The sequence below is a fragment of the Gobius niger genome, assembly GCF_951799975.1.
Source record: "Gobius niger genome assembly, chromosome: 3".
NCBI classification, from domain to species: Eukaryota; Metazoa; Chordata; class Actinopteri; order Gobiiformes; family Gobiidae; genus Gobius; species Gobius niger.
The window spans coordinates 19946064-20002618 of NC_136854.1; the positions used below are offsets into that span (position 1 = coordinate 19946064).

Consider the following 56555-nt stretch of genomic DNA (forward strand, 5'->3'; position numbering starts at 1 on the left):
CCACACACCTTTACTCGTGTCACTGTGAACAAAGCTCTGGAAACAATGACCTGTCCGGTTCCTATGTTTAGACGAGTGGAGGGAAACATGTCTTCATATGGCGGCTGCATATCATCTGCAGCATTTCAGCCGTGCACTGTTACTAAAAGCATCCTGGAGTGACAGTAATGACTCTGAAGGAACTTTGTGCTTGTGTGGAAAAAATGTCTATCATTGTTGCAAATATCCAGATTGCTGCTGTCACATTAGCATACAGCCATCTTGCAGATTATCTCCGAAGATGAAAAGGCGATTTTACTCCTCTACGTAGACAACTGGTTTACCCTCTTCCCGTACAATAAATTAGCGTGTGTCCAGTAGAGTTCTGAATGATTACTTTGGGGCCTTGACATTTGCAACGGCCGTAATGAGGCATGTCTATGACAGCTGTGTCACTTGCAGCAGCCTATGTCTCGGTTCTTCAGTTCAACGACGGGGAAGCAGCCTGCGCACTGTGGCCAAACACTGGCACTCTCTCTAGATAATGATGGCTCACCCGTAGAGAAGCCGGGAAGAACGTGTCGAAGTCTGAGGGAACGGCGCGTGTTGTAGCCCCAGAAGAAGCTGGTCGGTGTGTGTGTGTGTGTGTGTGTGTGTGTGTGTGTGTGTGTGTGTATTTGCATGTCTGTCATTGCCAAGACAGAATCAGAGACACGAAGACAAGGCTAGGCTGGGACATAAAGACTTGTAGTATAAAATGAGTGGGCTCACACAGTGTGTACCCTCCCGTCAAGGCAGGCTAATGATTTGCATGTGCACAGCAGCCTCCGTGCCAGCTACAGTGTGCTTTGGAAATTAACCATCAGAAATCAAGCATCACTCTCTCAAGCACTGTGAAATGTATGCAAAATGTAGCTACTTGAGTATTACCGGATTTTACTTTCCGCGCTGCAACAGTTGTTTCACTGCCTGAAGCGTGTTGTAATATGAATTTATGCCTAAAAGCAAAGCATAAAGAGGTCTTCTATTTGATATAAAACTACATATGGGTAGTACTCGGTCTCGGAGAGAGAATTGAACTCACTGTGAAAACTGGTAATAGCTTTGTATTCTCTAAATCAATGTAGTGTACTATGTATTGTTAGCCAATACCATTATCATGCATAAACACTTGGTTAGAGAAAGGCTATTGATGTTTTATGTTCTGGGGGTTTAGTGTGCAAGATATTTTATTTTCTGCTGAACACTGTATAGAGAGAAGAAGTAGCCTATTTTTTTTTTTTTACATCCGAGCTAATTCACAAGGATGACAGTTGTTGTGGATGCAGCTGCAAACCATTTACATAAAAGTAATGGTGAGCTAAAGCTATTTTTTCCAACGCATTTCTTTTCTTTGAGAGACAAACTATCAACACAGCGTTATACAACATTGTGTAATAGGATGCCAAACCAATGTGTCTGTGCCAAACCAACGTCCAGAAGAAGAAGGATTGGAGCATCTTTACAGGATGGTTCAGTGGGGATCACAAATACATCACCTGCAAAACACAAAGGTTGTAATTTTTTAGCTTGTTACCTTAAATATATGCTCCTGTTTCTCCTAACTCTGCATTGAAGGGTTATTCTTCAGACACAACCGAATTCTGCACGAATGAATGTAACCTGCTGTGTCTGGTTTGTTGAGCCATACACTGTACCGTTAACAGTCCAGTATGACTGGGTAACCCAAACTGGCAACAAGTTTTTAACAGTTTCCTTATCACATTTTAGCACAAGACAGCTGCAGAAAGCTTTGTAGGCTTCATCCAAAGTGTTGTGCATAAAAATTGTTTTCTCTGTACAATGGTTCTGCTAGGTGTAATATCCAATGAATATTTTTTTTAATCTTTTATAAAATGGCAGTGGGTTGATGTTAAGGAGCTAAGCACTTCAAATATAATCAAGCTGTATAGGTTGCGGCATTTTCTTAAACACCTTATAGTGCTTACAGAAACGATTCTTAAGGTAATGGTGCCTATTTTGCTGCATTAAGTACATTTCACCGGAGTCGCATCCTTCCGATCTCCTCCCCTTCTTACCGTTACCCTTCTATAGGGCATAATAGCCACCTCTGGCCCCAAGTGGCTTTTAGCGAGTGATGGACTGTCGCCTTGAGCTGGAGGGGGGGGGGCACATGGGGAGTGACGTGTCTCCTTGTCTGAGTGTATAGGAGCCATGCTGAGGTCACCCAGGGGTGCCTGTGCCACAGTATGTTTCCCAAGCCTAAAAGCCGGGCCTATATATCACATACCAGCCGCCTCTGATCTCAAACCTACAGAGGCATGTTCAGCCCCCCCTGTGATTCTTAGCTCTTTAAATGAGCCTTTCATATTTATGACTCAGATCAGCAGTGGATATTTAAAAAGCAAAACACTTTCTCCGCAGCTCCTGAACTCCCTTTTCCTGCGTTGTAAGCAATCAGCATGAGAATTAACAATACTTTTAGTTAACTGCTGGTGTGACTACATTTGCTGCTAAAAATGTGCAGCATGATTACGTACAGACCTCCAAGGCCCTCAAGGTGAAAATAACACCGGCCGGACCAACATTTTGACATCAAATTTAATAAGTGTTTTGGGTTCACCGAGCATACCCCTATCCAGATACAGTATAAGGCTAGAATCGTCTAGCTGTCGTATTGGGTGCCCTTAAAATGTTTGGGCAATTGAGTTTTATTTACTTTTTTACTACTACTTGACTCTTTCGAAAAAGGATATTGTACATTATCATGACTTTAACTATAAATAGGCGACTGCTATTTTAAATTGGGAGAAGATAATGCTTTCTCACTTATGGGGCGGCAGTGGCGCAGATAGAACACGGTCTGGGGTTCGAATCCCACCTCCTGAATGTGCACATTGGCGGTGTGTCCTTGGACAAGACACTTCACCCACCTTGCCTCCAGTGTCTGCATACATTGGTGTATGGATGAAAGAGTGAATGGGTGAGTGGTTACTTGCTGTATAGCGCTTTGAGTGCCAGATGTAGGTGGAAAACAGACTATTTAACATTTACTTGATACTGCAGGAATCTGAAGTGGTCAAAGTGTAGTTCAACATTCCTTTTTTGCTAATGGGATATTACCGCATGAGGCGAAAGAAAATACATCAAAATGCTTATATAACTGTTTTGTTTGTAAAGTTTCAGATAGACATTTTAATTAAAATTGAATGTTTTATAGTCAGTAGTCACCACAGCTGGTTAGCCTCTGTCATACCTTTGAACTCTTTCTTTCTTCATAATCCTAATGTCAAAAATGAACAGGAACAGAAACCTTGCGATGGGCGGGACCCTAGTTCTAAAACAGTTCAGGTAAATTATTCAGGGTCAGTTAAAGCTGTTTTAAACTAACTCAAGGTATGGACAAATACAATGGCTTCAGGAAGTATTCTTACCTATGTCATTGTGTGTGTTATCTAAGTCTGATACAGTAAATGTTCAAACTAATATTTTTATTCTTAAAAAATGACACTATGTATTGCCCAGATAAAATTTACTGTGTATCAGGGGCAATAAATTGAATTCACAACAGGAATGTTTAAAACCAGCACAACCATGAGTGCAAAGGGCTGAGTCTACAGTTGATGTATGGGGTCTGTCTTTTTGAATACTTTTCCCTTCCAAACTTTATACATTTCTTTCTTTAATTTTTGTTGACAATGAACAGATGAATGCAAATGATTTCAGAATCTGAGTGCCACATGATAAAAAAAAGACATTTAAAATAGGTCTAAAAACTTTATGAAGCCGCCACTGTATATGGGAAAGTTACTATAGCTTCAAGCGAGAAAGCGAGTGCTCACTGCTTAATTAACAAAGACTAAGGACAAAATGTCATCTGTGTCCTGTCAATCACTTGAGTGGCATCCCGGGGTGCGCTTCCTGTTAACAAGATATGTTTACAGCATCAGCATTGGGCTCCCACTGTCTGTGTATTGCTGCACTAATACTTGCCGTCGGCCTGAAAGATTGACGCATCCATTAACTATTAACTGAACCAGGAACTTTTGGGGAAGACGCATTGTGACAGAGTCTGGAGGCTGAGGCAGGCCTTTCTATTGTCAGCCCCGCCACATTTCCTCGTGGCAGGATGCTACGGCTAACCATTAACCACACACGCCGGCCGGTGGCAGAGGCGACCGTCATGTGGTCCCGGGGCCTCGGCGCCGGGGAAACATTAACCTCATCACGGTTGGGGCGCTTCCTATCAGCCTGCCGATAAATAAAGAGATGCAGGTCCTTCCATCACCATCAGCTCTCCCTTTCCTCCCACTCGAGCGCTGTGTTTGTGCCTCTGCTGGCACCACTGACAGCGGCGTCTAAGGAAGGAGGACCAGATTGATTGGGGAGACGCTGCTTCGGGATGGGAAACATTTATGGACTTTGTGGCTAAGTTTCTGAATAACAAGCAAATATAAAACAGGTTATAACAAAATAAGAAGAAGGCAGACGTCCCTTTGTGCTTCCCCCCCCCCCCCCCCCAACTTTAAAAGGAAATGTACAATACGGCAAAGTAACGAAGAGCAAGGTCAGTACAGGGAGTCTGCATGTTTTCTCCTATTCTTTGAGCAATTTCTCCAAGATCAACATCAAGATGATTCAAGAAAGAGTCCACTGGCATTCCTCACATCTCCTGACAGATTACTCCTAGACAGAAGGTTCAAACGCTAAGGGTTCAAGTCCACCGATACAAAGAAGAAAATATATATTTGGATCGAAGTCTTTTTGTGTCAGGAATCACATTACTGACCAGACACTGTTTATGTCTGAAAACACATCTGAACATGCTGTACAATGTTCCCAGTGTTTGCAAATTTGTTGCTACGGATATGTGAACATCTTTTTCATTTACTTCTGTGTCGGATTTGATCATACTTTGCCTTTTTGTGAAACGTTTAAAGGTTAGTAGATTTCGCCATTGCCCCCGTCATCATTTTGTGTGTAGATAAAGCGTGCAAGCCTCTGCGGTGTCTCGGCCTCACCTGAGTCCATGTGCACTGCTGCGCTTTCATGTCTCCTGAAAAGTCTACTTCACTCATTACAGAGCAGAGTGGTCCAACATCACACAGACTCATTATTTTCAAAAAGGGAAAAGCATCTGCCACAAGTCCGTGCTACTAAGTGTCAAACAAAACCACGTATGTTCTACACGGAAAACACTGTAGATCAACGTGTAGCGCTGTTTACTCTGAGTATATGACATTGATATGGTGATCCGGAAGACACACAAGCCACAAAATCAATTCAAAAACTCCCAACACAGTAAAGATGTGATTCATGAGAGGTTCAACGTGTAGCGCGGCACAAGGGGCTGTGTCACTCCAATCATAAAAAGCATTCTTCACTCAAAATGAAAATGTGTTAGAATTACAGAGAAGAGCTGAGAGGTTGTCTGTCTATACTGCCTTTAAAGCAAGAGAATATGAGTGCGCTTGAACTAACATCTGCACAGCCTACTGCTACTATTTTGAGTTCACTGCAGCTTCAGCCGTTTTTATCCAAATGTGACCCCAGTTCTTCCAGTTCAAGTGAAGACGGCTGTTCAGTTTGGAACATTTTTCACACAAGTGCAACTTGACCATGTTACCATGCAACATACCTATAATTGTATTGAAAGTGCTGTGATTAAGCCTTTCTTTATCGATGTTGCTTTTTAAAGAACAAAAAAAAACGTTTCTGTGGGTGAAACTTCCCTTTGATTTAGCAATGAACAACTTGATCTGCATCACATTATCTTTATGAAATGTTCTGAGGAAATGAAAGAAATGAAAGACATCTGAATCACAAAGGGAAGCTTTGCTCTCTCTGTATGCTATTTCTATCTATACTTATCATTTCAATGTTTATTTCTGTGCTATTACAATACAGAATAAAACCAATAATATTTTTTGTACTGAAGTTAGCTGCTTCCCTTCTGTAAGGCAGGCGATGATACAAGTTCAGTCCTGTATCATCCTGTGTGTTCATTCAAATGTGGCTGTTTTGATATTACACAGACAGTTAGCTCCTAGCAGGATTACGCCTATTTATAACATCCAGCCTTTTCCAGCTTCTTCATGAAGGAGCCTCTTTTTCCTGTCTAATTTAATATTAGCTGACAACGATTTGACAAGGCGGGATCAGAGGTTAAGATAACACACAATGGGCTGTTAAGTCTATTAGCATGGAAATGAAATGCAACAGCTCAATAGCCTGTTGTCATACCTACAGTGAACAGCCTAAATAAGTTGCAGCGGAAAAAATCACAAGGGCCGTACTTGATAAGACATACTCGCGTTACTATGGCAACATCCGTGGCTCAAGCTAAGAACGCAGAGATCTGGGTAATCGTTGTCATTGTGATACACGCGCTGTGCAATAAGATCTGTGTACCGCTATTACTTTAGCAGTGAACGTGTCCCGTTTAGAAATCACACGTCCTTTGATTAGAGACCTTTAACGCTGTGTGGAACTTGACATACATTTTGAAAGTATCCCTTGCCCCCTATTATTAGTGTTACGTGCAGCACCATATTCAAAGTCCTTACAGCGTGTGGCCTGATTTGCAGCAGAGGATAAAATGCCCAAGGGTCCAAAACGTAAAAAAAAAAAAAAATCACACAAATCCTCTGACATTTTGACATGGCGGGTGCGTGATTGCGTGTTGCAGTTCGATTGCAAATGCATCTATTTCCAGTTTATGACGTTCCACAAATCTCTCACTCTGCACAACAACTAATGGATATACACTCCGACGTCTTACAGGTTAATCGGACTGGCTGTCTTATGCCAATTCGAAAAGTTATCCTCAGTATCGCAATAAGTCTCTCTCGACTAAGCCAAATTATTTGTTATTGTTTGGCCTCCCACCCTGACAGCGCGCACGCTCATTTTCATAGCTGGACTGCTTGTTAATAAACTGCACACTTACAGTCTAGTTGCATATAGTGAATGTGATAATGATTTCCAAGCTGTTAGCCTGCAGTTTGTGCCCATTTTATCCTTTTAATGAGTATAATTGGCACTTGAGGTGATATATTGATATTGGCTGGGCTCCTGCAGGCTTCTATGTTGCTCCATTGTGCTACACCAAGTGTTAACAGACAGCCTAAGCCCATTTGACTTACTGATGTAGCAAGAATTTCTAATCTTGCGAGGAAGCCAGACTGCCTGTCATTGTGCCCCCGGTGTGGTCTCAGAGCTGTTGGTACAAAAAAAAAAAGATTTAGTGAGTATTTACAACAAAATCAAATAAAACCCACTATTATGTAGTAGTATATTAATCACTATTGTACTAACTTTGAACCTCCGGTACAGGACTATAGCCAGGGCTGTAAGATACATCGTAATCTGATATTCATATTTTTCCTTGTTCAATTTCTAGAAGGTAACACACACTGTAGTCCTCTAATAACATCAGCTAATGCTTGCTTATTACTGGTGCCCCCTGCTGTTCAAAGCTCCCACTGCGCCCGTACCCCGTCAGCCCTAGGAGATCCCCCATCCAATGTAATCCATGCACAATCAATCGCGCTTACAAGCCAGTCAGATGGTCCAACATGACCTATTGATTTGAATCAATCACTAGACTTCTGGCACTAACTAACCTCTGGGCAAGACTCGTCATAATAGAGCAATGGAAATGCTGTGAATACCAGAAAATATATAACTAATAATAGGACTGAAACTTGCCTTTCCTGCACCTTTGGAAAAAAAAACATTGAAATGAAATAAAGTCTGACGCAAAAAAACAAACCGAAAACACCAAAACGATTCATTGTGCAGAAGAGAGAAGGAAGAAAAAAAAAAAAATACTGGACATGTGTTGTGGTTGCTAAGCGAAGAGTGACTAATAATATCTACATGGAAGAGGTTTGCATTAGCGCAGTAAGCCCGAGCACAGCACGTCTCAGTCTCTACCAATCTAAAGACAATGAAGGTTCACCACACTGTAATTACAGACAATGAGTTTGTCAGTCACTCCTCATAAATATGAATAAGGAGGGACGGATAAAGGTGTTTGGTCTAAATTTGCCACGGTTCTTGACGCGAGGAGAGAAGGGGAGAGCGGCCCGGCGCCATATTCATCCTATCAAAATCTCCCGAGGGAAAGAGTTTTTAAGCCTTTGTGTGTCAGTCTTTCCCTGTCACTGCTGGATGTAGAGGGCGTACAAGGCCCAGAGATTGATGTAACAGGTTTGGCTTTCTTTTTTTTTTCTCCTTTTTTTTTAAAAACTGCTTTTAATTATAACCAGGGCAATTCTCGACATGCACCTTTAAGTTGTCAGCTGTTACTGGAAAAAAAAAAAAACTGCAGACAATCAGTGGATGTTTTGTCTAATTTTACAAGCACAGGACCTAGCGGAGACTATAACTAATAATCTGATTTAAATGTTAATAGAAATCAGCTCTCAGACTGCTGGTTGCATGCCATGACATCCACTGAGAGTCCTCCAGCATCACATAAGTAGGCTTAATCACGATCACTGTGTTACATTATCAACACGAGAGCTTGTTTGCACATCGCAAAAGTTATCGTTTTTAATAGAAGAAGGAGACTAATGCCATATGTTATTTATAATTGACCACTTAATCGCTGCACAGGCACACCGTGTTTCAATCACTTCTTCGCCTTTTAAAACAGTGGAGAAATTAGTGAGAAGGATGTTGACATTTGGCATGAATAATTTGGCAGTTGTACAAGTGATGAATTATGGCCCTTTTGACAACTTAATGTTCTATGTTCCAGCTCATAAAAAATGCAAAGTAAGTGCTATAAAACTGTTGAATATCGTCTTAAGGTGACAGACTTAAGGTGACTGACAATTATTTCCTTTTCAAATTTGATACTAGTTGTTAAGGACAATAAAACATAATAGAATGTAATGACTAAACCCATCAACATTTTGTTTTCTGAACAGTATTAGGTTTTACTTTACAATGACGTCAACAACGATTGTATTGTAACAACTTAAACACCACAATGACAGTATGTGTCTAAATGTAATACTGTACTATATATGTGCAGGAGAAATGAAGCATGAGCCTACCTTAAGTGCAGTTCCTCTGTTTGAGCAGTAAGTGGTGCTTTAGCTCAGAAATGAGATTTTCTATTCCACTCAGATCTTCTAAATCCGTTTAGCTTCATGTGTTGATTTTACTACAGTCCTTAACATAAAACAGCATTGTGTGATTATACATTTTATTCAGCTAAATATATGTTCTAGTGATAATTGATCCTGTTGATAATTGCAGTATAAGTATCCGGTGTAACTGGGCTAATCATGCACGTGCAAATGTGTGCGGTGCCTAGAAGAAGAGCTCACCTGCGAACAACCATTGTCCTTTCTTCCTTTGACCTCATATTCACTTCTGTTTCTGGCCGTCCACAAGGTAGAACATCTAAAAAGACAAAGATATGGCAACACTGTCGGACATAGCCCTGTGTTTAGCAGTGTTAATTTTGACAACATATTTTATTTTAGTTTTAGTCTTTTGACTAAAATGTAATTTAATTTTAGTCAAGATTTAGTCCAAAAAAACTTTTCAATTTTAGTCTAGTTTTAGTCGACTAAAATTGCATGTCAATTTAGTCGACTAAAATGAAGACTAATTTAGTCGACTTATATTTATAATATTCATTATAATCATATTTAATCGTGGTCCTCGACTTCATGGAGCTTCTCCCACATGAATAAAGCTCGGAGTTGATCCTTTGGCAGTGAATTTACATGATATGAGGCTTTTTCAGACGGTCAATAGAAGTTTGGATGATTTTAGTCTCTCCTTTTCATTTTTATTTAGTCTTATTTTAGTCGACTAAAATATCTGGACATTTTAGTCATAGTTTTAGTCTCATGAGAAAGTTTTAATTTAGTTTTAGTCCTATTTTAGTCGGGAAAAATATCACTTTGACTAAAATTAAGACTAAATATTTTAGTCGACGAAATTAACACTGGTGTTTAGTCCAACCTTTTTAAAATGTTCCCTCTTCTTTATATCTAAGGCCTATGAAAATTGCCATATCATTACATTGGCTATATCAGTTTACAAAATACATTAAAAATCATGTTAAAATACGAATCAGCTCTGTTCTAAAAAAAAGTTTGAAGAACTCGCTCACTACTACTTTCACAACCTGAATTATGAGAATCTGACCCGGTGCAACCCCTGAAAATATTTAGTTGTACAAATTACATTTTTAGGTGTAATTAACTCACCTGTACCTAAGTTGGTGTCACTCTGGAGCCCTGACTAAATCTATGCCGCTTTAGGCCACAGTCCACTAGAGCTACAGGGCTGCCAACTCTCACGGTTTCACCGTGAGACACACGCATTTGAGTGCCTTCACACGCTCTCACGCCACACTCCTCATATCACACGCTCAACTAAAAATCATCCCTGACTTTTTGCAGTGAGCGGCTGCAGACGCTTTATTTTGTCTGTGTGCCTGCCCACGGCTCCTCTGGCGTGTGTTTGTGTGTCTGTCGGCGGCTCTAGTGATGTGATAAGAAACGGGTTCGCGGAGAACGGCTCATTTTGAGCGCGGCTCCGGAGAAACAGCGAGAGAGAGAGCGCGCCGAACGCTCCCAGCGCCAGCTCTCCCGGGCCATGGGAGAGAAAAAGGCGCGTGGGTTCTGTGAGAGGCGGATACAGGAGCCCCGACACTCACATCCTCCACCTGTTCACTCAGCTCACTCCACTCCTGGCCGCCTCCGAAGCGACATCACCGCGCCTATGCCTCCTCCGCCCCGGTCACCTCCGCCGCTGCTGCCCCACGAGGAGCTCAAAGTGAGGAGCATAAGGCAACGAGTTTGAGAAATAAAAGTCCTAATGAAATAATAAACAACGGTTACAGCGGAGATCGCGCTGAAGCTAAACCTCTTTTATTTACGGTTTTTTTTCCCCTCTTGCGCGAGGGAGAGAGAGGCAGAGAAAAAGCAGTTCTTACATTGAATAATCATTCAAAGTTTAATCATCAAACTTGCTCTAACATACTGCAAAATACAGGGATCAAATGTTCATATTTTCTAAAGCTTGTGCTGCTTTTTGTTGGTAATAATTGGAATGAGTGACTCAGAGAAACAGACATTGTGTCATTGTACCTTTTGGCAGGGCTGTAGCGAAGAAGGGGCCTCTGGGCATTTGCTGAGAGGCCCCAATTTGAAAGGGGCCCAGAAATATAATTCTTTAACACCAGTAAATAGACCAGCTACAATTATTATTTATCTAAAATGCACCAGATTGCAGGAAATCATATCTGAATTATAAAAAAATTCTTGGGGGAGGACCCCCAAACCCCCCCTTCAGAGTGCCCTCCCACACTTTCAATAGGTTCTGATGGTCATGTGGGGTGGAACCAAAGCCCCTCTGATCCATCATGCAGCTCCTGATGTGCTCAGTCATGTTAAACGTAGACTTTTGGAGGGTGTGTTAGAACTTAATACGATTACGAGACACTATCGCCATGAAAAAGGCCCCCCAGCTCGGGACCGACCAAAGTCTCACTCCAGAGTTTGGTGAAAAGTTGGCAGCCCTGGAGCTAGCCAACTGCGATGTACAGTAAGTTATAAGCATATTACGAAAGTCCTTCTTTAATTTGACAAATTAATAAGTTCTGTAGGCAAATGAACGTAATAACACCAAACCAATCACGACAAGGGGCTTTTTCATTTTTCAAACTCTCGGCGGCTTTGCTAGCAATTAGCATCATTGCCCTTGAACATGAATGACTTCATGACTTTGTGTGACGTGGGAAAGGCCTCAGCAGCTTTGAAAAAGTAACATGGGAAAAAAAACAATTATTAAATCTATGGGGAAAAATACAAGCAAAAACTAAAAAGTAGTGGTGGGACTCGATTAAACATTTTTAATCGAGTTAATTATGGCCTTTGTAATCAATTAATCGCAATTAGTCGCATCTAAGCATCATTTATTTAGGGGTTGTATATTTTAGAGGTATATTTTAGATGCTTCTTTGTATTTTCCGGCATTTGAACTCATCTGACGTGGAGATGTGAGGCCTGTGTGAACATTTCAAACACTTTTTGGAGAATGATCTTTTTAAAGGGGGGGTATTATGCAAAATGGACTTTTTCAAGCTTTACATCATGTTATGTCATTCCCTCATTAAAAACATGCCTGAAGTGTTGCCTTGGCACAATCACGTATTTTTGAGTAATCTGTAAAAACTCTGATGGCAGCCATTTTAGGGATAGGTTTGCCTGAGTCCTCCTAGGAACGCCCCCACCTCCTGGAGACGCCTCCGAGCTTTCGTCACCAGCCGAGTAACCAACCACTGCTCCTCAGCAGAACCCCCTCCCCACTGATGCCACAGACAGCGAGTGGAGGGGGCGTGTCTGAAAGGGTCAGAGGTTCTTAAAGAGACAGAGGCCTATTTCAAGACATTCACTACAGCCATTTTGAGAGAGCAATTTTATACAAGGCAGTTATTCTAATTTACAGCATTTACAGACCAACAGAAGGTTTCATCATCATTGTAGTGTGCTATAGACTGGTGCTATGTGATTGAAAAAAGCATAATACCCCCTCTTTAAGGTTTATGTTTGTGCTTAATTGTGTGATTAAACAACTTTGACACTCAAATTGTTTTTGGCTTTACGTGTTGTTTGTGCCTAAGCAACGTCTGCAGGGAAAAAAAGAAACTGAAGTGTTGAAACTGAAGTGCGATTAATTTCAATTAATGTTTTTAATCGCACTAAGCCTTATGTAATGAATTAATTGTAATTAATTGAAAAAAGTCCCAGCCCTACTAAAAAGACATGCAATAGGCTGAGTTCATGTTATTCTCTTATTCTATTTCAGTTCGAGGGCAGATTTTGAAAGAAAGTGTCCAAATGTTTTCCCTGATCATTATTAGACAGTGATTGGATTCACAAACCTGCCACATTATTTTTTTTGGCTGAAAGTGCTTTCTACTGGCCAACATCATGCATATGTTTTTGAATATTGTCACCACTTTTGGAAACCATTATGAGAAAATAGCTTTTAGGCATGATTTACTGAGAAAGATTCAAGTTATCGTACACAATATGTCACAGGTAAAATCGCTATCAAATATATTGTTTTTTTTGTTTTTGTTTTTTTATTTATTTATTTGAAAAGGAGGGACAATACATATTAATGAACATTTTTACAAATGTAAATATGCCAGATTATAGCCTTAGGCTAATTTCCATCTGCAGACCCCCTGGCAGGTTGATGTTACACACGAGTTAGTAAAAACATACAGAGACACGATATACAGACTATGTACAGACAGGAGTGAGAACAGTGATCACATCATGTTAAAACAAATAACAATAACAAGAGTGGACAACAGATGAGAATATACAAAATAGTAAATGCATGTTTTCCTCTACACATCCGGAAATCTCGGAAATTCCCCGGATGTCCGGAGAGCCCTAGTCTATGAGCCAGTTGCCTCTAGTAAGCCCATCAGTGATCTTTCTTTTGTCACTTCTGCAGGCAGGTTCCAGGAGCAGCAGTCTAAGCAGAGACTCACGGCCTTCTCCTACACTGCTCCTCCACGGGGACCCAAGGCCAGCCGTGAGACATTCCAGTGTGTCCTAGATCCTAAGATCCCTGATGGGAGTCGGACATGCCTGGAAGCACTCCCCATGCAGGATATTGTTGAATTTTTGTAGGCACATTGTCCACGCTGAATATTGTTGGAGTTCATGTGACAAAGAGATACATATATTGCAGTGGAATAAAAGTTTATTTTCATAGTGCCCAAAGCGCTTTTACTTAGTCTCCTAGATTTGAAATCTACGTACAGTATGTAGCTTCAGTTGCCCCTTGGGTTGACTGACAGAAGCGCTATTGTGACTGAACACATCTGCACTAAAGGTACCTCTGCACATCATTCATCCCTATTGTACATGTTTTTAGTGGCAGAGGAAAACAGAGTACCTGGAAGAAACCCATGCAGACATGGGGAGAACATGCAAACTCCACACAGAAAGGCCCCACCTCTGGATCAAATACGGGACCTTCTAGCTGTGAAGCACGAGCGCTGACCCCTGCGCTACTGCCGCCAGTGAAGTGATAAAACGTCCTATGTTTTATGATTGACATATTGTCTACATTTTTGCAGGCTCTGATTGAGCAGGTGACTTCTACATACATACCCCATATTAAAAAAAGAAGATAGGGTAGGAATAAGCCTAGAATTTGTATTATTAGATAAACTGTGTTGTTTTCAATTCTAATACTACATACTACACCAAAAAAGGTCACACACTTAATCATTGGACTGTATCTGTATTTATTATGTTATTCGTTTTTTTGAACAGGAATAATGCTCAATAATCAACATTTCTCTAAATGTGCCACTTTAATCTATAAAGCTATAGCTTTCAGCCGTAGTTCCTGGGAAATATGTACAGTAGATTGCCAGCAGCAAACAATACACAATAATAACTAAAGCAGCAGGAGAATATAAAAGACATGAATGGTTGCGTACACAAGTTTGATTCTCGAGTGACCATGATTTTGGCATACTGTTAAAGGTCTAAATATATCAACACTGCGTACTGTATATGAGAAGGGATAGTGTTCCAAAACTGGACTGCCCTCATCGAGAAGCCCGACCAGCGCTTTTCCTGAGGGACAGGTTATTTGAGGTAGTGGATCCAGTTTGTCTCAAGCTCAGGTTTAAACTATTAGAAAGTGGTGGTGGGGATTTTAAAAAACAGATTAGCATCTTGAAATTCAAACATTCAACCATTCAAACATTTTCCAGTTGACCAGATTATATTTATGCAATACACTACAGTGGTGATGACAAAAAGGTTTCATGTCTATGACTTTCAGATCCTGCTTAAAGACGGATTAGATTTACCTTGCCAGCAAGTTGAATTTATGGTATTTGTGAGTTTACAAACACACGAGAATCCATCTTGTACCGCTCCCGCTTTCACTGTTTGGACAGAACCAAAATTGGTTCTGGCAACAAAGATGCTGTTTAACAATGCCGGGGTCACTAAAAAACACGAGGTATTCTGCCACACATGACACAAACACACATAACTTTTCTTGAACCAATCAGCAGCTCCAAACGTGCAACCTCTACCCGAACGATTCAAGCCAGCGCTTAATGGCACTGATATTACAGTGCAATTAACGTTTGCACTGGCATCAATCTAGATGGCACTGTAATATCAATCTGGCTCTTGTCAGGTTAAGATTATATTGGTTTCAGGCTCGTTTTACTGAGACCAACTGCTGACACAATATGACAGACTTTCAAACTCTGTCATATACATAAAATTTGCACGATTTAGTTTAACTGTTAGATGAACTTTCTTGACTGATCTTCTCTACTGCAATATACATTAGCAAAATGACAGGACAATTCATTTTTGACCCTGACAGTTTGTGTTCTGTGATCTAGATATGATTTTATCCAAAGTACAGCATCAGGTGAGAAGTTGAACCGCGATAGTTTCGAGATGAGAACGCCATGGCTAATGAGTTTTCAAGTCCAGGAAGACAGCGCCACTACACCCCTTCAAATAAAAATAAAAAACAAGTGGCAGGGTCGGTGGAATGGTTGGCTCTGAAGCCAAACTGCATGGAGTGTAGTCTGTAAGGCGAGTTGTTAAGATAGGCCAGAGGCTGGACTGCGACACCTTTAGCTTTGATTTGAGCCCACATTTGCAGTGGCATTGTTTCAGTAAACGTCAGCAATGTCAAACGATCCAATGTTGCTTTCATTATTCACTAAGATCTTGTATTGATGATAGGAGAGTGTGACCACTTTGCAAAGCCCTTTCCAGCACATCCCAAAGATTCCCAATGGGTGGCCGATCCATGTGTGAGAACGATAATCTTGGAATATGCCTAAACCATCAGGGATGAAGAAATCCATTCTTGGAATAACCTGGTCATCCAAGATGTACAGGTAGTCCGCTGATCTCAATCTTTGGGCTCGTATTGTGGCCGAACCTAGACCTACCTGACCAACTGCAGCAACAGTTAAATCCAGGTGGCAACTTTTTTGGGGAGAGGAAGGGGGGTGTCATGCGTTGTATGTCTACAGCAAGTATCTTTTGATGAATCTAATCCATGTCGCTTTGCTTGTAAATTAGGTTGATTATTTAGCAGCGATTCGATTTAGGAATTTCAAAGCTAGAGCTGTGCAATGGATAGGCCTATAAATAACAGAAGTTTGTATTGTTACAACCCTTGGACTGATTCATAAAGTAACAGTATAGCTTGCAGCGCTTCTAAGTCATGGTCTCTAGACTTGAGAATGAATATTTTTTTAGTGCCTGTCCAGGGCCCAGGGTCTGTCCCGTGACTCCACAGTCCACACCCACTCCCCCGATGCCATGCTTCTCAATCACAAACTGTGAGGGCTAGGGCTGTTTAGGTGTGTGCCGACTCCGAGCCCCCTCCTCTTGGTCGTCCTCTGCAGGCCTGCTCCTCGCTGCAGCAGAGAGGGCTGCGTGACGTCAACGCGTGCTGGTGCGTTTCTCGGCTCGAGCGGAAAAAAAATGGGGAGAAGATTACGAGGTGAGTGAGACATGATATTTCTTCCTTTTCATGAACGGCACTGGTACACACGTTGCAGCAGACGTCTTGAGTTTTGCGCTGATTTTGGTCTGTCTTCGCGTGTCGTTTCGATGATGTCGCTGCTCCTCAGAACAGAATTTACGCAACGTCGTGAAGTCCGGCTCTGTGCCAATGCTGTGAAACTGAGAAAATCGTGCACATGCCAGGATGTGCCGCTTTCCTCTGAGAGGGCACGCTGCTGCCATCAGCACTGTGATTTACCCCAGCCTCTGCTCGTGTGAGCCTGTTATTGTGGACTGTCTGTGGCGCCCATCGCTTTGACATTTGGTGATGCTGCGCTCGTCCACACCCACTTTATACTGTATGAGGCTTCAGATTGATCCATGTGCGGGGCAGATATGAGCAGGGTATCATATGGCCTCAGACCTAAACCTGTCAACCTCTTTACTATCCCCTGATTGCTAAATGTTGTGCCACTAGATATAATTGGCCTGCACATGTCTTGCTAGTGCCATATAGCCTACCAGTCCTTATAGCTCTATTGATTCATTTCATTAAAATTGCAAACAGATGGATTGCAGTGATTTTACTTGGGTACAATGAAGAGGGTACTTGGGTGATCATGATGTATAATGTTCATTGAGATGGTGATGGGACTACACACAACTAAATACTATAGGCCTACAAGAGGGGCACTGCATTTAATTGAATGATAACTAGCTGGTTGGGTTTGGGAATGGTCATGTGAGAAATCATGCTCTCATGGTGCTGGCCTATGTGTGCAACCTCGGTGATTTGGACCAAGAGATGTAACACGGCCTGGACTAGTCCTACAGAAAACAGCAAACAGGAAGCACTAAACAAGCACAGTAGATTAGGTGCTACCATCTCTGAGAGTGAAAGCATGAATTTCATTTGTGTTAATAGTATTGAGGACATGTTCTTCTTATGTCTGCAGAATAGGCCACTGCAGCACATGGATTCAGGTCAAGGCATGGTTGCTTATGATTGTTAGGATTGACTTATAAACTCATAAAGTCCCAGTGTACTATCACAATTTGATTTTATATTGTTCTATTAGTTCTTCATTCAGCTAGTCTTTGTAATCATTCAACTTCAATAAGGACTGAATCCTCTCCCTATTTTAGTCAGGGTGCGAGTGTGTGTGCAGCCTTGTCATTTGTCTTTTAATCACTGGACCAACTCTGCTACGGGCTATTTAGATCTGCTAATTCAAACAGTAATTGATGTCTGGGGATGCATGACCAACTTATTTGAGTGGAGCTCACAGACAAGGTGTGAGGCAGTTATTCAATAAAAGAAACAGCTTTTGCAAACTTTATTCCACCGTCTCTTTGTAATTTTTTGACTCCATAATGCACAGTTTTGTCGTTAACATCAGTTCTACTACTTGACTACAACTACAGCGCCTTACAAGCTAGTTTTACATTAGGGTTGATAAAACCCTAATGGGTGGATAAAATGAGAGGGTTGTATAATTGGGTGGAATGGTGGTACAGCGGTTAGTGCTTGTGCTTCACAGCTAGAAGGTCCCAGATTCGACCCCGGCCAGAAAGGGGCCTTTCTGTGTGGAGTTTGCATGTTCTTCCCGTCTCTGTGTAGGTTTCCTCCGGGTACAATGGTTTGCCCTACCACTAAAAACATGTACAATAGACTGTAGTGTATGTGTGTCAGTGAGTGGTTGATGGTGATTGGAGGAGCCGAAGGCACAGACCGGTTGTGTCACTTCCGTCAGTTTACCCCAGGGCAGCTGTGGCTACAATAGTAGCTTACAACAACTGAGTAGGGCGTGAATGAATAATGACTACAGTGTAGCGCTTTGAGAAACTTGGTAGGCTGTAAAGCGCTCTGCAAGTGTACGCCATTATTATTATCAATAGCATTCAGTTTAAAACCAGTAACATGCTTGCACGTAGGAGAAACAGTCATTTGCCGTGTCAAGCCCCTAAGGTAAAAAGTTTGATCTTGCAAAAAAAGAAAAATGAAAGCTAGCACATAAATGATTGTGTACAGTGGCTTTTTGTCATGATGGGACTTTTTCTACCTTTCTCTCTTCAGTGGAATTGAACACCATTATGTGTAGATTTTCCCCATCTCACTAGAGACCTGCAGTGCTCCAGTGTTTAACTGCGCCCCTGAGGCATGCAGTGTTGATCTGTGTATGCTGGAGGATAATTGCAGCAGTGGGCCATCGTCTGGATCAATAGTAGACAGTGTTGAGCTATGGGACGCGCCTGTCCGTCAGCTCGCTTTGGCCAATGTCACTCATTCACTCACCATGCCCTGTCCTGACTTTAGCTTCGGAAATGACTCGAGGGTGGACACATTCCTTTCCTCATTTTCTCTGTGTGGAATACTAACACAACTTCAAGGGCTGGCCGATACTGTGTCATAAAATATGAAAACACATTTACATATTGTCATTCATATGTCCTTGTAACATTTTTAGGTCTATGTTTAGCTCCTTGGAATTGTTGCAATATCATGTTGTACAGACTGACACTAATCTCTAATTTTTTTAAATCTCAAAGTGCAATGACAAGTGTGCATGAGTGGTTAGGTTTGACCTTTGCTGTCAGGTTTAAACCTGACACTTCTCTTCTTCATTTGAAAGTAAATGATCTAAACAATTGCATTAGATCAAGAGCACTACAGTATTCATGACACAAATCTTACCCGCTTTGATTTAAAATGTCAGCAGAGGCTCGTGTCACACCTCTCCAGTTCCGTGTTGGCACCTCCATGACGATGAACACTGATGACTGGATGTTCGAGTTCAGTGCTGCAATATTTAGGCTGGGTATTTACTCTGGCATGGAGGCTTGTCTCTCTCCTCCTCGTTCCTCCAAGCAACGTTGACAGTACATCAGTAGAAATCATTATATCAATTTTATACCTTATACCTAGATGGAAATACTGTACATATTTTGTGTGCTATATCAGAGAGTGAATTAGATTGTGTTTATCCTAGGTTTTAATTCAGGATGTGTACTGACATTTTATACTTTTATTACATTTGGTTTAGTTCCGGGTGAACTCCCCTGTCACACGCTGAAGTCTTTTTGTGTGGATGCCCCCCCCTATATCCCTAGAGAACTTTGACTTGCATTTGTGCGCAAAATGTGCCCTATTACTAAAGTTGAGTCGAGAGTTCTGTTGAGATTACTGTACATTGCAACTTTGCTCGGTCTCTGCGCTATTGAATTGAATATGGACAGATGTGGTAAATCTGCAGACAGTGCAATGAGAGCTGTCACAACCCTGTATATTGGTGTCCACTTGTCACTTAGTCATGTGTTTCCTTTGATTAAGGGGGCCAGCACTTTCATTTTACAAAGATTTGAAGGAAGATTTTTGTCGGGGTCCTCTGTTGAACAGGAAGTTCTGTTGTTGTTGTTGTTGTTGTGGGTTTTATTCATACCATATCGCAGATAGTAACACCAGAACCTGAACAGACCACTTACAATAGCATTATGTTACCTGCTTTTTTTAACAACTCAAAGAAGATCTTGCATGTGCATGTTAATGAACACACATGGATGTAATGCCCATAGATATGTGGTGTTCCATTCAGCCACAGTCATAGTAATGATCCCGAATGGTTTGTGAAATTAACATGGCTACTCTATCTCCTCCTACGAAGCCTGTGCCCTCGCAGGGCGGGCTAACCCTCCACAGCGCTCCAGAGCCTGTCAATCATAGATTTAAGCTTCCGCTTTATTTCTAATATACAAAAAACAGTGTTTTAAAAAAAGATGATACCTCGCCTAGCGTTGTCACATGGGTCATAGCAATTTAAAAAAAAAGAATAATTCTTTGGAGCCATGCTTTTAAAGGGACTATAGTTTAAATGCTTTGGACCCTACTTTTTGTTTACAAACAATAAAAAGTTGAGTAAACTTTAAACCATTGATTATTTCAACTATTCGTTGTCGTCAGTTGTGGCCATTCTTAAAAATCCAAATTTTTCACAGGGATGAGTTTATAAGTACATTTAAAACTTTTACGGAGCAAACTTTGCTGTGACGGTAATGCCAACAACTAGCCTGCTTGTTCATGATTGATAAAAATGCTTAATAATTAGATGCACAGCAATTGTCCTCTGCAATGTACGAAGGAGGACAAAACAGATTTCAATCCACATGTTCAAGTATAGAGCCTTTTGGCACTTGTACTCTAACCAGCAGAACTCCTGTCCTGAGAGTTACCTCAGCTGAGCTTTAGCTCCAGAAACATACGACTCACATGCACCCTCTCTTGCATTTCCGTCCTGACTCTGACTAGTTAAATGTCTCACTTAATAATTTTGTAGACTGCCCCTGCAACATCCTCCTCTTTAATAGTGGGCATAAGCTGCCAGTTCACTCCCTTCTCCAGCCCAAGCAGACTGCTAATAACAGCCCCACTGGCTTCTGTGGGTTCACAATATTAGCTCCAGTCTTTACAAAAACAAGAGTGTGCTCCAGTTATTTGTTACAAGTGTATCATTTACTACCTGACAATCTACCACTACTCCTGACTAGGAGGATTTAAAAAAATGTAAATCCCATAAACTGTGGCACTTTTTACAACTCTGTCATGATTACACTCCCATTACAGTTAGTGATGTATGTCCTAGAGCTAGAATTACCAGATTCCCTTGTGCAGGATAAAGGGCAGTGTCCACTGTCCAGTCAGAACCTGGAGGCTTCTTAAAGCTGCTGCTCAGAGCACTTTCACTAATGGATTCTAGATCCATTTGACCACTCAAGGCCTCGTCTATTTCACACTCATGAATTTAGCAGACTGTGCTGCTTCACCATCTTATATTTGCATAGTTAAAGTTAGGAGTTAAAGTTTGGATTAGATGTATGACTTTTATGCCATGTATCCTGTTGACACAGTCTTATTGTGTGTTTCAGGACCCGAGTGCTGGAGCCCAAAATGACCCTTGATCTTTGCCACTTGATGTGGTTGTTTGACTGAGCGGGACACATGCGGGAGATGTTTTTTCTGCTGTTTTGCTGAAGTCTTTCAGATTTCACCATGAGAGGATTTATTTGGCCCTTGACTCTTGTGCCCTCATCCTGGCGCTTCCGCTACAGTGCGTGAGCGCCACCTGTCTCCCTTGGCCGTTACTGCACGTAATGGCCTCTCTGGACCTGCCTTACCGCTGTCCTCGCTGCGGGGAGCACAAACGCTTCCGAAGCCTGTCATCCCTCCGCGCTCACCTGGAGTACAACCACACCTACGAGACACTCTACGTCCTGTCCAAGTCCAACAGTGTGTGTGACGCTGCCGCACTGCTGCCCCTTGTGGCTGAAGGTGCTCTCATAGCCCCGAACAACAACGACCCCTTTGAGCCTCTGCGACCTTCCGCCTTAAAGGAGAGGCATTTTCCCTGTCGTGAACTACCCTGCGCGGACGACCTCAGTCTAACCCCTGCCCACTCTCACAGTTCCACTCGCTATATTCCTAATGTGGAGTTTCCCCTGGGAGAGATTTTCATGAAAAAAGCCATGGCATCCACAGACCCTGGTTCCCATGGTAACCCGAGCACGGCTGTAGCAGTAGCAGCTAATGTGGCAGCGAGTGCAGTGGAGGCGGCCTACGAGGAGGGGCTGGCCAGGCTGAAAGCACGCGCCTTTGAGAGACTGGAGCTGGATGAGAGGTTGGAGAAACTGTCTGAAGAGGTAAGCACAAGTTCATACTAAAGATTTTATTAGAACTATTGATCATTTTGCTAATTGACTTGACTTTTTTTCTCAATTTATCTTGATATAGTATGTTTTTTTATAAATATGTTTATCCATCCATCCATCCATCTATCCATTTTCTTCCGCTTTATCCGGGGCCGGGTCGCGGGGGCAGCAGTCTCAGCAGAGATGCCCAAACTTCCCGATCCACGCACACCTCCTCCAGCTGTTCTGGGGGGACCCCGAGGCGACACCAGGCCAGCTCGGAGACATAGGGCCAGATCTTGTGGCGGCGTACGGGGCGGCGCAGGCTCTTGGCAAATTATTTTCCGAGTGGCGGCGCTATATGTGCCATTTGCCTCCGCCACCTGTGAGGGGGCGTCAGAAGAGGAGGTGACTGCACTGATGGAAACACGGCTGACATTCACTTCCTCGTTTACATTGCGCTGTCTTGCGTTCTTTCTTATTAAGCCTTAGGCTCTCACAGGTCAAACTAAAAACTTTATTTACCCCATCGTGAGCTAAACGATGTTCACGTCTCGAGAGAAAAAGAGCTACAGCGTCCGCTGTGGCGCGGATCGGCCCGCGCTTGGCGTGAACACGAAGCAAAACAAAAGCACATGTTCACCCCACACAACCACTCTCCTGGACGCGGAGTCGATCTGGTTGGAGGAAAATGTGTGTGTCTCCACCCACTTAAATGCGCTAAGTCTGCAGTGGCAAGATCACAAAGTGCGCTCCTACTGAGCGCAAAATGTCACGCTATCGTCTCCGTTTTGATGCACAAGATCAGGCCCATAGTCCCACTAGCGTGCCCTGGGCCTTCCCCAAGCCTTGTCCCATTAGGACATGCCTGGAACACCTCCTGCGGGAGGCGACCAGGAGGCGTCCGAAACAGATGCCCTAGCCACCTCAGCTGGCTCCTTTCGATGTGAAGGAGCAGCAACTCTACTCCGAGCTCCTCCCGGGTAACTGAACTCCTCACCCGATCTCGAAGGGTGCGCCCAGCCACCCTGCGAAGGAAACTCATTTTGGCTGCTTGTATTCGCGATCTTGTCCTTTCAGTCATTACCCAAATCTCATGACCATAGGTGAGGGTGGGAACGTAGATCGATGGGTAAATCGGGAGCTTTGCCTCCCGACTCAGCTCCCTCTTCACCACAACAGACCGATCTGTCGTGGTGAAGACACGACCGCATCACTGCTGACAACCGTCTGTCGATCTCACGCCCCAATCTGTCTCTCACTCGTGAACAAGACCCCGAGATACTTGAACTCCTCCACTTGAGGCAAGGACTCCCCACCGAAAAATAGAGGGGAAACCACCTTTTTCCGGTGGAGAACCATGGCCTCAGATTTGGAGGTGCTGATCCTCATCCCGGCCGCTACACACTCGGCTGCAAACCGCCCCAGAGTGTGCTGAAGGTCCTGATTTGTTGAAGCCAACAGAACAACATCGTCCGCAAACAGCAGAGATGAGATCCTGAGGCTCCCAAACCGGACACCCTCCGGCCCCTGGGTTTATTTCTATTATCATAATTCATCTGATTAACAGTTGCAACCCTTTGGTTCTATTGAATCTGATTTTATTTTTCAAACAATTGTCACCACATGCACAGCACCATTTGTGCAACCTAAACATGCCTGTAGTACTCGTGTGTTCCAGTTTTATACCTTTGAAAGGGACTTCTCACAGACCTCGCTGTCCCACAGGTGGAGCAGAAAATAGCAGCTCGCGTGGGTCGCCTGCAGGCTGAGCTGGAGAGGAAGAGCTCAGAGCTGGAGCGGGCCAAGCTGGAAAGTGATCGTCTGAGCCAGGAGAAACAGGACCTGGAGGACAAGGCGTCAGAGCTGTCCCGGCAGGTGGATGTCTCCGTGGAGATGCTGGCCAACCTGAAGCAAGACCTGGTCAGCAAGGAGACAGAGCTCACACACAAACAGCAGTAAGTGCGCACTCACTCGTTTTGCTAATTGGCAGAAAAAGTGACTTTAATTTTATGCGATTTTGATTGCTTTTTATAGGCAATAAACGTGTTGTTCATTGTTGCACTTTGTTGTGTCGCTGTGTCGTCTTTTAAGACCGTACGCTTTTGCTTGGTTTTCCCACATTCATTTCATGGGGAAAAAACATACAAATAAATGTTATGTTTTAATATACACAATTTATTTTAGAGCTGGTCAAAAAAACACACTCAGAACAATCATGGCTAATACTGAACTTTCCACATGTTGAATTATTTACCATGTGTTCTACAGTGCAGTGTGTTTCATGTCCCACCGCACATGAAGCTGTCACACTTTAAATCCTTTAAATAGCATAATGACAGGAACAGATCTGTCAAAATTTTAAAGATCTCGAATTAATTCTCAATTTGTTTAAGGTTTGACTTTAGTGTCTTATGGAACACCAGTATAAATCTGATTAAACAAGGTGTAACCATACAGACTGCTGCTCTAAACAGATTAAAATCTGTTTACTTAGTGGCCCTGCATCCAAATGAGACCAAGCAGAATTGGTCTGTGGCAGCGACTCTTATTCTTGCCAGCAGCCCTTTTCCAGTTTACAGTTTTTTTCTCTTTAAACAGAAAGCTCATTCAGACTCAGAAGTACCAGCCGTCAGAGGTGGAAAAAGAGCATCACAATTGGAGAATGCTGGCGACTGATGACTAAGCAGTAGTTAACTGCTCACTGGCTGAACTCTGACAGCCTGACATTGCACACAGCTGAGCTGACCTGAAGAGAGTGTCTGCTTTTAAACAAGTTTACTGTACTGCATCAGAGGTGTCAAATGTGAAATTGCCAAACTGAGTTGCTATGCAACAAAAACTAGGGTAACAATTTAGCGCTAGTGTTTACATAAAGCTGCAGTCACATGGTTCAGTTTATTTTTTTAAAAACTTCAAATATTTAACAAAAAATGTCAAAAACCTTGCTGCTGACTATGCAGTACAACAAGAGTAACCTACAGTATAACACATAATGTGTGTCTGCTATAGTGTATTTGCTTAGTTTAAACATGACTTCAGTGTTTTCTTTTCTTACACTGTCATTCTCTTTAATGACACATTAGTGCTAAAGTTTTTGAATGGGGGAACAGAGAAACTCCTCCATCCTGCACTGCTGTTAGAGCGTATATTTAGAAAGCCACACTGTAAGCCCACAACAACCTGGCAGTGAACAATAAAGGGTCCCTAAAGCGTGGCTGTGAAGTGTTTCTGCTGGAGTGACCCAGAGAGGCAGTGCTCAGCAGAAACTAGAGCCCGAGGAGTCGAGGACATACAGTATGAAGCAATGGTGCAATGCCCATTTCCATCATTAGACTCACATTTAAACATAAATCTTCATTATGTTAATAGACAGACAAATATTTGTCTTCTCAGCACTTAAGCGTCACACTCTTTAAGATTTGTGATTTATCCAGAATGAATCATACCATGCTTATACTCTCTAACTACTCCTTTATTTTATGTAAGCTCTCAGTTGTCCAGGCATGTTCAATTGCTCCTGTAGTTAACAACACATTTGGTTGTTCATGCTGTAGACGGTAGGATGGCAATATGGGCCTTTTGGTACTTGCTTTCCCTGTTTTGTTTGGAAATGAAAATAGACCATAGAAATGAAGATAAAAACTATATATACTGGTGAATACAGTCCCCTTGATACATTGTACCTGCCAAATTTAGTACAATGTAATGTGCTTTGTAACAATGTGTAATAAGTACCTATGGGCTACATACACAATGGAATAATGTATTTGCAGGTACATAATGTACTAAGACGTAAAACCCTAGCTTTAAACCTAACGTTATGCCCTAACCCTAAAGGCCAGCGCGCCGCAGCACGTCAAACGACACGTGTCCAAGTGAGTGCGCCGCATCACAGCACTTCAGAGGCTTTTCTCAAACCGTGCAGTGCTTTAAACACATGATTTTGCCATTTGTAAAGTAGCTCTTTCTGCAGGTTAATAGCGATTTGGCGACAGACAGGAGTTGCATCACCGCAACCTCAGTGTGTGCACTCTCATAGAAAATATGAGCTTTTGTGCCGCGTGTCAAAGTGTCTCGTTGTGCGTTGGCCTTAAGGGTCTTATATCTTATCACATTATGTACCTCCAAAGTACTAATACACATTATTGTATTGTGTATGTACTTCATAGGTACAAGTTGTAACAGATTGTTACAACGCACAATACATTGTACTAAATTTAGTTAGGCACAATATAAAGTGTAACCTATTGACATCTTTCTGTGTATATCTCAACAATCACTCATGTTATTTCAAATGGACCTTGTTGGCAACACCTCTCAATGCTAATCTGATATTCTGCTCACATAGAGACACAGTGAAGAGCTGCAGTGGGTCTCAACCCTGAGGCTCATTCTTCTCACAGGCACAGGCTGTATGATGAAGCACAGATTCCTCTGCAGCAGGCGCACTAGGAGGCTCTGAAGGCCTGCTTGTCTTTCTAAGTCTGTCGTAGTTTTAGTGAGCAGTGATCTGGAATGCAGGGGGAAGCTGTCAGATCGGAACGAGCGCCCTCCTCATTAAGTGACGAGCCTCGGAAAGAGAAGAGGAGGATGTGTTGGGGGAAAGCCTTCTGAGGGCTCTGTAATGAAACAGAATCAATGTAGGAGTGTGACCATTGATCCGAGTAAAAGAGCACTTTGGATTGTATGTTTAACATTTACATAGGGGGCGTTAACAATATGCAGTTGATTTGCCAGATTTACAGTGTAAGATGTTGCTCAGTCTAGATCTAATATTATACTTGGCTTGACAAATATGTGCGTAACACAAAGGTCTGAGTACTTTGACTAATTCTTTCTTTTCCTTATTTCTGCTGATCTATTATAATGAAACGTAGCTTTTCAAAATGACAACACAAATTTGTACGAATGTTTTTAATCTGCTTTCTTTGGTCTTGATGCTTTTGTAGCTTACACTGCCTGGATAACTTAGTTTTGCATTGCTTTCCTGACTACATGTTACTCAGAGAGATTTGTCTTAGGCACCACACTGTTTTCCCTCTACTACTATTGTCCTACGCCAATGCTTCCAGCAGCCATGTTAATTTGATAGAGGCTCTTGCGTATGATAATGTAAGCCCTCTTGAAGGAAATGAACGAGGCTCTGTATGTTAGCTTTCACTCTGAGCTGGATTTATGGGCTTCAGAGCTGCTGCTGCTGTCTGTCACTGGAGGGAAGGGAGGGCCTTTGTGCACTTGAGCAACAAAGAAATAGTTCTCATAGTTCATTCATTATGATTGAAAAAAGACACATTCACGGTGCACATTTGAACAAACTCGTGGAATATTAGCATTTGCGGAAAGATTGAAAAACGACATGCACTGGTGGTGGTTGGAGGGGCTGATGGCGCAGATTGGCGGCCTCACTTCCACCACCGAGTGTGGAATGATTGAATAATGACTACAGTGCGATACCATGCATGAGTTTATAGACATCCATAATCCTGTATTATGGATGTCTATAAACTCATACAGGTTTTCAAGAACCATGGAAATAGGATATGTTGCCGTCTATAAACAGTTCTTTACCAGTCAAAATATTGCAACTATTGGGCAGAATAATTGGAATCAGATTAGCGATTGATGCTTTAAGTAAAAAATCAGTATAGTGCATATTTTAACCACAAACAGTAGAAAAAACATTTGAGGCTGAAATAGTACTTGATAATCAGCGGAGTTTTAAACTTGAGGGCTATGAGAACAAAATTTCAATAAAATCCCATGAAGACAAAATATTTAGTTTTCTGTATATTTTACGTTGCCAAAGAATTGATTAATGAGTGACTAATTGGAGGGATTTTTCTAATAGGACGATAGTAAGCCTGTCTCACCAGATTGCACAGAGACAACACTTTTTACTGGGAAAACCTGCTACATTTTTTCTTTTTCTTTGAAGAGCTGTCCATTTACAGTGAGCCTTTTATCAGTCCTTTTTTTCCCACATCCTTTCATCCTCGACCATCTCACAGCACATGTTGCCTGGCGCTTCACGCAGCTTTTGGACCTTTTTTATGCGTAGATGCTGTAAATCGTGGCCCGATGATTGCACAATGTGGTCAAACTGGATGTGAAAGCCACATATTCCAGGCAGGTGTCGAAAGAGAACCAAGCAGCGACCCTGTTATTCCTTTAAAAATGTGCTGTCATACGATGAAAAGGCTTCAGTGCGGATTTTAGTCAATCATCGTTGCTAATTAATATTAATAGGGCTTCACTGAGAGAAGGAGCTGGCCAGCGATTTGAATTACCATTTGAACAGAACTATGGTTGTGTCTTATGAACAACACCTCACACGGTGTTGTGGCTACGTGGAGCCGTTGGTGATGACAGGAATTACAAACGTCAGTCCACCGTATTCATTAATTTCACAATAATTGCGAGCATGTGGTTACATTTTGACAGTTTATACCGTGATTTTGATAGTCCCTTTTCAGAAATAACGTATTAAACATATGAAAAACAAAAACATGTACATAATATGGTGCTGCATAGACGGGGAAAGGGAGAGTTTAGCTTCCTGACTAGACTCTGCTTGCTCATTGCTTGAAGAATGAGTAAAATAAAGAAGTGAAGAAATGGTTTGTAATTTTAGTGGAGTCTTTGACGCTGATGCATGTAATAGGGTTAAACAGATTAAGATTAAGAACTGAGTTGGCGTTGTGCCGTACACTTGCCCTTTATTGATGTAATTCCTTCTTGCAACTAACGACATTGCAAGCTTTGCATCATACTGTCTAATGATTTATTAAAGCCCATTAATGTTGTTTGTAGTAGACAATTTAAAGCAGAACTAAGTAACTCATGCCCCTAGAGGCCATAAGCGCCACTGCAGATGTCGTATTATTTTGCGTTTTTTTACTCATTTATTGTCCATGAGAGTAAATACTACGCTGAGAGAAAAGACAAAGGGAGAGAGGGATATTGTACATTGTGCCACAACTCAATTCCACAATGGAGCAATTTTTTCCCTCAAACTAGGCTGTAAATACTGCTAAAGTGGCACTAGCCCACAGTTAGCTTTTCCCGGTAGCCTGTTAGCTTCTTCTTCGTGATTCCATTAGTGTGCATTGCGCCTCCGACCCGGAGGCAGGAAAGCTGCAAGTGTGGTTTTCTGGCCAGAGACACCAGGGCGAGATGAGATGAATGAATTATTCCACCAATACTTGCATTACCCCTAGAGGGACTACGAAAATATTTTTTATGGTAAATTAGTACTGCTTTAAGTATCGCCATGGACATTTCTGCAATGGTTTTATACATTCGAATGAAATGTGATTGGAATGAAGCAAATTTCCAAACCAAGTGTGTTACCCCAACCAGCATTTATCCTTCATGGTTTTGGCGCATGAGATAGCACTTAGGTGGGTCTGTCACCTTGAAGATATTGAAGTGAGAGTGTCTGTATATGTACGTCAAAGATGTTGACAACAGGAAGCAGTCACATCCCATTTCTGTCCCCTGTGCATTGCCGTTTCATGTTTTTGAGATCAGATTTTTCTCGTTTCATTGTTCTTTATTCCTGCCTTTCTTTCTTGTTGTCATAAAATCCATCCATCTGCTCATTTTCCCAGGTGGTGTCCACGGTCCGTGATAACACTGTTTTTTTTTTTCTCCTTCTCTTTTCTATCTTTTTGCTCTGCCATGTGAGGTCTTATTTCCTAGATGAGTGGTTAAGGCTATAGGCTGTTCAATACCTATTTTAATCCGTACATAGAAAACAATGTACGCTGCTGCGGTTTTGGTCCTGTGGCTGAAAGACGCTGTCATAGCAACAGCATGTATTACACTGTACATAATAAATGATCTGCACCCGCTCAGCCACCAAAGTTTTGTCTTATTAACTTGAATAATGAAAGCCGCTGTTCACTTCAGGCTGTGTTCATTATAGATCCTTTGCATCAAATTAATTGCCACCTCAGAAATGACTTCAAGAATTAGATGGAAAGACAATGCATTCTGCTTGCACACATTAATTTGCTATGCTTTGTTTTTTCTTTGCTTCATTCAAACTGTTTTAAAGCAGAACTAAGTAAATAACATAAGCGCCACTGCAGGTGTCGCAACATGTTGCTTTTTTTTACTCATTAATTGTCCGTGAGAGTAAATACTACACTGACAGAAAAGGCAAAAGGAGAGAGGGATATTGTACATTCATTTACACAATGGAGACACAAACTTGGCTGTAAATACTGTTTAAGTGGCACTAGCCCACAGTTAGCTTTGGCCACTAGCCTGTTAGCTTCATCTTCGTGATTCTACTAGTGTGTATTGGTGGCTCCGACCCTGAGGCAGAAAAGTTGCAATTGTGGTTTTCTGGACAGAGACACCAGGGGGAGATTAAAAAAAAAGACCCCCCAATCACCCCATTAACACTTGTATTACCCCCAGAGGGATTACGACAAGTATTTATAATGTTAAACAAAATGCTTGGCTCCCTCCTCTTCTGGCACACAGAAGAGTAAAGCTGTTAAAATAAAGCCAAAACAACAAAAACGGCTATTTGTAGGACACAATTTGCCATGGAGACAATATATAAACAAAGAAGAAAGAGGGGGTGTTAAGCGTTTTGCAGGCAAATGGTAATAATCTTTATCACTACCTTACACTTTTTCAGTTAGAAAATGCAATATTGATGTCAAACAGCTGAAGCAGTAGCAATAGTTTCACTTCCTGATTTTCATGCCATCTCACCATAAGCCCCTCCTCTTGCTCACCTTCGCTGCACAGGTATTTCAGTAAAGGGAAAAAAATAGTCCATGCTGCTCAAGTGGCTGTAGTGAAGCAATGATTAGGCTTCGAAGAGATCGAGTGGCGAGGAAAGCATTTCCTGGATATGCGTAGGACCTCAGGAGTAGCTTTTGGGGAGCTGCCGCCGTGACGCTAAGAATAGCAACTGAAGATCAATGAAAGATACGCGACAACATTGTAACATGGTAAAAAGCTTTTTTTATTTAAAAAAAAAAGGTGATTTAGCATAGCTAAGGACATTATGGGGGTATTTTTTTCAAATCATCCTAACTAGTGTAAGTGACCGAGACTCTCTGTGTCCACAAACCCACAAATATTTTAACTCTTTATAGGGCAACTGACTATTTTTGGTCATTTCTGCACACTTTGCATATGGCCTTCCTGCTGCACATCAGTAAGGTAAAGAAGCATGTAGTTCTCGCTCAGCCAATCAGAAGAGATAACCCTACATAACAGAGCCCACTATTGTGGCATTTGACCAATCAGCAGAGACCGGTCACGCTCTAAACTTCCTGTTTTCTCTGAAGTCCTGAAGTCTGCAAACTTTTTGGTTTTATTTCGGTTTCGGTTTGGTCATTTACAAATTATTCAAAACAAGTCAAGCAATGAACACAATAAATGACCAGGCACAGGCAGAAGCTAAAGCTCATTGTGCCTGCCCTTCACTTTTAAAAATTCATGGTACATTTCTTTACATAACTTGAAAACTAACTAACTAACTTAATTGATGAAACTCATACATTTTATTGGTGAATAGTTGTGCTAAGTGATGATATATGTGTTGGTTTTGGAGGACGTAGTGAAATGAGTGAAATTACAGCTTGAAGGCAGGACCATATTTGATTATACGCTCTGTTCACTTAAACCTTAAGTGAATTAGACGTGCAAGTACTTTTTGTATATTTTATTATTATTATTATTATTATTATTATTCTTATTATTCTTATTATTATTATTATATAAACCTTTGTATTTTTTTTACCCCTTAAAGGGCAAGGAACAAAATATGGTAACTCCACTCATATTGATTTTCTGCATGATAATGAAACATTTTGCAGAACAGAAATAAACTTGTGTTTTGTCCCGCAATAACACTCTGTGAGTGTCCTATAAAGGGTTAAGGCTTTGCAGTGTTCAATCAATCAATCAATCAATCAATCAATCAATCAATCAATCAATCAATCAAACTTTATTTATAAAGCGCTTTTCATACCGAAAGGTATCACAAAGTGCTTTACAGATTACAACATTTAAAACAAATATATTGTATATTAGGATTAAATAAATAGATTAGTCAGTTAAAGGCTAGGCGAAAAGGGTGGGTCTTGAGCCTGCTCTTAAAAACATGAACGTTGTCTGCAGCCCTGAGTTCCTCCGGCAGGTGGTTCCAGAGGCGAGGGCCGTAATATTGGAAAGACGCCTCACCATGAGTCTTTTTGTTGACTTTAGGAATAACTAGGAGACCCCTGCCGGAGGAGCGAAGTGTTAGGACATGGGACTTTCTGTTCTTTTCATGCAGTGGTATTTGGGGAAATTCTTTGCTCATCATCAATCTTTTACTACTTTTATTTATAACAATGAAGCACTAATTCATTGCAACGCATGCCTTCCTTAATTTCTCTCTCGATGGCACCCACATTTGGAAGCACATTTTGAGATTCAGCGCCTGTGATGAAGCAACTGAACTGTGCCACCCTTTTAACTATTTTTATCATTCAGCGGCCTGCTTTTGGAACATTCCCGCTCGCAGTTGTTAAATACCTGCTGCGTCATACGGTGCGAGGGTTGGTTTTAAGAGCAGGAGAATGAGAACAGACTTATTCAAGCACACGGTTTACAGACAGTCCTTTGTCTGCTATGTCGCTGTTTATCAGTTCCTTTGGCTCTGTCAAGGTCAGATGGCTCAGCTGCTTTGTTAAGCTCCTCGCTGTGATGTTTAGACAGCGGGCTCGAGCAGGGGATGTGTGAAAAAGAAAAATAGGAACCCATAGGATGTGTGCCGCCACCTTTATATGCTGCACAACAATGATGTGCTGCAGGGGCACGTGGGTGTCAGATCAGAGATTTCATCAGCATATTTTTGTTTAACCATATTGAAAGTGTGCTATACAGATTTGTCCATTTGTTTACCCAAAAGCGGAACACCACCTGTTGGTCACTGTGTTCGTCTATTTCAGGATGACCTGCTTTAAAGTCTTGGATATTCTTTATTCAGGATTCATTCGTTATAGACACATTATTGCATGTTATATTTTAGAACCTTAAAGTTGAAATAAGGCTCACAATAGCTGCCAGCTATTTAAACTCTGAAATGATCAGACGTTCTTTGTACTTCTAACTTGGTGTCTCGCTTGACAAGAAGTCGGACTGCAAGATTACTCAAACAGGCGTGAATAAGGCAAAACATCATTCCAGATATGTTTTATAGATGAGGATTCAACCTCAGAACATAGCCAAAAGCTTAAAGTCAGTGAGTTTTGGAGAATATGGATCCCCACGACCACAGGCCTAATGTCATAGTTTTATTGTGTTGTCTGGCAGGATACAGTCTGCTTGATACTGAGTCAATTAGTCCTAGTCAGATTTATTCCTTAAAGTGGAGCTAGACACAAACATGCACAGGGATCGCAAATGTTTGAAGCAGCAGAAGCCGAAACAGTTAGCGCGCTAGTAGGTTTAGCATTATTACAAAAGATTATGAACTGATAAACATCTGACCGAGCTGCTCTGATGCAGCTGAAATCCTCATGAAATGTCCATGTTTACTTTTCCAATATCTACAGGGAGCAGTCAAATCATTTTCCTCCTTATGGTTACAGAGCAGGCACCAGGAAGAGTTTGAGGCGTTCAAGGGTTGCGGGAAATAAAATATCTACACTGTAAATGAAATGAAAGAATTAGGTTCTAAATGCCAAAAAACTCAGACTTACATGAAAATGTAAGTCTCAAAATGTTTGCTCTGCTACATATGTTATTTATTCTGCAGATAAATGTGTGTTGCAAATAAGATTAATGAGAAATGAAACTGTCCTAAGTGCAGCATGTGGAGAGAAGTGAGGGGCGAGGGGGAAAACCAGGGGAGGGGAGGAGGGGACAGAGCAGGGTTCACTACTGACACCTACTGACAATCAATATTCCAAAAGACATATCTGAGCGCATCTTCAAGTAGATGTGAGCTCTAATATATCGGATGTTATTAATTCTGCGTTATCAGATTAATCTGCCATGTCTGGAGGTACTGCAAACATTGTCCATAGACTAGCTTTAGCAATAATAAAACTATAGAAGTAGGGAAAAGAGCCCTGGAACAACTTTACAGTTACGTTATTAATGTAATGATGCTCTGTATACAATTTCTTGATTCCTCCCCTAAGGCACTGGGCCACAGCAGGTCAAGGTAGAACGGATGCTTTGGTGAACTCCTACAGCTTTCTGTGCTGATATGTCTGGATAATATACTGTACTGTATTTAAGATGCCAGGAGCTTAGTCTGCCGTGCCCTCAGAAATCTCTAGCTGCTCCATTCACTCTATTGCCTTTCAGCCTCTCTTATAACAGTGTATAAATCTCTGTCACCGCGCATATGTGTCTGCATACTAAAGGGGCGGCCATGCCAGCTGCTCCGCGTCTGCGAGTTGTCTTACTCTAACACTAAACTTATGATCTGTCTGTGTCCAGGGAGGTGGCCCAAATCGACCAGTTCCTTCAGGAGACGGCGGTGCGAGAAGCCAAAGCCAAAGTGCGTCTGCAGCAGTTCATTGAGGAGCTTTTGGACCGGGCTGACCGGGCCGAAAAACAGCTCCAGATCATCAGCAGCTGCGGAACCACACCCAACGGAAGCTTGGGACGCTGCAGCCTGCAAGCCAACAAGGGGAATGGACGGCAGGTATGTGGTTGAAAAGCTACACCGTGGAACATTCCAGTTTTTGCAGTGCAATGCGAACAAACGCACTCCAAATGATCGCCTAGTCTCTAACCCAGTGTTTTTCAACCACTGTGCCGTGGCACACTAGTGTGCCGTGAGATATTGTCTGGTGTTCCTTGGGAAATTATCCAATCTCACCTAGTTGTTGTTTTTTTTTAAACAAATGTATTATTATCCACAAATAATGTACCGTTTTCGAGTGTCTGTGCTGTCTAGTGATCGGCAGAGTAACCATACTCTTCATATCAGGTAGTTAATTTCTTTGAGACAAGAGAATTAGTGATGTATTGAGGCATTGTGGCTTGTGAGACTATACGGTGTTCCTAGTCAAGACACTTTGATGACATTTTCTGCTGGTGGTGTGCCTCGTGATTATTTCAATGAAAAAAATGTGCCTTGGCTCAACAAAGGTTGAAAAACACTGCTCTAACCAACAGGCTTTTTTGTAGTGGGTTATTGAAATGAAGCATTTGGATGAGGACCTAATATGTTTAAACCTTATGTTTGGTGACCTGTTGTTCCAGTAAAGATGCAACATTTCTATGGAGAAGTGCTGGTGATGTCCCTCTCACAGCAAAGTTATGAGTCAGGGCTTAGGAGAAACAAGCCCACTCTCAGCACGGATGCACGATTTTTGAGTTATTGCTTTTTTTTAATCTTTTTTTTTTACCAAAAGAAAATAAATGCTTGCTTCTTATTGCATGTATTAATCTGTGAGAGCTGCACAGTGCAGTCTTTCTTCATGTTGCCTTTTGCTTTGGAATAGTGCATAAGCATTGACTGTATTGAGTGATGTGCCTGCAATGCACCACAGGTCGAACTTATAATGGACTTTGGGATGCCTGACATAACAAATTAACTGTACAGTCTCCACTGCAGTAACTACACCTGTACCTCTGACTCAGTAGAACAGTGCTAAGGACAACTTTTCTCAAAACAATGTTTGTTGTAAACTAGTTATACAGAGAGAATCTTTTCATAATCAATTATTTATACACAAAATGCTGCACAGAATATGAGGGCAATGAACTCAAGATATTACTTTTAAAAATAGCCCAAGAGTGCAAGCTCCCCTTTTAGTGAAGTTATCATGAATTTAATTGGCCTTTTGTTGCTCTATGTGCTGATAATTTGAATCGAGCAATCGAATTCAAAATCCAACATTACCTTTTGTAATATAATTAATTAGCATTTTGAAATGTTATATTCTCATACAGATAATTCAAAGTCGAAGCGCTTTGGGTGTGACTTGTGTCATAAAGCGCTATACAAATACATAAGATTCTCTTCCCTTCCCTAATCCAGCATTTACTTAAAGAGTGACATTTGTAATCTTTCTTACAACAAACAGAGTTCACATCTCCTGTCACAATAGGACCTCCTTGATCACAGGCTGTATTTGCATAAAAACCTACCTCGGGCTCCAGGAAGTGCACTGAGTTCTTCGTTTCTTGCATTTGCTCCCCGTTTGGCATCATTATGTCTCAGCACACATTTCTCTGCGACACAGTCTCCTCTATTCAAATAATTACCCTGGTCATGAGAAGATGCACGTAACCTGTTGCACCGGACAAACGCTGCCATGGAAACCTCGTGACTCATGGCATTATGTTTTATCAGATTGTTATAGCTCAAGAGTGGCCGTTTATGACTACAGGTTGCACTTCAGCATAACGTCAGCCTATTCACTCGAATATGAAGCAATTCTGTAAATATTTAAAAGTATATTTTCATATCACAAGCGCCTGCTGAAAAACAAACCATTGCCGCGGCTTTATTTATATGCTCTCGGTATCTAGACATCAGTCAGTGCCATGCCACATTGGAAGGCAATGAATGATCATCATGACAAGTATAAGTGTGGAGTCACAGGCTGGTTGGCACCTTGTTACACTGTGAAGGGAGACCCAGAGATGTCACCAAGCCACACATCCTGCTCACACCGGCACACTCTGTCCCCCTTGGAGTCATCCAGGTCATTTCCATCTCCTAGGAGACGCCTGGGTGGTGCCATGGAGGTATTTTAGGAGTGACTGGCAGATGAATAGAGCATGGCCTCCTTCCACCTGAGTCCAACCCGTGTCTTAATAGTTTAGTGAAGTTTATTCGTGTATGTCTGTGATGTTCAGAGTGCTAACCTCTTAATAATAGAGGTATCTGTGTGTGCATACAAATACTAGTGCCATCTGGACTGGTTTATAATTAAATTGCGATCACAATATTTGTCTGCTAAGGAAACCATTTCAGCACAGTAGCACAGTGATGGTCCAGTAGTGGATGATGCAGCAGCCATGTGCGCGAAACACTGCTAGATTTGACTTCCTATGTGTCTGTGTTTGTTCTACAGAGAAACTCAAGCCTTTCTGGAAGCACAAGGGGCATGTACCAAGTGTCAGAAAGACGCTCCTCCCCCAGCACCGGGTAAGTGTCCTCTCCGGTCCCACTCAACATTTACTGACAACGTCTGAACAGTTGCCAAGAAGTGGCTGTTTGGGGCAGCGTAACCCCTCGGCATTCTGTGTGCATCTTGGAAGTAACCGCTTACTTAGGTGCTCCATAGAAAGAAACTAAATCTATTGCTTTCACTGGCTGTTTGTGAGAATGTGTGTTTACCTGTGTGGAATACGGCGGCTCTGGGCTGCCAAATGAACGTGAACACACCTCAACTTTCAAAAACCCTTTGAGAGCTGCTGTAGTGAAACACAATCTGTCTGAAATGCGGAGACACAGTAGAGGCCCTGGAGCTCTATCTTACAATGGCTATAGTCTTCTCCACGGGGTCCTATGTGTAATTCTGTTTGAGCCTATGCCTCCTGCCAGAAACTCCTGAGCGAACTTAGCTCAAGATCTGTACATGGGCTCTGGGGTGGAGCACTGAGGCACAGCAACCACAGCATTGGAGATGGGTCAAATGCAGTGGACAAATTTCCTATGGGGACAATAACGTGTACCTTAACCTTAGATGTAGTGTTCATGGGTTCTGTATATACTGTATTGCTATTATGTGTGCGTATATTTTTGAATCATATTTGGAGATATTTGGAGCGTACAGTATGTTTGAAGGTAAGAAGCATATGGAGACGCATTCATAAACCTTCAGGTGCTACCAGTCGCCATGTGCAGACTGTTACATGTTGATGGTTTAACAGTGAGAACAGCAAATGTTACAGGTGGGACAGTGCGCTGTATCAGGTGTGACAGGGGTATTTGTGGACCTCTTTTGGAGCCATCCGACACATGGTGGTACTCTGACTCACGTAAGTGTCATTCCCAGTTGGTATGTGAACGTGTTTCCTAAAGTGACGACAGGGGGATCTGTCAGGCCTTCCCCACTGAATCACTGAATCTTGCGTGCCTATACGGACCATGTCCTGACACACCGGCTCTGCACCGTCTGCCTGGGCTTATATTAGCCAAGTGGAGCATCAAGAAGTTATACAAGAGTTCTTGTTATCTGTTGAGCAATGTTACCCAGGCTGGTTTGGAGAGAGACAGATGGCCCCAGATGGTTTCCTGTAATGTAATTTATTGGTAATGGGTTCTTAATAAATATTTTCTGAGGACATGCTGCTATTAAAGCTGCTTTTTTAATTTAGTTGAGTGTATTATCTGATCCTCGTCTTGTCACAAAAATGAAAAAAGTTCAGATTTAGTTCAATCAATGGAATCCTGCCCCTCTTTCTGTTAAATTCTACAAATAAATGTGATTGCTTTTTTGTACATTTGTTCTATATACGTTTCATTATGTGATTCTTTGTTGTTACATTGATCTATACAGTCAGTGTATGCCCTTGACTTACCACCGTGATTGATTTTTTTAGCTCAAGAACTCACTGTAGATGAAAGAAGTCACTGTATTCATCATTCCCCCGACAAACCACATGCATATGAGGCCATGGTTATCGCTTAAAAACTCCATATCAAATCAAATAAATGTTTTGTTTATGATTACACTCCTTACCACATCTGCAGTGCTATTTCTTCATCTGCAACTTGGACGACCTTTGCTCTTTTTAGATGTAGGTTAAATTTACCTCGCAGAAATTCACGGTGAAAAATAACATTTAAACTATTGTAGCAACACACAGACATCACTTTATACAAACACCAGCAGTGTAGCACCACCACACTCCATCTGGTGGCAAGAGCATGCAATTACGTATTTGAGCCTTTTGCTTCTTAATTATATTTTCCCCAAGAACCTTTTGTTCATTCATGGGTTTCAGCTTTTTCCCATTGATAATATTATTCTTTGAGTTTTTCACCGCCCGTGGATTGCTCTGTACTTTGATGATGTTAATTATACTGTAATTGCGGTGCATTTACCCCTGCTGTGCCTTTGCTTCCTGTACAAACACCTAATAAGCTAGCGACGATGTCTTGATTTTAATGCAGTATCAGACTGCTGTAATGAAGAGAGACTCGTTTTCTATCACCCAATTAGAAAGTAATGAATCTCAGATTTGTCACTGCCCCGGGTCAAGTTGTTGGAACGCTCCCTCTGTTTTGAGCATCTTTTTTTTCTTTCAAGAACAGAAATAGGATGGGAGCCAACCTGCAATATTGGATCATTTTATTACTTGGATAGGCTTTAACGACAGGAGTAAATAGGAAGAGTGCTGCTTACAGTCAGGTAAGGTTATTTTAAACCTATTGTCTGGGCATGTAAGCTTTGCCTTCGCACTTTTTCTCTTCTGAAATGCCATTGCTCCCTGCCAGTACCTATTTGTGGTTTATTTTGGTCTCAGAAGAAGCCTGGTGCATCCCTTAGCAAAGTCAGAATCAACAGTGTTTTCCAGTTCCTAATTGCAAATTTTACACACAGTGGAGCACATAAAAGACTTTCAGGGGGAAAACAACTTAATCAATAAAGAAGTGAAAACAACGAGAGAGTCTAAAACGGGGTGGGCAATTCATCTTCACAAGGGGCAGACACCTGAATTGAGTCAGAGGACCGCACCAACAGTAGCTCAAACCTATTCTTCTCAACTTATCCTATTGTACATTGCACCGAATTATGTATTATGAGTAGCTGCTGGTATTTGGTAGAACTATAATTCCCACAAATGCTATGGGCAAAGGAATTAGTAAGACATCTGCTTTGTAAACACATCAACAACAGCTGTCGTCATATGCAAAAAGTCATATGAAACCAAATAGACTACTAGGGGTCGGGTGCAGAGAGGACAGGGTGGCATTCAAAGGCAGGCACCTCGACGGTCCAGTCCACGTACACAGCATCCTGAGGGTGGATGGAGGCATGGAGTCTGAGTGGACCATGTTCTTCTCCATTGTCAATTCGGCCGTTCGTAGCTGTGGCTGCAAGGTGTGTGTTGCTTGGTGGCAGACGTAAATAAGGGGTGCTGTCAAGCTGAAGACGTACTCCTACCTGGCCTAGTTGGCTTGTAGGACTCTGGATGCAGCTACAGGTACAGGCAGGCCGAGTTTGCAGTCGTAGAGGCAAAAACTCATGTCTGGGAGGAGTTCATGGAGGATGACTAATTCTGGCAAACCATTTGACGGCTCCCTAACCTGTGTACAGCACGGATGGGGAGCTGCTGGGGATGTTGTTGGAATGGTGGAAGGAGTACTTCGAAGATCTCCTCAATCCCACGTCACGTCTTCCGATGAGGGAAGCAGGACTTGGGACTTGGAGGAGGGGGGCTGTTCCCAGTGTATGTTGGTCTCCACCAGGGCTGCTGTCACCAGTTCTGATCTGAATTTACAGCCAGGGGCGGGAGGGTGTCCGGTTTGGGAACCTCAGGATCTCATCTCTGCTGTTTGCAGATGATGTTCTGTGGGCTTCATCAAATCAGGACCTTCAGCACGCTCTGGGACGGTTTGCAGCTGAGTGTGAAGCAGCTGGGATGAAAATCAGCACCTCCAAATCCGAGGCCATGGTTTTCCACCGGAAAAAGGTGGCTTGCCCTCTCTAGGTCGGTGGAGAGTCCTTGCCTCAAGTGGAAAAGTTCAATTATCTCAGGCTCTTGTTCAGGAGTGAGGGACAGATGGAGCGTGAGATCGACAGACGGATCAGTTCAGTGCCAGCAGTGATGCGGTCGCTGTATCGGACTCCTGTGGTGAAGATTGACCATGAAATCTGGGTAATGATCGAAAGGATCGGATTGTGGATACAGGTGGCCAAAATGAGTTTCCTTCGCAGGGTGACTGGGTGCACCCTTTGCGATAAGGTGAGGAGCTCAGTCACCCGGGAGGAGCTTGGAGTAGAACCACTCTTTCAAGTGGAGTGGAGCTGGCTAACGCAGCTCGGGCATTTGTTTCGGATACTTCTTTGTCGCCTGCCTGGGGAGGTGTTCTAGGCATTTCCCATTGGAACGCCTTGGGATCCCTTCAGAAGAGCAGGAGGAAGTGTGTATGGATAGGGAGCCCCCGTAACCCAACCCCAGATAAAGCGGGAAAAAATGGAGGGATGGATGTATACATTATCCATCTGTACATTTTTTATTTGTTCACTTTTACTTGATATGCTCAGTTAAATATTTCTCTGTAAGCTGTACAGTTTCAATGATAACACATGTTCATTCCCTCTATTGTACATTTTCAGAGCGTCTGGTCGGGTCAAGTCGGTGTCCCAGGGCTCCGGGGGCTATGACAGCGACAGTGTGGAGATGCACCCAATGGAGGACTGCCCCGAAGCACAGTACTATCATATGCAGTGTCGACTCGGGGAGGGCGGCGGCTACGAGCGCTCCCCCTCCTGCGGCGGGGCATCCAGAAACTGGGGTTTGCGTAAACAGGCCATTCAGAACTGGCAGAGACGCCCGTACAGGAACAGTGAGGGAGAGGAGGGGGACATTTCAGATGTGGCCTCCCGGACCACGGAGTCAGAGGTAGAGATGTGGGAGCAGGAGAGGAGAGCTGTGGCCGAAGTTCAGCAGTCTGCACCTCCGTATTCCCACCACGCCAGTCGATACTACCCCCACATAGGTAAGACCTCCTGTAGCAGTATCAGCAAGAGCTATAGTGACTGAATTACTGTATATTTGAGATATTACGGCAAATGCACATGTTGTACATTCAGATTCAGGTGAGGAAAATCAACAACATTGTATCTCAGGACACTCAAATAAAGTCAAATAATTAATATTTTCCGCTGCATTTGTGTGCATTAAGGCTAACTGTTCACAATGGCATTTTAATTATTTACAAATCATAAATGCAGATATTTTAAGTTTATGACATAAAAATAATGTTAATGATATAGTATAGCATGAACATGACAAATTAGAGGCAAGTCTGCATTGTCATTATTTTAACACTTAGTCCACAATGATGAGGTTTCTGTTTAGAATGATATTGATGTATGTGATTTACAGTGGCAAATGTGGCAGCCATCTTGTGCCAGAGCCCCTTTCCCTGCTTATAGAAATGCCTTTCGCTACCTGAGCCTGTTCCTTCAAATTCGCTCATTTTGTTTGCCAAAGGCTAGCAAACCTGTTTAAATTGAAATTAGGTACTGGTAGGTAGGTTGTTGTGTAATTTATATAATTTCTGTGGTTTCTTTATCATCAACGTCTTTTAAAGATGATGTTAAATGGCGATTGGATGTGTATCCACTTTTATACAGCAACTTGAATGTAAATAAAATCTCAAAAGGTTTGTACATTCATTAATTTCTAACTGGACTATGACCTCATCTAAATGTGGTCCATGGGTTAACAATCCTTTTTATTTCTACACATTTAGCGTTCTGCCTCTGTCTAAGCTTCGCCACAATGAAAGTGTCTATTGACCAAATAATTTAAAGTAATGTAGAACCAGGGGTGGCGCATGAAAAGTTGGATTAACGCGTGCTGTTGGCCTTGTGCAGGATGATAACTGTGAGAGGGAAAAAAGTCCCAGAGTATTTCAGAAGTCGGATATGCCAATCCATTTATTGTAGCAAAAAGTGTCATGTAGGTTGAACTTACAGCTTTGTTGGTTATTGTTTAAACAAGCAGGAGCAAGCACAAGCACACACGCACGACCACGGTCAAAACCATTTGCCCCGGGAGCGCCACACCTGGTTCTAGATTGGCGCTCCTTTTAACCTATTAGGTGGAGCCACTCTCAGAGCGCCCTCTTCCAGGGCCCACACACTGTATGGACACATCCATCACTCACATGTTTAAAAATCAAAATATCCCAGTCAATTGAAATATACATAAACAAGTAGTGTCTTCTTCTAGTTTCCATGACTTCTTAAATAGAATTGGCGCAACATGGCCACCAGAGCTGGTCATTAGTTCCAATAGATACCACTCCACGGAGAAATCCTATCAAGAGCTTTCTTTTAGATCTGTGGTGTTGCTTGAAAGAGGAAATGAGTAGAAATGATTTCGGTAATAGGTTTAGTTTTCAGTATATCATTTATTTTTAAGGTGTGTCTTTTCTGAAACGGATTTGCTGTGGGTGACACTAATGTATATATTTTGGGTAATTTGGTACAGCTCACTAAAGCCCACACATACCAATTAAAGTCAAATAAAGCATATATAGCATGCACATCCACTAATTCTTTTATCTCATGATAGCGTGATGCAGTTTCAGGATGTGTTGAGATCATTTTTATTTTACGTTATCATCTGTTATTTTCTTTTCTCAGTTTGCCGTTTGTGTGGGGATGATGTTGTGTATGGGCTCTTGAATTGAGGTGTCTTTTTGTTTTGCGCATTTGAGGTTTTTTTTTTTTTTTTTCCAGCATTTTAGCAACTGGACTTGTTAAACCCTGTTCCGGAAAAGATCCTCTAAACTTTGACCCTTTGTGTGCATTTTGTGTGCTTTTCTCATGGAGCACGTTTAGCTTGGCTCAAAATGCATCACAGCCTCTTGTCTAATGGACCAGCGCTTTTGTGTTTGCGGCCAAGTCCGAATGCGAATGTTTTTCAGATCCTTCACAGATTGTACATCTCTGTTGCTGTCTTTGCCAAGATTCTCAAACTCACTGCTTCAGCCGTGCCATTCATCCACCTTGGCTTCTTGCTCTCTCTGCACAGTACATAAGTGTAAATTACCTAAAACTGGGCCACTGTCCTGTGACAAATCACTACGGCAGCCGTATGAAGTGCACACAACATGCCACTGGCTTTGACGTAGTTGTAATCATTTCGTGCCAAGTTTGATCAGATGGTATGTATCTGCATGTTATTTTTTCCCCAGCATGCAGCGCGCAGTTCGGCTTTTTTAGTTCATTTGGCAGTCTTGAGCGTAGGTGGTGTGTGTGTGAGGGAAAAGAGAGAAAAAAAATGAGTGAAAGCGGATGAGAGAGTGTAGCAATGGTTCATAGCCCTGATGGTTTCAAGCAGACACCTTCCAAGGCCAAAGAGGAGTGACTCATCTGGGCTCTAACGCCGCGAGGAATAAGGCAGGCTTGGATTGGACACATGGGAGCAGCCGATATATAGCAACAGAACATACCAAGATGGCACCAAGAGAGACGTTTATGTAACCTGCCAAAGACTTTGTGGAGAATGGTGCCGCCAAGCGATAGAATAAGAGAACTATGGTTGCACAAACATTTCATATATTTTAAGACATTATCAATCTTAAGTAAATATTACATAATTACACTAGACTTAATATTTTGATGAAACTGCCACATGTTCAAAGGGATAACATGGGTTATTATTGGCTTTGCTGCCGCGATAGCTCCGTAGTACAGGATTCAGTGTCCACTGGTTGTTTGCAGGCGTTGCATTGTGGCGCATATTGTTGGTTTGAATCTCGGCTCGTTGTGCCCTTGGGCAAGACACTTATCCCCTATGTCTAAATATTGTGTGTGAGTGGTTGGTGATGGTCTAAGCCTGGGTCAATGGCACAGATTAACATCCTCATTCAGCTGTAGCTTCAATAGCTTACCGCTACCAAGTATGGATAATGACTACAGGAGAGGTTTGTCGATCTTGTAAAGTGCAATAAGAGTTACTAATAATATTATTATTATTACATGAGCCATTTTAGATTTTCTGAAGACCATGTCAATTCAACCATTATTAAAAAATGTGGTATTTTCATATTTCAGACAATTGAATCTATGGATTGTATTTTCTCAGCTATTTGTATCCATCGATTTTCCAAAGTAACAGAATTAAAAAGAGTACCAAAACTATATTTGATTGGAATAACTGTGTTTCTCATCTTGGAAATTCTAAATGCAGGACAGGCTACTACTAAATTATACAAACATGTTCTTAAAATACTTACTATAAGGGATTGCAGAAGTTAAATAGTCGGCCTGCATTGGATGCTATATTATGTAGTGTCAATATCGGCTTTTAAATTAAAATTAATGCTGTATAACATACAATAGCTATTAAAAACCTTGCAGGGATATAAAACGCATCTGTGGGTGTTCAGTGAGCCAACAGTAGCCAACTTTTATGTATATATATTTTTTTATTTTTACCATATTCTTCATTTTCTGTGTAGGTCGACCTGAACCAATCTACAGCAAACCGTGCCGCCATAACAAGAGCCCTTCCAAGTCCAACGAGGTGATCAGTCCAGAGGTGCTGAAGATGCGGGCTGCCCTCTTCTGTATCTTCACTTACTTGGACACAAAGACCTTACTCCGGGCCGCAGAGGTGTGCCGAGACTGGAAGTTTGTGGCCCGGCATCCGGCGGTGTGGACCAGAGTGCTGTTAGAGAACGCTCGCATTTCTTCCAAGGTGAGAGAGGATAATTACATGCTTTTTACCATATTTTTTTTACATTTCTTTACAAATGTAGTATTAGTATTTCAAACTCATGCCTGTTTTGTTCTTCCCTGTAGTTCCTTTGCACGTTGTCTCAGTGGTGCACACAGACACATTCCCTTATCCTACAAAACCTCAAGCCAAGACAGAGAGGCAAAAAGGAGAGCAAGGAGGACTATCTTAAAAGCACACGGTGAGACTCTTAATACGGCATGAAAAAGCATACAGGAACAAGAATGCACAACCAACTAATCACAGTATCCCATTCATTGATTTACTATTGTGCTTCCTAATTTGCCTCAAAACCTATTTGTTATTCTTTAAATAGTGAGACAATTGTTTGCACTGAGTAAAAGATGGGGCTCGTTTGAGAGAGAGAAATATATAAAGTACTTTGTATCTGTTCTTCACATTGCTTCCAATTTCTCTCCTCATTGTGTTTATACTGTTATATTGTTTGAAGTTTTAACCAGCACTAGACAAGACCATTCAACATAATAATACCCAAATGTCAATAAGCTGTACTTTCAAGCAAGTGATGACTACAAAGCATGCTCATACTGGACTGTTTCCCTCTTTAAACAAATGTCATCTTCTCTTTCTGATGCAGCGGTTGTCTGGAGGAGGGTCTGGAGGCCTTATTGAAGGCCACAGGGAGTAACCTACTCATATTGAAGATCTCTCACTGCCCAAACCTGTTGACAGATCGCTCCCTCTGGCTGGCCAGCTGCTACTGCCGAGCCCTACAGGCCGTCACCTACAGGTACAAGCAGCCTAAGCCATATATCAGTATGTTGTAACATTAGTTTAAAGCTGCATTATGTATCTTTTTATGTGTAAAAAAAAAAAAGGATATTTGTGCGTAATCGACCTTGTAGTGACCCAGCGGCTGTATGAGTTGTCAGCATGGTGCCTTTGCTTTCCATCACGGCGGTCTCTACAATGCTCTAGGATCAGTTTTGTAGGTTTTCTGGTAAGAGGATCCGTCAGCAGTGAAAACCTTCCAAACAATTGGTTCTTGAGTGTCCTAGAGGCCACCGTGATGGAAAGTAAAGGCGCCATGCTAACCACTCATGCAGCCACTGGGTCACTACAAGGTCAAATACGCACAAATATAAAAATTCCCACATAAAAGTTGCATAATGCATCTTTAAACGTGCACATGTTGCATTCCAGGAGTGCCACAGATCCAGTGGGCCAGGAGGTCATCTGGGCACTTGGAGCAGGTTGTAGGGACATCATCTCCCTGCAGGTGGCACCACTACATCCATGGTAATAGTGTAGCTCATAGCTTGAACCATTCCCGAACTGTCATGATTATTTTACTTATTGATGTGATATCTTTACAACAGTCAACAACCAGCTCGCTTCAGTAATCGCTGCTTGCAGACCATTGGCAGATGTTGGCCACACCTTCGAGCTCTGGGAGTGGGCGGGGCTGGATGTGGCATTCAGGGACTGGCATCACTGGGTAAATATTACAATCTAATTTCAGCCATTTAAAAAAAAAAAAAAAAAAGTTTTTATTACACCCAGTATTGCCTTAAAACAGCAAAACTGTGTCCAAATGAAACACTAGGATTTAAGGTTCTGCATGGTAATCTTTTTGCATTAATGAGTTTAGTTTGTTTTGTTACTACAGTTATTCAACAAGACAAAGTTGTATTTCTGCCAAAGTAGCTTGTTTTAGCATTTACAAATCTCAAGTTGAAAAATAGTTTCACTCACAATATATAAACTACTGCACACCTTCGTCTGTTTGTGTCTCTTTCTCCACTGACAGCAAGGAACTGCATGCGGCTGCAGGTGTTGGAGTTGGACCATGTGAGTGAGATCAACCAGGAGGTGGCAGCAGAGGTGTGCAGAGAGGGGCTGAAGGGGCTGGAGATGCTGGTGCTCACCTCTACACCAGTGACCCCCAAAGCACTTCTCCACTTCAACAGTAAGTGCACTCTTTACCCCTGTGTGACTATCTGTGGAACGCTTCTGCTCTCAGATAGCACATGTCCCAGGGAGGACAGTGCCACGGAAGTAAACAGCCCACAGATACACAGATGATCAAATATGTACTACTTATTGATACTCTAGTTACTCTTCGTGTGTGGATTTGAATATGTGCATTTTAAATTAGCTCATAAATAATTGGTTTAAAGGAGTAAGTGATGCATGATACGCCTAACAAAGCTTGTGTTTCAATCTGACAATGATATGTGTGACATTTTCGTCACTGTAGGTGTTTGCCGCAGCTTGAAGTCTATTGTTGTTCAAATTGGAATTGAAGACTACTTTGAGGATCCCAACAGCCCTGAGGCTCGGAAATTATTTGACGAGATGGTCAACAAACTGCAGGTAAGACAATGCCCCATTCAGAATTCAAACTCTTTTTGATATAGGGCCTCATTTCCTAGTTATCCAGAGTGTTGTTGATTTCTTTTTTTTTTTATGCAGTCCTTATATTTGAAGAATTTAGTGGTGCTAGGCTAGTGCTAGGCTAATACACGTCTATGGTAACTAGTAGCCTGCATTAAAAATCTCTTAAAAATCACCGGATAGTCCTCCTAACGTTGGCATATCTGATTTGTAGAAAGCTCCTTTGTGAATTCCACGTGTAGTAATGCCGGCCGCAAACAAACTACTGTAGATCTGGTAACTTAGCAGATCACTCCGCCGCCGCTTAGCTTACAACCAGGAAGCTGATGCTGCTCAAATATAAATTCTTTTGAATGAAAAATTGTTATAATTCAACACAGACATTTATATCAGTAGTCTGGTGTTATAAGTGATTTGCCTTAAGTGCACTGTGCTTGGGTCAGACTATGTTTAATGCAGGCTACTAGTTACCATAGACGTGCTCTAGCCTGGCACTAGCCTAGCGCCACTAAACTCTTCAAATATATGAACTGCATGAATTAAAAAAAGAAAAAATCTCCAGAAATCAACAACACTCTGGATAACTAGGAAATGAGGCCCTATGTCAAAAATCCTGAAATATCTCTTTAATAGCTGAGCATTCATGCTGCAGTGGTCAGCGTTCTTGCCTCACAGCAAAAATGTCCAGGGTTCAACTCTCGAAGCAGTTGAAACTCTGTGGAGCTTGCTTGTTCTCAAGGGGTTTCCATAGGTTTTTCCACCCAAAACATGTACATTAGTGTCTCATTCAAGTTAATGAAAAAGAGATTCTAAACGTTTCCTGGTTGAATAAAGGTCTATTATATAATACTAGGCCTGCATTAAATATGAGTAAGTTTCTAAAATTGTAACAGGGTTCAAAAGGTAGAGTTCTGAATTACTGTAAATCAAGACACATCACACAAGGCGTGAAATATACAGTATATCCTCATGTTCATTGGCAACAGTCCGCAGTAATATCAGAGGCATTAGCTGCTCATGATCACTGAATTAAGAACGTACTTTCATTTTATGGTTGTGCTGGCCAATTAGTTATGTAATCAGAGTGTAATATTTTCAGGCATATTCCTCCGCTGCGTTCAAAGCTCTATAAAACAAACCAGGAAGGTCTTACACCTAAACCCACACAGTTTCTTTATTTAGTGAACGTGTCCCTAGTGTTTTGCATAACACCGTCCACATGTCTGCACTTTCACCAGCGTTGCAGTGCATACAGTAAGACGCATCTATTTTTACAGCAGCTACACACAGTTTAAAGCGTGACTCAATCTACATACATGCTCATTGTTGGATGACTCGGTGCTAACCTGCCGCGCCAGAGCTTACTGTGCAAGGCTTGGGTCATTTGTAGCTTAAAGCAGTGTTTAAAAAAGCAGCGAAATCCCAGATTTTATTTATGTGTAGTTTTTTTTTTTTTTTTTTTTTGTGAGTCAGTTTGTGGCGTGTTGGGCTTTTGATGCTACATTCAGAAGCATGGCTCACTTACAGCAGTTAGGTAACCTCTCCAAATGCTCCCAACAGCTTGGAGTTATTTTTATTTGCCTTGAAAAAGAGTATCGTGTTTAACCATCTCATTTAGAACGCAAGATGTGGAGAGGACTGGGATGTCAGTCTTGACCTGTTGCTTTTCTTTTCGACATAAATTCCTTACTACTGTCAAGTGTTGTTGATTTATAGTGACATCAATGACTCACTCATTTGAAAATTCCTGACTCTGTCTTGACATGACTTTTCTTTCAATTCAGTTAATACCTTCTTCAGTTATGCTTACACTGTATCTTGGTGTGTTTATTTATTTTATTGTGTTTTACTGTATATTTTTAAATTCGATCTCATTTATAATTTTTTTTGTTTGGCTTTGTGTATACCTCCTGTGTAAAAGAAAGACACCAACAAATATCATGTACTTTTACTTTTATTTAGGATTTAGGAACAACTAAATGTACCCCATCCCCCACTATTCCTTTTCCAATAATTCAACCGTTTTCCCCTGTAGGCTCTGAAGAAGAGACCTGGCTTCTCCAAAATCCTCCACGTAAAAGCCGACAGTATCTGCTAACACTTTGAGAACACGTCTGGGAGAGGCGCCATCTTGGCTCCCGTCAATCATAGGTGACCCAGCTGTTTGGAGCCTGCTGCATGGAGTTCTTAAGACGTGCCATTCGCCATCACAGGACGGAGAACAAGGACCAAGGTTAAGCTTAAGAAAACTCTGCCGATTGAATTTGTAACACAAGAGGTTTGAACGGCGCGAGCGTTAAACCCGACTTGGCAGCCGAAAGTGTCAATATCTTCAGTGCATACAGTACGATAAATGAACTTCAGATGCCAGTTCACGGCAGGACTTCATCGCTCTGCTAAAGAAGTATCACAAAAGACAAAAACGACTCGGGCCATACACGGAAATAGATTTTTTTTCCCTTCTTCTCAAGGTTCGTTTGCGACGTTCACCCAAGGCAGACAGCTTTATACATGACGACTGAATAGGCCTTTCATTTGATTGGCCCTGCTTTCTGCTCAAACCAGACAAAAGACCCATGTACTACTTCCAGAACAAAACGCTCAGAACGGACAGATAATAAAAGCATCGACCACCTCCTTTCAACTGGCAATGGCAGTGTCAACCTTCACCTCTTAACCACAGAAAACAAACAGGACAGTGAAACAGCTTGGACGATGTTATAGGTTATACATTCATCTGAAACACAAGACTGTAAAGTTACCCATAGTGCATTTCTCTCCACGCCGGTGCCACTCTTTGCCACCTTCATTCCAGCAAGTGTATTCTCCAACGTGCCATCACAAGGAGACGGTTTTATAACAAAAGAAAACAGGCATTGAGGCCGGTCCATTCCGTTATTACACACTTAACAGCGCCATTCATTATCGTGGTGGTGTGCAGTTTCAATCTGCTGGCTCCCTCTGGTGGTGTTTTCAAGCAACTAGCCAGTCAAAGGGGACCGCACAAGTTCATTTGAGTACATCTGAATACTGTACTACATGAGTATAAGTAGCAATACTACGAGGGATTGGAATACACTTCGCATTGCTGCATTCAAGGGAAGCTTCACATGGATTTTTACAACCAAATATGTTTACAAGTTGTCATTGAGTCAATCTACTGAAATAGATTTTTCAATCAAGTTTTATGTGCAATTTAGGTTATGAGAGGCCTTTTATAGAATGTAGTTAAAGGTACATTGTGTTTGACGATGAATCTTGCTGCATCTTGAACGTGTATTTACAGACGTGGTCAGTTACAAAGTAAATTCACTGAAGCACTTCACTTTGTAGAGTTTTTGAGGATTTTCGGCTTTACTTGATTAGTATTTTTGCGTTTGCTCCATAACATTTCTCTACAAAGTAAAAACGTATAAAATCGGCTGCATGTTTTGTGTAAAGACCTTACTGCAGCACAGCACACTGACTCATGAAGACATGGAAGAAGGGTCAATACAGGCCTGATCTGCATGTTTTAGAAGCTGAAAAGATGTTATTCTTAACACTTTCTGAAACGGATTTGTACTTTCTACTCTGGCAAATCTTGAGCACTTAAACTTGAACGTAATATTTTGACTGAGCAACGTTTACTTGTATTGGGAGTAATATATTTAGCCAGAATCCTCTGCACTTTCACTCAAGCATTGAAATGAAGTCCTTTGACCACCTCTGTTTATTTGGTTTCTGTAAACGTTCTAAGAGCTTCAGGAGAATTATCAAACTGTACACACTGCGCCTTTAACAAGGAGAGTTGGTACAAGTCGCTTTAGGAGCTACAATGGTTCAGAACCATGGAAAATGTGCAATATAACACGATTTGTTTGCTTATTTCTAGTGGCACATAAGACAGCCTGTCTAACAAGCTGTTCCCTATTCCTTTACACATCCCAGAAGAACTGATTTTGGCGACATACATCACCCTGGTTGGACATTATGAACACTTTAATTTCACCAGTGTATGGGATACTTTAGGCATCAAGTTTGTCCACACAGAGGCAGGTGTTACTCAGGTCAGGACAGAGTACAAAATAACAAAGGACGATCTGCGACGTCTAGACAACTGGGTCAAAACTGCAGTACCCAGGGAGTGTTTGTGAAGGCCTAAAGTCGTCCAAGTAAAGAACAATGGTGGCGCCATATCACGCCACTGAAAAGCTGCTGAAGGCGGCCACAGACAGCTTAAAGGAATAGGCCACCGTTTGTAAATACTGGGATATGTTCTTAGCTTAGCTTAGACGAGTTGATATGTAGCTGTCTGGTCTTTACGAGTGCGCTCAGTCACGTGAAGAGAGCACAGACGGTGTTAGCATGTAGCCTCTCCTCTTCTCATCTATGGATCCAAACTGAGGTGAAGTTAGAAGCGACCAAGCTCTACCACGTTTTCCCTATTTAGATATGGTTACATGAGCCTGTACACGATCCAAGTCGAGTTGCACAAAATTAAACACGTCGATTTTCTAAGCAGATAAAAAGAGGAACTATATTGCAAGGCGTAGTAATATTCCTAGGCCTTGCAATATACTTTTGATCTGCTTAGAAAATCGACATGTTTAATTTTGTGTGACTATACTTGGATCATGAAAAGGCTCATGTAACCATATTTAAATTGGCAAAACATGGAGCTTGGTCGCTTCAACTCCGTTTCGATCCATAGATGAGAAGAGGAGAGGCTAAATGCTAACGCCGTCTGTGCTCTGTTTACGTGACTGAGGGCACGCGTAAAGACCAGACAGCTACATATCAACTCGTCTAAGCTAAGGCAAGAACATATCTCAGTATTTAAAAATGGCCTGTTCTTTTAAAGTGCATATGAGAAGTTAGACTAACCCTGTTTAGCTAGTCCCTGATTAACAACTACTTTTAAGATCTTGCCCTTATTTAAACTTCTCATTTGCACTTTAACTGTGATTAGGTTTGATATGAGGCTCAGCGTTTGGACAAGGGGGTCATAATGTTTCGCCTGATCAGTGCATGTCGTGCCTGCAGTTCAACTATTGGCTCCATTTTGCTTCACGATCAGTGTTGCTAAGGACTTGTGTAGCTGCATATCGTAGTGTCCAATCTGTCATGTTCTTCCCGTCCCGCATAAAATAATCTCAACTTCTCGGTCTACAAAACACTGTGGGGGGGAAAAGAAAAAAAAAAACACTTGTTGATTTTATTTTCGACAATCCTGCCTTCGCTATCAGCTACTCTGTACATAGCCTTTGTACAAAAAAGTACCAAAATGTACTCAAAAAAAAGTATTGATGTTATATGAATACAGTATCTACATTGAGTGGGAAAAGTCGTTGTTTACAGGCGTTCCTCTGTAAGCATTTGCTCTCCAAAGCTGAATGAAAGCATAGAGACTTCTATATTATATGTATACTGGTAGTGTTGAAAAATTGTGTACTAGATAACTTTATATCCAACGTGCATCAGAGTCCTATAGAGATTGATATTATTTAAGAAGAGGAGAATTCCACTATTTATTTCTATAAAAAAAAAAGTAAAAAAAAAAAAGAGCGACATGTATATTGTTGGCATGTTTGTGTTGGAGCATCAATCATTGAGTTGCCTTCCTTAAACGTTACTGCTACTGTGGCCAGAGACTATTAGATGTTTTTAAGAGCTTTGATTGCCTGCAAGGTTTATTTTTTTAAGTTGATTCGAGTCTGTTGTTGCACTAGTGGGGAAAAAAAAAAAAAGAAAAAAAAAAAAACTCCAGATGTTTATTATACAAGTGTTGTTTTACTTGTTCTGCTATTTATAGTATCGGACAAAAATAAGAAGCACTTTTTTTTTCTCCTGATACACTTGGGAGTGGCTGGTTGTGGCAATAGTTGTGGGTCCGGAAAGTTTTCATACCTCTTTTATATAATTACTTAGTCCGGTACTGAAATCAGTTAAATGTATTTTGTATTTGTAAAAAATCTACTCAGATGTCTGTACAATAATGCGTTAAAAAGCTAAATCGAAAGATGCAAAGAAAAACAAAAAAAATGTCAGTATGTTTAGGTCTAATTTCCATTTATGTAGAAAGCTATGGCCTCTATATAAACCTAGGAGTCAAATAGAGAGGTATGAATACTTCCTGAGCACATTGTACGCTTGGATTTATAGGGACAAAACAAAGACTTAGCCTTTTTTTTCTCCGAACACCCGTCTGTCATGTTCATTTTGTGCACATACAAAGGTGAGACACATTGAATTTGAAAACATATTTAAAAAAGAGAAAGGCAAATCAGTATTAATGTACTGCTTCAGTATCGGTAAGTACAGTATGAATAATTTGGTGTGAATTTTGGAGGTTTTTTTTTTCCTTTGGGATAGAAATGTGCACCTGCAGTGTCTTTCCTTGTTTTACTGACATTTTTCTTCTGTTCATTTACACTTAGTTCTGTGTTATGCGGTTTGCCTTTATCAACATTGCTTTTTTAGTGACAAAGGACCTGCTCACATTATATTCATGAAGGTGCCACTTGTGAATGTCCCATGCACCGCTTTTCATTCACGTCATGTCGTTTGGTTTCGTCTTTTCAGTGTCTGACTGACTGTGCCGCTGTTTGAACGATTGTATTCTGTGCCCATGCATCTGAATTGTATCTAACATTACCTCAGCACTTATCTGGGCAATGAAGTGTCTCCTTTGTACATTCATGTCTGACAGGTAACATCCTTCGTGCGTATATGGATTTTTGTCAAATGTTCCCAAGAAGACGATCAGCCTTTCTCCGATGACTGCATTAGATGGAAATGTTTTACTACTCATTTTCAAAAAATTGGTTGTCATCAATAAAACTGCTTTAAGATTAAATGTCATTTTGTCTGTATTTGTGTAATGATATAACAGATTATATTATGTTACACATTAAATAAATCACCTGAGTGTCATGTCAGGCCGCAGGGGCTCATTAAAGTTGGTGCAGCACCTCTTTCCAAAAGTCAACTGTTCTGAAAAATCTGTATCTTCAACCGATCAACGGTGACGAGTAGGACATAACAACAACCAAACTGTGGAAAGTAAAAGGAGTAAAAGTCAGACTTACTATGAGCAAATACTGTGCAACGATTCAACTGCCAGTGGCTCCTCTTTTGCAGTATATTCATGACACTTGATCGTTCGGACAGATTACAGAAATAGATTGAGGTTAATTTCATTTTGACATTACTTTTTCCTGCCACAGCTAAAATGACAAATCACTGACATGAAACCAGAATTAGCTTAGTCAATTAGAATTTAAAGTGAGAGATAGAATTTTGTACATATTTTTAAATTACTTTTTACAAAACCAAAAGTTTACATACACTAAGATAACTATACCTTTAAACATTTTGGGAAAGCCCAGATGACGATGTCATGATCTTGGAAGCACAAGTCTGGTTCACCCTTGGGTGCAATTTCAAGACACTTGAAGGTTCAGGTTCATTGGTTCAAACAATGATGGAAATGTTGAGTCATCATACAGATCAGAAAGAAGGCAGGTTCTGTGTCCCAGAGATGAACGTGCTGAAATGTGACTATCAACCCAAGAACAAATGCAGAAAACCTGGTGAAGATGCTGAAACTGGTAAGAGTTTGTCATCATCCAGAGTGAAACAAGTCCTGTACCGACATGGACTGAGAGGGAACTCTGCCAGGAAGAAGCCCTTACTCCAAATTAAACATGAAAAAGACAGATTGGAGTTTGCGAATAAAAAAAGGATAAAGACTTTTTTTGGAGACATATCCTGTGGGTCATCCCCACAGGATATGACCCAAAGCAAACTACCAAACTGGTTACAACGTGGCATAAGGATAACAGAATCAATGTTTTTAAGTGGTCCTCACAAAGTCTTCTGGTTTCATGTCAGACAGGGAGAAAAAATGCAAATGTGTCTATTTATAAAGTGTATGTAAACAAATGTAAATGGTTAACCGTTAACTGTCTTTTTTGTCACTTTTTCATCACGTTTTTGTTCCTTTTTTAAATTGTGTTATTGTTGCTTTTCCGACGCGTTTTTGTCTCTATTTTGATGCTTTTTTTTTTCCAAGAGGTTTTTTGGATCTGGATAATGCCAAACTGGAGAAAAAATGGTTGGTTAAGAGATTAAACTAATAATTAATAATAAATATGATGTTAATGACAGTTTATTGTTTTAAGTATTACTTGGTATGATCAGATAATGATAATGCCTGTCGTATTTATCATAGTTTTACACCGGTGATGGTGGTTTATGACGAAAAGTTTACATAAAAAAGTTGAACATGTCATAATAACTAGAATAAGGCAAGATATCCATAGAACTCTGACTGACTCATTTCTTTTCATAAATCACTGTCAAATCCGGGAAACCTACGTAAATTGTGAAATCTTAATGCCTTGACATAACAGAGGGGGAGAAATTACGCAAGGACCAGCTTGCAGCAAGTCAAATGCAAGTGAAAACTTTCCCGTGACTATTAAGGCCCAGGAGAAGATTAGTGCTGTGATCCCACAGAGGTGAGCAGCCATTTGAGGTTTGCCCAGCACCACCTGTCACTCGGGCACACTG

General features: G+C 41.6%; 1 protein-coding gene across 1 annotated transcript; it reads left to right on the forward strand.

Moving 5' to 3' along the window:
- The first annotated feature begins 16158 nt into the window (after positions 1 to 16158).
- On the forward strand, positions 16159 to 51364 carry fbxo41 (F-box protein 41). The gene is made up of 14 exons (XM_079553950.1): positions 16159 to 16539; positions 21462 to 22232; positions 23949 to 24178; positions 34689 to 34896; positions 37283 to 37356; positions 41501 to 41883; positions 45364 to 45602; positions 45707 to 45822; positions 46240 to 46392; positions 46806 to 46901; positions 46982 to 47100; positions 47413 to 47571; positions 47863 to 47978; positions 50035 to 51364. The coding sequence occupies exons 2-14, from the start codon at positions 21687 to 21689 to the stop codon at positions 50095 to 50097; spliced, it is 2502 nt and encodes an 833-aa protein (XP_079410076.1). The 5' UTR covers positions 16159 to 16539; positions 21462 to 21686; the 3' UTR covers positions 50098 to 51364.
- The last annotated feature ends 5191 nt before the right edge of the window (positions 51365 to 56555 follow it).

Coding starts and splice junctions, on each gene's coding strand:
- fbxo41 (XM_079553950.1), top strand. CDS start 21,687: ATGGCCTCTCTGGACCTGCCTTACCGCTGTCCTCGCTGCGGGGAGCAC. Junction 22,233..23,948: donor TGGAGAAACTGTCTGAAGAG/GTAAGCACAAGT, acceptor GCTGTCCCACAG/GTGGAGCAGAAAATAGCAGC. Junction 24,179..34,688: donor GAGCTCACACACAAACAGCA/GTAAGTGCGCAC, acceptor GTCTGTGTCCAG/GGAGGTGGCCCAAATCGACC.